General features: G+C 40.0%; 1 long non-coding RNA gene across 1 annotated transcript; it reads left to right on the forward strand.

Annotated features, from left to right (window-relative positions):
- Positions 1 to 7,122: 7,122 nt before the first annotated feature.
- LOC122183260 lies at positions 7,123 to 46,313 on the forward strand. Its single transcript, XR_006180171.1, has 3 exons — positions 7,123 to 7,166; positions 18,716 to 18,749; positions 46,265 to 46,313. It is a non-coding gene; the product is annotated as an uncharacterized LOC122183260 (long non-coding RNA).
- Positions 46,314 to 72,089: the final 25,776 nt, after the last annotated feature.

The raw sequence follows: 72,089 nt of genomic DNA on the forward strand, positions 1-72,089 counted from the left end.
TAACCAGCAGCTTGGAATTCCTAACTGCATTGCTGGTGGTTCTTTTTTTTTTCTTTTTTTTTCCCCTCGTTTTTTCCTCTCTCCTACACTTCTGGCCCACATTTAACTGTGAGAATATTTTATGCACACTGTATACTGTATTGGAGCACAGCTACCCAAGCACGGCAGTGACTGGAAGAGTGTCAATTTCTGGCACAAATAGCTCTCTTCAGTTTTTCAGAGTGGAAAACCATCAGATACTCTCCACATATGCTATTCATTTTAAAATTATTTTTTGCTAAGTGTCCGTCAGGGTTACATTTAAACTTCCTGGAGCATTATTTATTGAGTATGACACCAAATACTTTGTAATAATACAAATTACAGATGTATATCTTAGTTTATTTGATAACACTGACACGTTCTCTACTGTGGTCTTCTTTTTGGTGGCTTGCTGCATCATCTTTTTTAAAGGTTTTGCTTAAGCTTTTTGGAACACGCATGATAAGTTATGGAAGAATGCATTTAAAAATACTCGAGACCAGATTGTGACATCCATGCCCACACTGAATAGCAGTTTGCACCAGCAGTAAATCCTGCTGCAGACAGACCGTTTCTTACGAAACAAGGTCCTGACCCAGAGCTGGAGCTACAGTAAATTCAGTGGACTTTTGGTCCATCTCCAACTGGGAGAAAGTGCAGAACAATTAAACCAGGGTACAGCAAGGAGGCAGACGGAGCCAGTCGGTAGTTGTGAGTACATAAACCACAGGGCTTCTTCAAAACATCCTAAAATAGGATGCTGTCTTTGTATATGTAAAATGTTATCTCTGACTGTGTCCCCCACTCAGAAGTATTGCTTTGAGCAGCTTCTTCACTGGAAAAATTCAGTTAAAAATGGAAAAGGGTCTGTTTATATGACGTGTTATGCTGGCAGAGGAGTGTATGATATGTATATAGAAGTTTGGTCAGAGGGATACTGAATGATTGTACTGTTATTTGCTGCTGAATGTATCTGGAGTAATTCCAGCCAAGTCTGGAATATCCCTGCTGTAGATGGAAGGAGTTCATCCTGTTCATAAACTGAAGGCTATTCAGAAAATGATGGGTTCTTGTCATTGTCACAGAATGTTTTCTGCTCACCTGTTGCTGAAGGCAAGGCTATATGTTGGTGTCATTTCATTGTTTTAAAGAGTGAAGGGGGCAAAAAGTCAGTCAGCCAGATCCTAATCTGGCGTAACTGTGGTTTGAAGTCGGTGAAGCTAATCTTATTTATATCCGCTGTACATCTGGGCCAGAGGATTCAGCAATGATTTTCCTTATGCTGCTCTTCGTATTAACCCTTTCTTTCTATTACATTTATCTTTTTGGAGAAAATGTTGTATTTCTTTCATTCAAAACCTAAGGCTCTTCAGTCCCCTTTTTCTCCAGGCTCCTTTGTCCCCAGGAAAAGGCAACCCAGTATCTTGCGTGAAAGCAACCTGACTGGTCCTTCTTGGACACTGGTTTTCATAAGGTACTGATGAATGCTGTTCCCTGCAACTGGGGGATTTCAGCCAGAAGGTATGGTTATGTTTCTTCATGTAGTGGTCTGGGAAGCTGCATTCTTGAAGTTGCCTCTGAGGTTGTTGCTGCTGTGGGAGAGCAACGTTGACACTAAAGTCAAAATGCAACACCTTAATTTCAGTGTTCGGAAGGTTTGATTTTAAACAGTGGAACAAAATCTGGAAAATAGGTGGGTTTTGGAAGTGGAAAGGAACAATACTTAACATATAGTATGCATATCTGACTTTTGGGAAAAGTCTTTTTTTTGGCTCCTATTTCTTCTGATGTGGAAACGTAATACAAATCTGAAGCGTCTAATTCAAGAAACAGCCACCAGAACCTTTGTAATGCAAATGATCTTGCTGTTCTATAGCGTCTTTCTTCCAGAAGGGTCCCAAAGTGCTATACAAATTACGCGTGACTACACAAATCAGTTCCCAGACCACTGAATTACTGGCAGCTCTGGGTAGCAGAGCGTCTTCCTCACAGCACACAGCAACGTTGCCCAAAGTTTTGGGACAGGAAGCAGAAAATACAAAGCAAACAAGAAAAGATGAAACCGATCAAAATTCAGATTTGAAGGGGACTGAAAAGGATAAAATGAGTTCTGTGCTTTTCTTTGGTAGTGTCATCACAGCTGGTGGTGTATAGTATTATTGATCTAGCTGACCGTCATAATATTTGTCAAGAGAGTTCCCAGGATTGGACAAGGTTATCTGAGCAGAAAACATTATTGCTCTGGGTTTCTGGATCAGAGACCAGCTCGCCCCACAGCCCTTCCTGCTGCATGCCCAGATTAGGAAGGTGTTGGGTACAAGGCTACACCCTGGCCAGATGTGAAACTTTTAGGGGACGCTCCCAACAGGCCTGAGATGGGGGCATTTAGCTCCGATGCCTCCTGCCCCTGTGGGCACTCCTAGTGGGTGCTGCTCCAGAGCTAACTGGAGCCAGGAGAGGTGGAAAGCAGCAGGAAGAGGAGAAATTCCTACCAAAACAGCACAATGAAAACTAACAGCCTTCTACTCTTATTTTTTTTTTCTTTAATAGAGTGTTTTTGGTTTCTCATGAAAGGTTAGAAATCATAGAATCATAGACTGGCTTAGGTTGGAGGGGACCTTAAAGACCACCTCATTCCAACCTACTTATGTGCCCTGGCTGCCCCCACCCAGCCTGGCCTTGAGCACCTCCAGGGATGGGGCATCCATAGCTCTCTGGGCAGCTGTGCCAGGGCCACCTTCTGACTAAAAAATTTCTTTCTAACATCTAAACTAAATCTCCCCTCTTTTAGTTTAAAGCCATTCTTCCTTGTCCTTTCACTATCTCATTATGTAAAAAGTCAGTGCTCTCCTGCTTGGAAGCTCCCTTTAAGAAGAAATGGGTGGGTTTTGGGTAATAAAATGGAAAGTTGAAATGTGAAAACATCCCTGCCTCACTTTGTCTAACATTATGGCTGACAAAGCTAAAATGTGCTGTAAAACTGAGTTTTGAGGCTGGCATTTACTGTGATAAGTGCCAGAGTATTGCCATTACAACTGTAGTTTCCCATCTAAAATCAGTTAAATTCCCATTTTTATGTAGAAAAGAGGTGATTTTCTTCAACATTTAGCCTGAAATTCAATCTTGTTGGAAATCGCATTGGGCTAATTGCTTCCACTCTGTGTCTGGTGGATGCAGGGGTGCAGCTGCTTTGTGCACAACAGTCCACACACTTCTGGAATCCCCACTTGGTAACCAAGAACCTGTACAAAAAAACTGGGTGCAGCTTCTCACACTGTGTACAGAGTGACGTTGTGGTAGATGCTGCATCTTTGTGGAAGCAAAGTCAATGAAAGCAGCAATCATCGGATGTCTCCTGGCATAGTTTTGCCCATGTGCAGGCAAAGTGTTTCACAGGAGGCTGAGAAGCTGTAGTTAATGTCACAACTCTCTACCTGCTGTACAGACAGCATTCACAAAAGTGTCTGATGCATGTGAGTGTGCTCCCACTGATAAAGGCTACACATGAGAGAATGCAAACGTGCAAAATATCTCCAAGTTTTCTCCCGTCAAGCTCTCATTGGAACTTACACGGTTTCTTCTCCTCTTGCTGCCCACTCCTTCTTCCTCCTCTGTGCTGCTTATCTGGGGGAAGATTCTCAGGTGAAATTTGTAAATGCTTCTCTGTTGGGCAGAGGAGCTTTGATAGCATGAAATGAATAGCAGGTAACATAATAAGAAAAAGTATCTGGCTCAAGCTTTGGAAATGTAAATTCTTTTATCAGTCCCTCTGCTAATTAGAATTGCTGTTTGTCATTTCACATTTAGTTGATTTCATTACATTTTCTTTGGTGATTAGATATTTTAGCTATAAATTAAGAATGCCAGACTAAACAAAAACAAAAACAAAAACACAGCGACAAAAAAGAAGCCCTTCATTAAGATGCAGTCAAAGTTGTTTGTATATAGATATGACTCTGATTAAAATAATCTTGTTAGAACATGCTGTTAAGGAAAATAAAGCAAACAAATGGACCACAAAAGTTTGAAAGTTGGGATGAAGGACGAGGTGCAGTCCTTCCAAGTCCCAGCATGAATACCCTCAGTCTGCACTGTGCTTTGCTCTCCAGGGTCAGAGCTCTAACTCAGGGATGCTATCAGAAGGACACTTTTGCCCCTCTCCCTTGGGACCCTCTCTTGGACTCTCCTTTTCCTATCCCATACTCAACTCCACCGGCTTGTGTCCTGGCGAGGGCTGCCAGATATTCCCTGTGGAGGCCACAGCCCTCCTGCTTGTACTTTTATTGATACAGCACAGATAAGAGCTATCCTAGAATGCATTCTGGAAGACAAACAAGCCTCTCTGCATTTGGAACTGTGCTTTTAGAGAGCAGACATTGCAGAAGAAAAAACTATTGCACAAATTTTTCCTTCTTTCTAAGAATGATTTGTATCTTATTAGCCCAAGGAAAGGACTACCCAGGAAGTGTCTTAGATTTGGGTTCAGACTTGTTAGCAAAATTAACTTCTGCTCTACAAGGGAGGCCTCGCACATGGAGACAGTGGTATGTGGGAGATTAAGAGAGCTGGAGGCCAGTGGATGAGGACAGCTTCTCATTGAACAGGAGGAAAAAATCTTGTTCCTTTACTAACTTATTTACTTCTTTGTCCTGTGTGAACTCCCACATTTATTAAGCTTTCAATCCAAGCTTGTTTTTGAGATGAGCTGCCTTGTACCTAAAACACTAGATAAATGTGAAAAGTACCCAAATCCAAACAAATGGAAAGGAATGACATTTTTCTTCATCTGAAGGTCAGCATGAATGCTGAACATGCTATTACAATTGGCTTCTTAATTTCAAGTGTCTCCCTGCAACTCAATCTCCTCCCTTTTGTATCCCCCTTCTATTAGTTTAGTAATATGCTGTCATTCTGATTTTTCTTAATTTTGCTTGTGATATTACTTCTCCTTTTCCTCCTCCTATGGGAACAGATTTCTTCTGCCATATGCCCATTTAAACCTAATTGTAGTATCTGAACATCTTGTGTGCTTAGCCACAGCATCCCTTGGGGTTCGACTGAGGCAGAGTACGTATGTGACCTTTAAAGCCATGTCAATGTGAGACTCTCACAGCACATGGCTCTTTAAAGCCTGGATGTCTATGCTTCATACTAACAAATTTGACCAGCCTGCCTTTTTATGAGGATATCATCATTTTGGGCAAATTCCAGGTTCCATATTCTAAATCAGCATGCCGAGTGCTTTCAAAATCTCCATTTCCCAAGGATCAAGTTGCAGAAGATTAAAAAATGAGAAAATCAAAGCTGTTGTTATTTTATTCATTTATTTCAGCAAATTTGTAGTAGTAACTACATGAACATGACTAATTGGCAATTTGTAAAATGGTCTGCTCACAGGAGCGAAGTTTTAAGCACATCGATGCTGCAACTGTTTCCTTATTATGACAGATCTTAAAAAGTGTGATCAGGTTGTTATAGGAAACAGTGAAAGCTCCCTGGATTGCTGAGCATTCTAGGCTTTGTAGTTGTAACTTAAGTGGTCTTTATTGTCACGCTTTGCATGCATATACTGGGAATATGATTGCGCTGTGGAAACTGAGCTGGCCTAACAGTTCTGCCATAGTCATGCTATACTGGACTGGCGTCTCACAAAATCTCTTTGACTCGGCGAAAACTTTTTCACAACAAATGTGCTCAGTTTGAATCCTTCTGTCAAGCCATAGCATCGCTGTTGAGGTTTTGTGCTTCCCAAGGCCTCTCTGGCAGTTCAGCGTATAAACTGTTGAGATTTCAGAGCTGCAGTAATGTAGAAGTCCTTAACTGTAAAAAATAAGGTGTGTCTAAATACATGTAGAACAAAGCACTGCATGGTAGTTCTTATGAATATTGACACCGATATTTGGGTTCTTAAGAGTAATTAGTGGTGGAGGAGAGTAGAGAGGCTAAGAGGAAGTGGTCATTGATTTGTACCCTGAAATAGGAAAAAAAAGTTAAAATGTAGTTAAAATTGATGGCATGTTCTGGTAACACAAGCATACTATATGTTACACATGTATTGAAATTAACTCTAAAACAAGTATGACAGGAAATATAATGTTAAAATGACATGTCAATGAAATAAAAGCATTTTAGATTCTGAAAATACACAATTATGGCACCCATTCAGTGTTAGCTTTGCTCAGTAGTGCTGTATATCACACAGTGGGCTTTTGACTGTTAGGCATTTTAGTTCACCAATACAAATTAGACATTTTAGTATTTATCATTCCAGCTCAGCTTGATTAGTTGGTGTATAAAAAGCAGGTACATGAACATATGTTTACGTTCTAAATCTTCTGATATCATTACATGAAAATTCCTTATCCAAAAGCCCTGAGCTCTGAAAGATTTCTAAACATAGAATGGGCCCCAAATCTAGGTTTTAGTACCCTCCATTGCTTTCTGCTGAGAATGTAGCAAAGGAGAAATTCAGAGCATGTAAACAGTAGGAAAAAAAACAGCCACTGAGACTGGCAGATGTGGTAAGCTGATTTTATTCCTCTTCTTGTTTAAACTCAGTACTGAGGGACTGGAAAGAGTGGTAGCCTTTGCAGCGCAGATTATGAAGAAAATCAAGTACTAGTCACTTGTCACAGGTTAATTCTAAGTCAACCATCTTTTCCATGATAATCACATCCTAAAGCTTAGTAGTGCATCTTTCTGTTCAGTGAAGAACTCTGCTGATTTTCCTCTTCGGAAGCAATTATAGTGTGGGATTCCTAGTGGCAAGATTTGAGTAATGAAGGCATCTTTTTGGAGAGGTAGCTTTTGTAGACTCGCAATGTGTGAAAACCAAGCTTACGTGGTGACCATTTGCACTTCTGAGCTACTGTTAAAGTTCGGATTTCTGGAAGCTCCATCAAGCCTAAACAAAAGTGGCAGCAGATCCATGATTTCTGCCCCCCTCCACAGCCATTATTATTTATTTTGGCTTTCTCCCACAAAACCTCACCTATTGCTTAGGTGGCTTGGAAAAAATAAAACATTGAATTTTGTTTTCGCAGAGAACCGCAGATGGGGAAGACAAATGCATCTTTCTTTATGAAAACACCCAGATGCAAACTTGCTGGAGTACAACTACAGGAGCTGTATATATGTGTGTAGAGGTGAGTATTTTGTATTATTCGTTACACCACCAAGTTCAGGGCGCCCACAGCAAAGCTCCCCCGGCTCTTCACCTTCTGAGCAGTTGGCAGGACCTAATGGGGATGTGAGGGTAAGTGAAGCTGCTCATGTTGGGCAAGTATCTGACCTCTGCATTCAGACAGTGACACAGCTGGATGATGGCATCTGCATCAGAGGAGGGAGCGTGTGTGTTGTTGGTAATGGCTCACAGCTACATTCTGATTTTGCCTGCTATCTATATGGTGAACCGTATTCAGGATTTATTTCTTCACTGACACCATCCTATTTTTATTTGATACTTACATCAAATGTTTGCTGCCTTTTAATTAATATTATGTTCTGCTACATATTTATTTGCTGGAAAATAGGAGGGTAATCTATATGGTCAAAGGCCAGAGAGAAAGATGGTTATTTTGTACCTAGAATTAATATAAAAATAGGGATGTGGGTTTTTAGAGAACAGAACAGTATGGGCTTGGCCTGAATTGGATCGGGCCCAATATCCCTGTAAGGAAGAAATAAAGGGCTTGAAACTTCTCCCACTGAGAGCAATTACAAACCTGCAGTTGACTCTAATATCTGTGCATGATAGGGGCATAATAAATTTAAGGTCTGGGATAATCAAGGAGGACTGTGTAACCTTCTGCTAATGCTTCTGAAAGATGCTCTAGAAAAATAGTAGGCATGCGGAGCACTGCGCTACCAGGTTAATAAAAGAAATGTCTAAGGTACTCACTTGATGTAGTCAGATATGGCTGGTCTTGGGAGCCTGATTATAATTTCACAGGGATTTAAGATGAAAAAAATTGGTAAGAAAATCTATGGAACTGAGAGCGTGGTCACTTCACGGGAGCATGGAGGAGTAGAGGTGAGGGAGGAAATTTTGCAAAGGTACATGTTTGAGTTCCTGTATCTTGCAAAAAAAAAAAAAAAAAAGCAGTAAAAGGGCCATTTTAGCCAAAGCTCTCTCCAGCTTGATGTCCTGTTTCTGACAGGCAGAGAGATGGTACAGGGCCAGGGCTCCCGTGCAGTGCCAGGCTTCAGCAGCTCAGGGATTTCACATGAATGAAGTACTCTGCAAGGAAAAGTTACTGCTATCCATTCCGATATCTTCTTGAAACTCACCTTCTGTGTAGTGTAACCTATTCAAAGATGTCCATCGGGGATTTGCAAAATGCAATGTTCACTGTTTTTAACAAAATTTACATGTGAACTAAAATGGTTTGTGATCTCAGCTTAAATTAGATGAAAATACTAGTTCTCATCCAGAAAGCCCCTCTAGTCATTAAGAATCTTTGCACTGACTTACCTAGATAGGAGTTGGTTCAGAAGCTCTATGCCCTCTATTATTTACTGATCTCAAGTAAGTGTGACAATGCCCTTTTTTTCCCCCTAACTGTCTGACTTATAAAGGTGTTGCTGTAAGCTTGCATTTTTTCTTGCCTTTTCAGTTTATCACCTGGTTATACCTCAGCCAGAATTTAGACTTTAGATTTCAGAAAGGAGATACCATTTTTTTCCTGTCTTTTATTTTGAATCATACAAAATAATAGTAGTAATGGATCCTGGAGTCAGTATTTTGTATGAAGATGTAGATCTACATAGCTTTGTTTTTTTGCTATAAAAGCATACAGAGTGCTGCATGTATGGCAGAGTGACCTATGGTGATGGAAGAATCCTTTGAAAAGAAAACCAGAAGTTATTTTAGCAGATAAACAAACAATGTTTTCTGTTCACTGAAATTTGTTCAGAGTCAAGAATATATCAAGTTTCACTCATGTCTTAAATTCAAGGTCGGGGTGTTAGTTTTGCCATCTTTATTTTCATCTCTTTTATTCTGAAGCTTGTATGTTTCATTTGACATAATTTGTGAACAGAAAAATACATGCTGAGCCTCCAGTGAGCAGCTGATGGACAAAAGAAAATCGAACAAAAATGCCTTAGCTTTTTCTGGATGAAGACATGGATGTCCTAAGTTAACTTTGAAACTAATGTGCGTTCAGTGTCAAAGCTGAAATACATGTGAAGTTGTATGTGCAAGTGCTGTGGATGCAATTAGGATAAATGGGATTTAACCTATCGTGTTTCATAAAGCGAGTTCTGTAACCACCTGGCTACCGTATAGATGCTAATCCTTCTCTCCTAATAAGAAGTAGATTTTATACTGAAATTGAATTGAAACCTATAAAATCATGCATTAGGTATATACATGTGTGTATATCAGTTTGCATGCATAAAATCAGGCTTTGGAGTTTTGGAAATCAGTTTTTGAAAGGTCATTTTCTCATTAAATTTTCTGAAAATACTTGGTGGATTCATATACCTCTTCAGTGGATGCATTTTTATGAATCAGGATTTTATTTGCAGACTGAGAGGCTCCAGTGCTTAAGGGAGCTACTGACAGCTGAATGTCAAAACCAGTTTCTGGTTAAATGTTATCCTTGGTTGTCTTTAGGAACACAGGCTTCCCAGCCAATATTTTTTCCTGGTTTGTGCATCATGTTTTCATACCCGTCCCTAGACACAGCACAAATGGGCTCCATTTCATAAGCACAGTAGTTAGCAATTCCTAGAAACGTGAATATTTGTTTTAAAAAGGAAAATATTACAAGTGAATGATTAAAAATTCCTCTTTCAGAGGATAATAAAATTTCTATTAGTAACTGGAACCTTGAGTTTTCTTATTGCCCATGGTGTTATAACTAAGCTGAAACTCAGAAACACAGCTAGAGTGTTATTTCTTTGGCGTATTACTTTGGACCTTTGGGGTATGATATAAGGCATAGAGCATTCAGTGCACTCCAGCAGATTGGTGCTTGCTAAATAACAGGGAGAAATAGCTGTACAACAGAGTCAAGAGGAATGATGGTCAGAAAAAGAATCTGACTAAACAGTTTTTCATTGGCAAATGTCAGTTTGTTGTAAGCCAGAGTTTTCCGTGGGATGCATTGACTGTAACAACGCTGAGTTTCTGGTTAAGGTGCTCCTCCTATCCTGGAGTGTACTCAGCTTCATCAGCATCCCTGTGGGATGAGAAAGATAGTTCACTGAAGAGACCCTTCAATCTCATGGGCCTTTCTCTTCTCCACATAGAAGCTGTTCTTGTTCATAAAAATGAATATATTTTAAATCATGGAGAAAAAGACTGACTTTATACTTTTATGGGAGCTAGAAGATTATGAGTGAGATTCCCTCTCCAATTAATATCTGATTGTTTACACAAAATGAAGCCATTCCAAGAAGGGAGATGTATGAAGCTTAGCCCAGAATACCCCTGAATCGGTGACTTGGGAATTCAAATGGGAGGTAGAAAATTGAGATCTAAGACCCAGTGTGTCCTAGATATCCTCTGACTGGTAGGCTATCATAGAATTATAGACTCATAGAGTGGCCTGGTTTGAAAAGGACCACAGTGATCATCTAGTTTCAACCCCCCTGCTATGTGCAGGGTCAGCAACCACCAGACCAGGCTGCCCAGAGCCACATCCAGCCTGGCCTTGAATGCCTCCAGGGATGGGACATCCGCAACCTCCTTGGGCAATCTACTCCAGTGTGTCACCACTCTTTATGTGAAAAATTTCCTCCTAATATCTAACCTGAACCTCCCCTGTCTTAGCTTAAAACCATTCCCTCTTGTCCTATCACTATCCACTCTTGTAAACTATCATTCCTCTTCCTGTTTATATGCTCCCTTCAAGTACTGGAAGGCCAGCATGAGGAGCCTTCTCTTCTCCAAACTAAACAATCCCAGTTCCCTCAACCTTTCCTCATAGCAGAGGTGCTTCAGCCCTCTGATCATCCTAGTGCCCTCCTCTGGACCCGCTCCAAGAGCTCCACATCCTTCCTGTACTGGGGGCCCCAGGCCGGACGCAGTACTGAAGATGGGGCCTCACAAGAGCCGGGTAGAGGGGTACAATTACCTCCCTCTCCCTGCTGGCCACCCCTTTAATGCAGCCCAGAACACAGTTGGCCTTCAGGGCTGCAAGCACACACTGCTGGCTCATGTCCAGCTTCTTGTCCACCAGGAGCCCCAAGTCCTTCTCTGCAGGGCTGCTCTCAAGGAGATCTTCCCCAAGTTATGGTTGTTTCTGTGCTCTGCCTTTTTCTTTTTCTCTGTAAGAAAAAAATCTCAAAGGATGTGACTGATGTCCAGAAATTGTCCATGGCCTGTATTGCCCAGTGTCTGGTTTCTGCTCTGTGTTGTGTGGCACATGCATCAATGAAACGTAGCTGCTCATAAATGCGTGTTGAGTCACCATCCCTGGATGTGTTTAAAAACTGTTTGGATGTGGTGCTTAGGGACATGATTTAGCAGTGGGTTGTTAGGGTAGTATGGTTAGGTTGTGGTTGGACTTGATCTCTAAGACCTTTTCCAACCTGAGCAATTCTATGATCTCTATGTCTTGTTTTTGTCCCAGAAATAACAGTAGTAAGAAAACTACTTTACACAGAATGCAGCATTATATGAAGCAATCAGTCCCCTCCCTCTTGTTAATTATCTCCTCTTAACTAGCTCCTCAGTTACTGAGCAATGTCCAGTTTGCCTGTGCCACCTGGTGTATGGACCAGTGGTTGCTGCTTTGGCCTGCCCTGCTCCACAGACTGCTCACCCCCAGTACAAATCCCACGTTCCCCTTAAGGGCCTGTATCCTGGTGGGCAAGCAGTGAGACGCCCCTCACCTCTGCAGCGCTGGGTTGTTGTTTTGAGGCCCACGCTGCTTCACAGAGGGCTTGTAAATCCTTCTGTGTGCCTAGGCCCAATACTGAGGGTTCACATGCTTCTTGGTGCAAAGCTGCTCTCTGCTTGCATTTTGCCATGGCAGGGAAGCTTACTTAAAAAGTACCTCTTGCATTCTGTCAGAGGTTTGGGGTTATTTTCCTTCAGTGCCTTTGCCATCCTGAATAGTATGGGAGTGCTACAGAGGGATGTGTGCTTCTAAATGACAGGGAGGCTGAGCCAGACTCGTCCATGCTAGGGCTGCTGTTGGTTTGTACCTGGATGCAGTAAGGGAACAGCTGTGAATTCCTCATAGTGATCTCACAGGAACACTGGCTCCTGACAGTGGGGGGCTGCTCCAGCACCCAGAGCTTCTCCATCTGTGGGTAGTGTGGGTAAAGTAATGCCACAAGAATCACAACCGCATCCTTTTTTTTATATTCAGGGATTTAGGGGAGGGCGTTTGCATTTCATTAGTGTTAAGTTTGCCATTTCCAGGGATTGGGAAGAAAAATCTCTTTCCTTCTTCTCTAGAATATAGAGTGGTGTTTACTTTTTCGTTTTGAAATTTTCCCATCTTGTGTAACAGCTGTGCTAGGGCAGGACTCGCTCTATACTCAACTGCTGCTTTTTTCTTTGGCCTTTGTTAAAATTTCTGATAAATAACAGACTGTCTACAGCTGTTCAAATGATGTTGCTTTTTCTAAGTGTCACCTCGGTGTTCATTCCCACCAATGTGGGCTTTGCTTTAGAAGGTAAATAAGGGACAAATAGGGCTTGCAGTTGGGTAAAATTGAACATGTGGGCAGTGGGAAAAGAATTCAAGCCTGCAGAAGCCATTCACCTCTGACTGTGACGGAGACACTGTGGCATCTTGGCAGCATTGCCGTGTGCAATTTTCTTTAAATAACTGTTGGGGTTTTTGTTTGCTGCAGTTGGTGCTATTTCTTCACATTTTCTCATTTGAAGGTAATCTGCTTCTGAGAAGTTGTTAGCATCATTTGTACGTGGAAATCTTCACCAGGCTTTGAATTTTTGCAGTGGCACTTCCTATGTGTGTTCTACGCCATTGTAATATGTGACTTTCAGGTGTACTGATCTATTGTTATAAAGAAAACTTTGTATCATTTATAATAACCCGTGATTTAATTTATCTTGAGACTTTCTCTCAAGACTTTTTAAAACCAGAGTTCTGGAACAAAGGGATCTTATGACCAAAGATGGAAGGGCAGAATTTGAATTTGCATTTGAAAAATGGATCAACAATTCTTGAAATAAAGTGTTAGTGCAAAATTTTGTCTGTGCGTGAGATTAGAAATTGAATTTCTATAGCAATATATACTTTACATTGCTTATAAAGAAAAAAAAAAAAAAAGTAATTTATAAATCCAGAGAGAGAAAGAAATGGGAATGAACTGAAGTAACAACTCTGTCCTTTCCACAGCTGAGGACACAAAGTAATAATTGTTGCTTAGCAAAATTATCACACAAAAGAACAGCAAGTAATTCATTTCCACATGAAAAAGCACGAAAATAGGGTTTCTGTAAGGCTGATTGGAAGGTTTAAGATATGAATGCCAATGTTAAAGTTTCTCTTTAAAGGTGTTAGATCTGCTTGTGCTGAAACCAGTCAGACTTTTGCATAAACGTAGCTAGTATAAACCCATCGCAATTGTGTAAATGAGCCAGATCCTCAGCTGTTCTAATTTTTATAGAACTTTCTCAAGGCTGGAGTTGATACATTTTATATCACACGTAAGCCAAAAGCTTTGGTGCCAGTACTCATTGAAAGATTACAGGTCCAATGGCCCCATAATTCCCTTGCTGACTCTGATTACCCGGACAGCATCTTAAAGGTTTGCTGCGAGGCAGCTAGATGTTATTCTGTTGGAAGATATCAAATTCTATGCTTTTGGAAAGAAGCAGGATTTCTCGGTTGCAAGGAAATCTCAAAAAGGAACTTGAGAATTTTGTGAGCATTTGCTTCAGGTTTGCTCAACATTTTGAGGCAAGTGTAAATCACTTCTAAGTAAGCTGTGACGGAGAAAATGTTCATAATTATAAGTTGCTAGCCAATCTTAACACTATTTTTGCCTCAGTGCTGCTTAAATTACTGCAGCACATTTTATAGACAAAAAACTGTGACTAATTAATACCTGCAATACCAGTAGACTCTTGTAGGAGCACTACTGAGAGGAAGCTGAACTAACTCCTTTGGTTGAATACGATCGTTATTTCTTGGATTATAGGTTATAAACTGAGGACCTCAGCCACTCCAGGCACTTCTCACTGGTTTGGCAGAAAGGGCACGGAATGTATAGAGGCAGAGTCTGAGCTATGCTCTGGTTTCCTGAGATCATAGAATCATTTGAGTTGAAAGGGATCTTTAAAGGCTATATAGTCCATCTCCCCTGCAATGAACAGGGACACCTACAGCTAAATCAGGGTGCTCAGAGCCCTGTTCAGCCTGATCTCAAATGTCTCTAAGCATGGGGCATCCACCAGTTTCATCGCTTCACTACTCTTATTTTAAAAAACCTTCTCCTTATAGTCAAAATCTCTCCTCTTTTAGTTTGAAGCCATTTCCCCTTGCCTTATTACAACAGGCCCTGTTAAAGAATCTGTCCCTTCTCTCTTACAGCTCCCCTTTAGATACTGGAAGACCACTCTGAGGTCCCCCTGGAGCCTTCTCTTCCCCATGATGAACAACCGCAGCACTCTAAGCCTGTCCTTGCAAGGGAAGTGTTCCATCCCTTGGAGACAGCGAGGGCTGTAGACACAATTAGGGCTCATGAGAAACACATGTCCTGCTGGAGTACAGCTGCCTGTGCTCAGTGGATGTATGAAGACCTGAGGGTCTTGTCAGGCCACTTTTCAGTTGCAAGTGTTTTCATGGTGATAAACACTGGATTTTATCAGACTGTCAAGTGGCATAAAAAAAAAAAAAAAAAAAAAACATGCAAATTTTTGATCTCGGTTGATCTTGGGACCTATTTTTCCTGTGACAGCTGGGACCATCTTAGAAGAAAGCAACGATAACAGTGATAAAAGCGTTTCTTTAGAGCTTTGTAGTTGGTGAGAGAGGATGTTCAGTTTACCCTAGATAGTGGTCATAACCTGTAAACAGTGAGGCTGTGCGTACTGCTTTCTGAAGCAGTGGTTCGGGGAAGCTGACCACTAGCTACTGTTGCTATGAGCAGAACAGCCGCGTTCCAAGCGTTGGCCAGATATACATCTAGGTCACCGCCAGTGGCGGCCAAAATTGCACATCTGCAACAGCTTCTTGAATGTGACTTTATCACTGCTGTTGTGCATTTCTAACTGTTCTGCTGAGGCACTTTGTCTGCTGGGAGCAAGACTTGTGATTCAATGTTTAAATGCCTTTGAAAGAGAGAGGAGCGAGGATTCCTAACCTTGTTCGAGCAGAAGGGTACTCAGAGAATGGGAGGAGTTTCCAGGTGCATAATGTCACCGGCACAGAAACCCTGCGCAGCATTGTTAGTCTGTGTGCTGGTTGGAAAGCAGAAGTGAATCCAGGAGTCCCAGCACTGGTGGGCAGTGCTTTGCTGTGTCTCAGCTTGTGTTGTGTGACATCTCCCCTCGGGCCAGCTGGGGAGAGTTTTAAATGCAGAGATATCAGTCAGCATCCTGATTATGCTATGTTTTACTTCCATTGCCTTGTTTTTTTAATAGGATATGACTTTTATATATCTACAATTGGAAGGCATTTTAACATTCCTTCCTGATGTGTACCATCTGGATTGAAATGTTGGATATGGAGACTGTTTTTAACAAATAATTGCTTCTTTATAATAGATACAATTGATAGAGGAGCTCTAGTTGGGCAGGTAGTCCTGTGCTTTTCCACAAAGGAATTCTACTTTTTGCAAGTGAATTGTAATGTTTGCTTGTGTGTTCAGTTTAAATGCCCAAAGCAGGATTTCTATAGCTAAAATTAGAAGTCAAGGGTTTCTAATTACCCCTTCTTCTCCATATTTTTTTCCAGTCTTTTTTTTTTATTTAAACCATCGCATAAGAAAACTGCTTAAAAACAAAAAGGAAACAAAACCAACCCTCCTTCCTTTTACTGCTCTGATATTTGTGGAAGAAATGCTGCAGAAACACTTTATGCAGAACATATGAAATGTGAATGATTTTAATTTTTAATCAGAATAGATTACTTTCCTGAAATTTATCTTTTATCTTGGAGGTTATGCACATGAGAAGCGAATCTGTAATCTTTCTGTTAGCTTTATTACAAAGCTCTTCTAAATGTCTTTAATTACAAAAGTCTCAGATACACCATGTGAACGATCTGCTGGAATGACAAAGTCAATTAAAATAGAGAAATATATTGTTTTGTGCTGCATCCCAATACTTCCTTACCTATTTTTCCCATGCAAACAACATATTAAAATCCTGAGTCATTACATCTCTGCTTTATTTCAGTAGCAAGTAGGACGTGCTAAACACGTACATGTGTTTGTGAGTGTGCACGTGTGCCTGTGTGGCATCCGGTGTTTACACTTTTAGTGGACATTTCACTCTCAGCCTTTTCCATCTCTGATGCTTTATGTGGTCAGCTGTGGCTCTGCAAACCTGGCCAGCGCCCTGTGGGAAGGCATGAATAGCCCTTGTTGTGTGAGCACACCTGTGTTCTGCGCACAGCTGTTTGGTTCACAACAGGGTTGCTGTTAGCAGTTATGAAACGTTTTCACACCACCCACCCGCTATCCACTGGTTTATAACGTTTACTGGCATCTCAGTCCAGCTCAAACTCTTTCTTTTTTTTTACAATTTTTAATTTAAAGGACACCAGGATAATTTATTGATAAGAATAACAAGCCGAATTGGCACAACACCTTGTTAAAAATATTCCATCTCTCCCGTGTCAAAGATTACTTTATTCCTGTCTGTGGTAAATCTGCAACCATAAGAAAAAATGTTTCTGTTTGACTTTTTTTTTTTTTTTTTTCCTATCAGTTTGTGCTGAGTAAAATTTGTACAGGCTGCAACATTACTTCATTTTTTAATGCCTGTTGTTGGAGATGCAGAATCACCCATTTGTTCTGTGTTTCATCTTTATGGTATGACAATAAGCAAAGATGAAGAGCAACAAAAAGTGAACTTCTTAGACCAGCCCAACTGTTTGGATGGAGAGCTCCACTCTCCTGAAAGGAAGATGCCTAACAGCTCATGTTTCTACTAGATGGCATCAAATCTCCAAAATGGAAAATGGAGTTAAAAGAAACACCTATATATGAAATGATGTGGCAAAATGAAGCTGGTGCTCTGTATGGAGGGGAAAAAAGACAAATTAACTTAATGTAAAAACTGCTTTTTCACGCTCTTCTGTAGGAAAATGCTGTTTAAATTCATAGACTAGGAAGGCAGCTGAACTCTGCTGTGTAGTTTTATCAGCTGTGTTTTGTATCTCTCCATGACACAGTTTGTGGCTCTCTTCTGAAAGCAGGACAATGTGTTTTGACAGCCCTTGGCAGTGAGAGCAACAGGGAGAAAAGCAAACCAAAGTGATTCAAATTAACACGAGCTGGCTGTTGCGAAGCTGGACCATCCAAAGCATTTCCCATGAATAGAGAACCTCAGATATTGTAAGATGCAAAGTAGCCAACTGGGTTAGAAACAATGGGCAAGGGAGGCTGCTAACACTGCTTGCCCTGTCACCACCTACAAAGCCCATTGTTTTTATTCAGTAAGTTACAGGGACATTTAGCTCCATTCCTTTTTGACAAGGTGAACAGGTCCTACACTGAGCTCCATTTGGGAGCTGTGGGGAAAGCTGCATGAACCAGCAGGGCAAAGCTCAATTAAAATTGCTTTAGGTAACCTTGACCATTTCTTTAGGGGATGCTTTGTGTGGGAATTTGTTGCTCTTATAGATCACACATGGGTGTTGGTTTCCTTAGTTTGCTGTAATGGGACTGCTGATGGTTTTTATGTTTTGAACATTTTATTGCTGATCAGAAGGAAAAAGACTGAGAATGTAATATATGTATGTTGCTCTGAAAGTAATGCCTCCTATTTATTTCCATGGAAAATACAACAGATACTAAGAGTGATATGGCACTTTTGATAGAGGAAAGTCCCAGCTACAAAACACTATTTTTCAACAGTCACCACCATTAGCTATACATTTTCACCAGTGATGAACAAGAGCCTAGGTGCTGTGCTTGTAACAATCTATACCAGCAGAGGTGACCCACTGTCACAGTCATCACTGCTGAAAAGCACCACCCACCACCTCACTGTGCTCACATCCACTCTTTGGTCTCCATAAACATTCAGCAAGCATCAGTGAATGTCAATGGGTGCCACTTTTTCCACATGGAGGAATTTAGTGGCGCACCTTTGCTACATACTCACTTCCGTGTCAGACGCCATTGTGTCAGAGTGCCCCTCTGCTGCCATCTGTCACACGGCAACAACATGTAATGGAATAATGGTGGGAAGGTTCAGTCTCTACTGCCATCCCTCCAACATCCACCTCTGATATCATGGACCAACATCACAAAATAGGAGGCATTAGTTTTGGATCTGCCCTTCAAAGACACTTGTTTTTAAAGTCATCTTAATTTAAAAAAGAGACAAAAGCTCTTTGGTGACAATGGAATTAATGATTCTCCACTAATACCAGAGTAGTCGCCATGAGGTCCAGCCTTGCTCACTTGATTCAGAGATAAGTAGTTTGTGGAAGGATTCAAAGTGATCCAGAGAAGAAAACCCTCAGAAGTACCTCAAAAAAAATTTGATTTCTGTCATTCACTGACATTCCTTTCTCTTCTCATCTTGCAGGACAAAGTTTTCCTCTCGTATTCTTCTGTTGCTGGTAAGAAACTATTATTTTCTGATGTGTATCCAGTGCTATGACCCATCCCTCATTTTGTGTGTCACAAAATTACTTTTTCCCACATTCTCACTTCGTAGAATCTTCCTTTTACTTAAGATCCTTTCAATTTTCTTCTCTTTTAGCATCTTCCCCCATCACATCACCAAATAAATCTTCCTTTAGATAACTCTAAGTATCAGTTGTTTTCTTCTCCTTCCCACACCTGCCCACATTCAGCTTTTCTTCTCACGCCCAGTGCCTTCCCACTCAGTCCCAGCTGGAAGACCTCCTCTTCACATGTAATAAAACCTACTTTTTTTCTGTGAGTTATGAAGAGGACAGTAACCCTTCTATGGGTATTTCAGTCCTTCATGATCCATAATAGATTTTATATGTGCTGTGCCCTGTGGAGCAGGGAATTGTGGTAGATGCAAGAAATAATATATTTGCCCAAGGTCATAAAGAAAGTTAATGGGTAAATTAAGCCCAACCTCATGGATCCTAATCCTAGCTATGGATGCTGTAACAGAAATGGTGAGGAGGATGGAAAATCCAGGCAGATGATTTGTATTCCTTACTGCCAAATATGACACAAATAGAGGCACCCTGTTCCTGACGAGGAGAGGCGGGAGAGGGGGACATAATTCATGCTATTCAGATTCTGCTATTTAGCATTTGCCGATCCCTAATGGGATATTTGCAAAGTATAATATTTTCTAACAGCTGTAAGGACAAGAGAGCCTAAAATTTCTCCCTATACATAATATCCGTGAAATTGCATTGAATATTGTAATGATGTGTTATGCTGCCATTAGCTTCCTGTGAATACCTAATTTGGAAGGTTAATGAAATTGACAAATGTGTGTACTGTACGCATATTGTCAGTGCTAGTTAATGGCAACCCTCACATTTTTATTTGTAAAATTATAAAACTGAAAGTGACAATTATTGTAACTTTATCTTTTTTTGGAATATAGCACAGCATGCAGTTTACTTAAATAGAGTTGTATGTTTTAAATTTGTATACTGTTGTATGAATTCCTTTGCTCATCATGCGATTATGTACTTAATTTTTGTATGAATGAGAGCATGTATTGTAGGTATTTTGTAGGATATTGGGCCAATTCTTTGGGTTTTGTATGTACTCTGTGCTAAAATACCGTAAGTCCTTGTGTTTCTGTTGGCTCAACAGTGCTTGATTACAGAAATGGTGCTAGTTAATTCAAAGAAACATCCAAAATGAATTTCCCTAGGCCAGGAAAGTATGCTGCGTACACTAGAAGAGCATGCTCTTGTAGTGTCCGTAAATGATTGAGTGCCATAAGAATTCACTTGCAGCTGTTACAGCTTTCATATATTGATTTTACGAAAGCCTCGAAGTCTGGACTAGATATTTCTTTGACTCTAGAAAATGCTTCTTTAGGTCAAGGTCACAATTTCAGATGTAAAGATTTTGACTTGAGATCATCTTTGCTCTAAAGCTGTTTGGTTAAACAGATCTTTACATAGCAAATGATCCAAGATAGTCCCAGGGATCTCAGGTTTATCTACTATGAAAAGAGAAGACACATCACGGTAATCCTCTGTGATATACTGCGGCATGGATGACAATGCCTCATCCAAGCCTGACAAGCTAGAAAAGGGTGGATGGATGGAATGAGAGCTACACAGCCCCCTTCCTCAGTTACTTCATTTTTGGGCAGCTCTTCAACTCTTTATGGAGTTTGTTTGGAAGGAGCAGGTGCCACAGAGGTGGGCTGCTGCCCCGAAGAGACCTTTTGTGTCACTTCCAAGAACAAAGCTGTCTTTTAAACCCAGTGCTATATCGAGTCTGTGAGTCATGAATCTTTAGATCAATAACCAAAATGTTTTTATACGTGGGGGCAGCCCCAAACAGAGTGAATCAGCGCCGTCGGTTCCGCATTCAGCCCCGCTCTGTGAAGTATCTGGTTTCAGATGACAGATCACAGGAGTGGGACAGTGTGATCTGTGCAGGCTGAGGAACAATTTGTGGGCACAACGGAGCGGAATTTTCTTTTTGATATTCAGCACACCATCCCCTCAGCATCGTGCAGAAGCTGTGTTCTCAGGATGTCCCAGATGCTGCAGGCAAGTTAACAGCACATCTGGACATCTCTGGAGTTTTTTTGTGGGGTGACTTGGAGGAGGTGAGATTTATGAGAGATTTAGAATCTCATGTGGCTTAATTGTTCTGTTTTTGCTATGTGAAATTAAGAAACACATGGCAGAAATTGGTGAAAGAATGCATCTATTCAGTCCCTTTGTTGTGACCACCATGGATGCCGATGGTCTCAAACACAGGATAGTGATCAAATGCTTGCCTCCCTCACATGTTTTCTGTTCTTCATGCTCTCCCGGTGGCCATGTCATATCAGGCTCACAGTAACCCCCTGGGAGGAGCTGAGGTCCACCAGTTGTGCCACGGCCCTTGTTACCCCTGTAGGGGCCTTTAGCCCAAAAACACCGAATGTTTACTCTGACTGTCAGTGTCTACATTTATTTGAAATATGAAATTTGGAGCCAGAAGAAGCTTCACACTGAGATTTATCGTGTGAAGTGGGAGTCTTTTACTTCTCTGTGGATTAATGATTTACTGATAGCTCAGTAAGGCTAAGAGATGTCTGCACCTGGCCTATTGAAGGAACATTTGCATTTGAAGAAGTTAGGTCAGTTAACAGCCCAGCAAAAGGACAAGGAAACTCCCTCTTGAATAGAGGAAGGGAAATGAATTTGAATGAACCTTCAATCAGACCTCCAAAAAGGAGTGCAGGGCTATAAGTCAGTGTTTCTCCTCAGATGCAGGCTCCCTCCCATAAATACATATTTGGGATGGATATTGTACCCTGGCTCCGAGATGCTGACCATATGGATTAGATGTGGTTTAGAGCCTGTTTGGTAACGAGGTACAGAGTGAAACAGAAGGGGAAAGAGAGAGTCATAGGCCCTTTGGACCGAATTTTGGAGTAAATTTTCTTTCCTTTTTGCCAGCCTTATGTTATAAACCTCTGCAACTGTATTGCTTATTTTAGATTGGATAAAAAAGTATTTTTCCTTGCTTGAGCTAAGGATGATTTCAGAATGCTGGCTAACATAGAAAACCTGTCTTGAAATTGTTGTTTGGAGGCACAGTTTACTAACATGTAAATCCCCAGCACATTGTGGTACACCTCAGCAGGAATTTCCATCTCTGCATGGGACAGTGTTGGAGCTGCTACAGCGGAGAGATGAATTGAAAGTAGAATTTCTGGATGTACAGCACATGGCAGAAAAAGGCTTTGCACAGAAGGGGCTGAAGAGTGTATTGATCCTCCAGGCTCAGGTTCCTCTCAAGGCCTCTTGGGGTGCATGTGAAAAATAGGTAACACTGAGAGCTCAGCATACTGAAAGCAGTAGTTCCTGCAGGACTAAGCATTTTTGATGCACATACAAGTTCTTCTATTCTTGTCACACCAATTCGTTTCTGATCATTTTGTGTTTACAGGAGTGGGGCTAATAGGACTGCTGCTTATGAATGAGGTTTTCTTTAAGGTTAGAAACTAAAGTTATGAACTGTTAACTCGTGAATTAGAATGACTTAAAGAAAGAAAGTAATCATGAGGAAGTATTTCAGATTAAATGATCTTCCCTTAAGAAATATAATGGAACATCTAATTTTTGGTGCTTTTTAGCCTTTCAATCAGCACAAGAAGATTAATGGCGATTTACTTAGAGAAGATGCTGCCAGAAAACATGGGGACTGCAGACTGGGAGCAGCGGGTGCACCCTGGCCTACAGGGAAGGGACTTCTCTATCCAGGGCCCACCCCACTGCTCCCAGTCCTGATTTCTTCTGAGAAGTTTATTGTCACCCTGAAGGCAGTGGGTATGGATTCCTAACTCCTCGAAGAACACTGTCAGCAGCTGGGATGCCGCTGGGAGAAAGGAGACCTCTGTAGAGGAAAATTTCCTTACCTTAAAAAGAAGCTCAGTGCTATAAATGTGGGGACAAGCACACAGTAGATGCTGGGCTGTAGAAAGTATGAAATACAACAAAAAACTCTCTTGATATCTAGGGAACATGACAGAAGTCCCAGCTACAAAGCAAGTATAATTAGTTCTTCTTTATTATTTATTTCAACCTCCAGTGAAAAATACTCTCTCTGAAACTGAATATATCTCAGGGGTAAATAAAATAAAATACTTGTATTCAGGCAGTAAAATCTGCAGAATGAAGGTTTCATTAAGACCACTATCAAACATGGAAGAACATGCTGTATTCACACATTCACTAGCTTGAGACTCACAAATAGGGAATGCGTGATACCTGAGACATAAGATATTGTGCTATACTAAAGGCAGAAGAGACAAATGACTTCTCAGTCCTGGGAAGGATGGTTATTCTGTTGCTTCCTGAATGCATTTATTTTATAAAATATTCAGCATTTCTTTCTAAAATGTCTGTATTATGTTGTCGTTCATCTGTCTGTCCATCCATCCCCCCAGAAAAAAAAAGAAAGGAAGGGAGGAAGGGAGGAAGGGAGGAAGGGAGGAAGGGAGGAAGGGAGGAAGGGAGGAAGGGAGGAAGGGAGGAAGGGAGGAAGGAAGGAAGGGAGGAAGGAAGGAAGGAAGGAAGGAAGGAAGGAAGGAAGGAAGGAAGGAAGGAAGGAAGGAAGGAAGGAAGGAAGGAAGGAAGGAGAAGAGGTGTAATTTATTTGAATGCATTTAATACAAGTCTTAGGTCTGCATATGCAGCTTTTTCTCAGACTGGAAGAAAAATGAACACTTTGGAATTTAAGAGTGAAGGGTCTTGATAAAAAAATCATGGTGTAGCTTTTGACTTGATAACATTTGATGTTAAATGTTAATAAGAGGGTGTACATATAACTAAACTATATTGAATCAAGGAAATCTGAGACAGTTGATAATACTTCTGATGAAGTACCTTTTAATTGCCTTCAATTAAAACATTAAACATACCTCTATCCAATGTTGGGTGAAAAAATCCCATTGACTCCAACCTGCCTGGATTTCTCTATTCTTCAGTTGTCACTGCTGATAAACTAGCACTGGGGATATTTTGCTTTGTTTGGACACTGCTGATTTGGAATCACAGAATTGCAGAGGTTGGAAGGAACCTCAAGAGATCATTGGGTCCAACCCCCTCTGCTAAGGCAGGTTCTGTACAATAGGTCACAAAGTAGGCATCTAGATAGGTCTTGAATATCTCCATAGCAGGAGACTCCACAACCTCTCTGGACAGCCTGTTCCAGTGCTCTGTCACCCTTACTGTAAAGCAGTTCTGCATATTTGCATGGAACTTCCTTTTTAGGGCCTTTACTCCTTGTCCTATTGCTGTTCACCACTGAGAAGAACCTGGCCTCACCCAATTGCCTCCCACCTTCCTTTAGATATTTATAAACATTAATCAGATGTTCTCTCAGTTTTCTTTTGCCCAGGCTGATCAGATGCAGTCTTTTCCCACATGGGAGATGCTCCCAGCCCTTTCTCACCTTTGAGGCCCTCTGCAGGGCTCCGTCTAGGAGATCCCTGTCTTTTTTGAACTGGGGTGCCCAGAACTAGACACGGTATTCTAAATATGGCCCTACCAGGGCAGAGCATAGCAGAGTGGGAGGATCACCTCCCTCAACTTGCTGGCCACGCTCTTTTTAATGCACCCCAGTATGACACAAGGGCACACTGCTGGCTAACCTGTTGTCAGGACCCCCAGATACTTCTCTGCAGAGCTCTTCTCTGGCAGATCATCCCTTAACCCATACTGATGCATGTGGTTATTCCTTCCCAGGCACAAGATTCTACACTTGCTTGTGTTAAACCTCTTCAGATTCCTTCCTGCCCAGCTCTCCAGTCTATTCAGGTGTTGTTGAATGGTAGTGCTGCCTTCTGGTGTGTCATCCCAGCTTTGTATCATCAGCAAACTTGCTGAGGGTGGACTCTCATCCTTTTGTGCAGGTTTTTGTTGATGCTAAACAAGATTAAGCTGAGCACTACCCTTGGAGAAGACTGCTAGTTACAGGCTTCCAACCAGACTCTGCACTGCTGATGACAACCCTCTGAGCTCTGCCAGTCAGCCATGTGTAAATCCACCTCACTGTCCACTCATCTATCCCGCACTTTATAAGTTTTCTAATGAGGATGTTGTGGGGGACAGTGTCAAATACCTTGCTGAAGTCAAGGTACGCACCATCCGCTGCTCTCCCCGCATATACCCAGACAGTGTTTTCATGGATTTCCTGATTCTACTCTGAAATTATTCAGACTACACAGAAATAGCTTGCCATAGCTGCAGTCAAGTGTTAGCTGTCTTTAGAATCTGCTCGCCATAGAATCATTAAGGTTGGAAAGACCAATAAGATCATCTAGTCCAACCATCAGCCCATGATGGGTACATTTTTTGGCACTGGTAGAAAATCTTTCTGGTTCATGTTCAAATTATTCAGGCGCCACAGAAATCAGGAAGAGAGGTAAAAGAGGATGCCAGCTTCACACCAGCATTCCCTCATGAGGTGCAAGTCCTTGTCATCCTACAGTTTGTTACTTCCTGGCTGGGCCTGGCACATAAAGGCAGGAAATGAAGAACTGTTTCTGCCCTAATCTTTTTCTTTCCTCTGTGTGTTTTATGGCTTTTACTTGCTACACCAGCTTTTGCTGATTGTTTCCAAGAGAAATCTTGCTGTCTGAGCAGGTTAGCCCTCAAGAGCAAGTTTTGGCTGGCAGCTGTGGGGTACAGCCAGCACGTGGGAAGCAGAGACACAGGCCTGAGAGATGCTCAGTACCCAGCATGATAGAGTTCTTTCTTTTTCTTGACTTTGGTGAGTCTGCCTGTGTGAATGAGGCTTACCTGTGGGAGTTGCAAAGTATGTTGCTAAGCTTATTTTGGTATTTCTTTTTAAAATCTTCTGTGCCTGTTGCCAAACATGCGGGTTTGTTTTCAGACTCTTGGCTTCTCAGGTAAAGCTGTCATGTTTATTCTGACTCACTACATCAACACATAAATTTGAGACTTTTGTTTACATTTATTGCTTTTTGTGTATCTTTAAATAGCCTGGAAATATTTTTTTCGAGGTTTTATTCATTTCCCAGGTATGAAAGAATGAGGAAGAAAGAAATCACTGCATAATTTCAGCTCAGAAGAGGTATTTAAGCTCATCTGATGGCTGTGACACAGTGTTTTAGGGTTAAACCTTAGAGATCTGATTTTATGTCTCCCTGGTAACTAACGCTAGTTTTGATATCTATAGTCTTTCAATGACCATCTCTTGACATTAAAAAAAAAGAAAAAATCCACTTTTCGGTGTGAAAGCCATTAGTCATCCCCAGAGTGAGTGTCACCCACGTTGTGCATTTGAGGAACGGTTTGGGTTCGGCCGACCTTCATTCACAGGTTCCATAATCTGTCATCCACTTTGCAGCACTTTATGTCACAAACATGTTCGCAGGGTGCAGACAGTGGCTCTCTGCTCGGATCAACCACAGGATCATTCTGCTTCACCACAACCTGACCTCTCTAAAGAGCCATGAATTAATGAATTTAAGACTGTGTATGTGTATGTGGCTATGGACTTGTCAAGGCATGCACACCACATAAATATATATATATATATTTTTTTTTTTCTAATGGGTTTTGTTTTGGCTGTGATCTAGCTGAGCACCTACTCTTCGTAAATTATTTTCCTGACATTGTTTGGTATTAAAAAGTGATGTTAAATATTGGCCTGTCATCATTATCAAAACAACAGTGATGATAATTCATGGAGGGTGTTACACAGTCAGGTTGGAAAGGACCTTGAGAGGCCCAGTCTTACTGTGTTGGCCAAAGGTAGGCAGGTGAAACTGCTTCACTGACCAGCTCCTGACTCTGCTGTCCAGCTCGCTCTTGGAGGCTTGTCCTGCTCCCTGACATAGTGTAGGGATGCTCAGCAGTCTCTGAGTCACTGCATTTTATTGGAATGGACACCGTTTTTATTCTCTTAAGGCAATGGAAGCAAGGAGAGCCCTCCTGTCTCATCTTGTTGACCAGAGGAGTAGGAGAAGGGCAGAGCAGACAGCTGAAGGCCAAGTCTGAGCTAGGACAGCTGAAGGTGTTTGCCATGGCATATGCATTGACATCCTCAGCTTGAGCTTGTAAACGTTAGAGCACCTGCTGCTCAGCTGCACTGGTTCTTTCACTGTGACTTCAGCAGAGGCTGTTCTGAAGCAAGGAGCAAGCTGATCCTGCAGTCCATTAAATTAGCTCCTGCAAGTGGCCCTATGGCTGGATGTAAGATCAAATACCTTGTGGATGAATTGTGCTATATTGTCTCCTGAGGCATCAGAAGCCACTCAGGCATGCTTGCAGTGCGCTGCAGGGCTGCCTTCTCCAGAAGACCTGTGTTCCTCATCACTGGTAAGTGTTTTTCCACATACACTTGTGGTCCTCTCCATCCTCCATAACCATGCCATATTGGAATATGCTTTTCTAAAATGCTAGCCTGTCAGCACATTCCTCATTGAAAGGTAAGCAGGAGAAAAGCATGGATCCCGCTCTGCCAGCCCACCATGGAGGGCCAACGTTTGGTTGTACCTCTGTGCTGTGCCAGCCCCAGCCCCACACAGCATCACATGAATGGATGTGGGGCACACGGAATGAGAGATGTAACATGTCCAAGGTGAAGCATCAGAGGTTGCTCCTTGGTCACATCCTTCTAATCCAAGCTGAGTTTTAATTTTCCATTGTCATAATTTCAAACGGGGAAATTGTCCAAATGGTCCAACAGGAGCGGTCCTAGGAACTTACTCAGGGGTTTCAGCTGGTTTATTTTTGAACTGCATTTTCTCACTTGCTCTGACATGAGACATGCAGTGGTAATGTGTCTCTCTCCTTTTCTCTATTTTTTTTTCTTGCAGCATGTAGAAACTTGTTATCGGTTTCATTAAACAGATGAAAAGCTAAGTCTTGAGTAACATCTATAAATGTCACAGTACTGGGTTTTTTGAGTGTTTACTGAGAACATATTATGTTTTAGTGTCTCTATCATAAATACCTTTTTGTTAATCTTTCACCCTCACTAAATCTATTACAAGCTTTAATCAACCTTTCTAAGCAGTAATAAAATGTTATAGGCATTTGGCAGAGATTCGAAGTGACAGACCCTAATGTTTTCTAATGATTGTCATTATTTAGAATGCTGTTTGTAGTTTTACAGAAAAAATAATTAGATCTATCACATAGATTTGTAGAGGTGGAGTATACCTCCTCTGATAGTTTACTCTTAAGAAATCTAATTTGTAAATAATTACTTTAAAGAAAAAAGAACAAAAAGCCAGAGCTGAATGGAAATCTAGGATAGGCTCAGGTAGAGGCATGCTGAAGAGAACATGCTTATGCTAAAAAGACAGGGCAGCCTTCAGATACAGGTCAACTTTTTACCTATCATCAACAAAACCTGATCTGAAGTTCCAGGAATACATTTCCATCTTTATCAACTTACCACCTTCTTACAGACATAGAAATAGTTTTTGTGAAAGTATATTATGCAAATATTTTCTCCCTTTAAGAGCAAGTCAATACTTCTTCACTTGTGTTTCTTATTTCTGTGACTAGTGAAGTGAAAAGGTTTTGTATGGGACATAAGTAAAGGTGAGATTTTCTTGGTTTTCTGAAAGTTGAAAGGTTTTTTTTTTTTTCTTACAAAAAAATGAAGAACCTATAAATTCGTCATTCTGGCTGAATTTTGGGTTTGATATATTCAGGCTAGATACATTTCCGTGCATTTTTAATGCGTGGAATATTTCTTGCTGAGCCAATTCATGGCATCATTGAACCTAGAGAAGGTGCAGCCCTAAGTATTGCACAAGCTAAATGTTGATCTTGTGTTCCAAGCATGACTCAGCCATCTGTCTCCCACCTTCTGCCTCCCATTTACCATCAATTCATGGTAAAGCAGCAGGTCCCTAATTCTAGGCTCTGGCTGAATCCCTGAAGAGACGGAAGAGTTTTAAGCCCTTGTGCTTAAAGTGTGTCTATGTGCTCTTGGCCAGCAGCCTCATAGTATCTTTTCTTTCCCCTCTTGATTTTTTTTTTCTTTTTCTTTTTTTGCTGTTATCTGACCCCATATGTGCATGTTGAGAAAGAACACCTATGAAGCAGTGCATCAAACATTGTGGTGACTTTATCTGCAGGAAGGACTCTCTAGATATTTGCTTGTAACTCCAAAGTGAAATCCTCACCAGCACCAGGCAGGAAGCATTTTGTAGTTTGATGTTGTTTCATGCCCAGTGAATGCTTGCTGCTGACCTGCTTATGAAAGGTATAAAAAAAGTGCAGGTGTTTGGGTCTCATGGATGTGCATGCACAAGTGAGCACACACGCATATGCACTGCACAACCATAAACAGTGGTTTAGGCTAAGCGAGCAGTGTGAGCAGGAGTGTGGCCCAAACTGAATCAGTCTAACTGAACAGGATCTGAGCTTTTTAATCATTGAGCCTGTTTTTATGCCTCAAACTTGAAACTAATTCCCCAAAGACACGCGTTTCCCTAATTTCAGCTTGACTCTTGCAGGGCAATGAGCCCTGTGCAACAGCCATGTGCGATATTTTTTTTTTTTTTTTTTTTTGCAAATTATTATTCATTTCTGTGTATCTTTGTGCAAAGTTTGGTTTATTTCTTCTGGTGAATTTCTGTTGGTCTTTGCAGATGTTGACTCTTTATTCCTGTCATCACCTCTGAAGCATTTCTAGCGTTTTGCTGACTGCCTTTTTTTTTTTTCCTTCCAGTGATCTCCTTTCTGCACATCCCAGAAACTTGCTTGTTTAATCCTGCTTACAAAAAAGGATGATATGTTTAAAGAAAAATAACTTAAAATGATTTTTAGCTACTTAGTAAAAACTAAATAGTGTAATTTTTCTAAGCAAACCAGGCATTTTTAGCAATTAATTTCTTTTCTTATACTCTCCATTACCCTGGAGAAGGATGTGCATCCTAAAGATATTATAAAATAAGCAAAAAAACCAACTTGAAAGGACTGGCAGTGTTTAAAGTTAGCATTTGGAGTATATCTGCAAGAAGCAGCAGCAATGTTTAAATGGGAAATTCCAGACTATAAATTCTTTTTCAGCTAGATTATATTCAGTACAAGTGTTGACTTTCAATTTATACCTTTGATATGACTCATTAAATGTTCTGATTCTTAGTTTATTTGTCCTGTCTTCAGCAAAATGGATTGAATAAAGGGTTATCCAACCATGATGCGTTGTCTCTGTGCCTCAGATGTTATATTGATGAAATCTTAGTGTCTGGCACTATCTAAGAGGAATATAAAAATTTGATTTGGTCTGCAGCCAGCTTTCCTCCCACTCTGGAACAATGATGGGACATCTGGGAGAACGCTGTATTCATTAACCCAAATCCTGAACACTTCGCATAATACCTGATCGTGTAAGAACCTGCTCAGTTTTCCAGTCTGCAATTTGTGCTGGATGCAGCAGAGCATATCCAGTCAGAGGCCCTTATCTCTTATACGTTTTTGGGCCTTTATGGGACATTATGCCTTGTCATAATTAGTGGTAACAAGATTCCCAATTGTTATCTGATTTTAAATGTTGGTTACATGCGTGGTGATTCACTCCATCCTCTCCCCTTCAGAAATTTCTTGTTTGTCATGTATGTTTTCATCTGGAGACCTTTGGGTTTTATCTTACCCACTGTCTCAGCTGAAGCCATATGCCAGGAGGCCTATTAACTTTCCTGAGGACAGATCTCAGAACATCAGATGGTATCAGTGTGCCATCCTTGTTGTTTTTCCTGGTCTCATGATCTCCTCACAGTGGCAAATGCCCACCACCACTGTGACAGACAGAATAGCTATTTTCCTGCTGTGGTTTGATGCTGCACTCTGGCCAGCTGCTGTGGAGTGCACAAGAGTGATGTAATTAGTAGCTCCCAAAGTTTGAACATCCTCTGTGCTTTTATAGTTTTTACTTGCCTAGGAGATTGTTACATCTCCTCATCACCCTAAATCCTCTATATGGATTGTGAGGGGACTGTGAGCCTAAAAAGAGCTAACCTCTGCAACTTTTGTTTAAAGGTGGCAGTCCTAGTGCAGAACATGAGAGCTCTGTGTCTATTTTAGGAAAAGAAGAATAAGGTGGTGATTGGAGCAGTGATTTGGAACTTTTTTCTCCTCTGTGCTTGACCCTGGGCAAGTCAGACATGCTGACATCTAGAAAATACTTCTGCACCTAAATCTCACTGTGGGATTTAGCCACCTGGACAGGGGAAAGGTCCAAATTTTCCAAGATCCTAAATCTTTTGGAGCACTTCATCTACAATTTGAGCATGGAAGCTTATGTTTTTCTTAAGCAGAATGTCATAGAATTGTAGAATCATAGAATTGCCCAAATTGGATAAGACCTTAAAGATCGTCAAGTCCAACCTAACTCTCACAACCCTCTGCTAAATCACGTCCTTGAGCACCACATCCAAACTGTTTTTGAACACATCCAGGTATGGTTACTCAACCACCTCCCCGGGAAGCCTATTCCGGTGCTTAACAACCCTTTCAGTAAAGAAGTTTTTCCTGATATCCAACCTGAACTTTTCCTGTCATGAGAACAAATGTGCCATGTTTGTGACGTGTCAAATGCTCATCTTTGCCGAGTCCAAACACTGACTCAAAAGGAGGTAAAAGTGCAACCTATGCAACTATCTGCCCCTTCTACTGGTGTTTTACAAGTGTACCATTTTCTAGCTGTATTTGCTGGTGCCGGAATAGTGCTTGAGACTGAATGCACAAATTCCTTCTTTGCATGTTTTCAGTGCAGTCACTTAGAGTGATCACTCTTCAAGTCCTTGACATTAGTATGGCTGAGAGTGTTAAGGCTATTAGCTGGGTGCTATAAAAATACTTAGTTATCTTGTAGCTTCAAAGCAACCTACAAATATTAACTAATTAATCTTCAGAATAGCCTTACCTCCACACCCCACAGTCAACCCTGATTAAAAAGTAAATATTCCTCTTGCTCATGTAATCAACGCTCAGGGCTTTATGCACTAAAAAGGTAATTGACTTGTGCCTCATTTATGATTTTGATAAACAATTCAGAGTGGTTCAAAGGATGCAGAGCCAGAGGGAAGGTCAGCACCACTACTGTGGTATGGAGAGAGGAGTTCTCCCTTCCCAGAGTCATTTACTATAGATGTATTTCTGGATATAGCTCTCCTTCCGCATTAATGGGAGAGAGCTGGTATTTATGGTAAGAAACATTGTGTCTGGCAAGCCAGAACTATGGTAAGGTGAGTGCCTGACTATTGCAGTATGTGAGTCAACATAAATATACCTTAAAATTCTGCTTGTCATTGCTCACTGCTTTTTATTGTTGTGCAGAAACGCACCATGAGCCTGTTTATCTACTTCTGATCTTTCCTGAGAGTTGGCAAAGTGTGATACCAAAACCAACTGATACTTAGTGCAGATCTAATGGAAATTGCTGTACTTGAAAAAGGTGTATATGAATTCATATCAATTTATATGAATTTGGTGAGGTCATGTCTCTGAAAATAACCCTAAGTAAAGATAGATGGGAGATGCTTCATTGCAATTGATTTACTTCATGCAATCAAGATGTCGCTATTTATGAGGGCTGCTCCAAAACTAATGTCTTCTATTTTGTGATGTTGGCCCATGGCATCAGGGGATAGATGTTGGTGGTATAGCAGTAGAAGCTGAACCTTCCCACCATTATTCCATTACATGTTGTTGCCATGTGACAGATGGCAGCAGAGGGGCACTCTGACACAATGGCGTCTGACACGGAAGTGAGTATGTAGCAAAGGTGCGCCACTAAATTCCTCCATGTGGAAAAAGTGGCACCCATTGACATTCACTGATGCTTGCTGAATGTTTATGGAGACCAAAGAGTGGATGTGAGCGCAGTGAGGTGGTGGGTGGTGCTTTTCAGCAGTGATGACTGTGACAGTGGGTCACCTCTGCTGGTACAGATTGTTACAAGCACAGCATCCAGGCTCTTGTTCATCACTGGTGAAAATGCATAGCTAATGGTGGTGACTATGCTGAAAAATAGGGTTTTGTCTGGGAATTTTCTCCATCAAAAGTATTATATGGCTCTTTGAAGCTATTGTCATTTCCATGGAAATAAATAGGAGGTGTTGCTTTTGGAGTGATCTATATAAAATAAAACCGTGTGACTGGCGACTGTGTATTGGAAACAGTTTCTGCTGAACCAAAATATTAATGGTGCTGAATCAAGTGAAACTGCTTAGCATGCTGAAACTGCTTGCTGTTGCACAAGTGAAACTCTCACAAGATCATTTGCTATTTTTAAATGGTTTGGTAGAATAGGTATGTAGAAAACCCCACTACAGCAACCAGATATTTACACATGGAACCAACTCACCAAAGAAATGCTAATAAACATCAAAGATTAGGGAAAATGTATGCTAGCACCAGGCTCTGTGTGAGGCGGAAAGGAGGTCTACAGCCCTGTAGTTGATGTGTGGAAGCACCATTTACTGATCAGCTCACCAGTCCGTGGGCTCAGCTGTGCGGTCAGGGTACTGCAATATCTTACTAGGGTTCTACTCACTTGTGATTTTAGCAGCATGTAGGCATGTGAGTCCCCTGAGTTTCAGCCCTTGTATGTATTGCTGCAGACCAGCTGATTCATGGCCATGCATTATCTGAGAGGCACTTCTCTTTTTTGGTTAAGAGCAGAGTCCTGAATGACTGCAGTAGGTCACTCTGTCCACTCAGCTGTAACATATGGGTCAGAGATCGCCACTTGAAGCTTTAAGGATAAATGTTTCAGGTGCTAAGATATATTGCTGGAGATCGGGAGTTAGTGATGTGTGCAAAGTAGAAAAGAAAAATAAATGTTTGAAGGCTGGGAGATAAAATTTGTATAGATGAATTTGCAGGGATGGATATCTGCATCAAGAAATGAAACATACTTTTATTTGCAGCAGGCTTAGGCAACAGCAATACTTGCCTTGTGAGCATGGTTTTTGGTTCTGAGTGTTAAACTTGGATGTACGAATTACCACTGGAGTACCTGCATCAATAAGATTTGTGTCTATCAGCCTAATAGTGTGCTGATGCTGTGGACTCATAATGCATCATATAAATTGTATTGGCAGAACTTGGAGGATCACAAACTAGTTGTACAAGTGACTGTATTTATTGAAAAGTCAGCAATTTTGGAACATTTGGTAAGGTATTAAAATATGCTGTCTGAAATTTGGATGTAGTCAGCTTACAGTGTGAAAAAGAATCGGTTCTCACCGTGCAAATTGAGCTCAGTTTGCAAGATATTCCTGGTCCTGCTTTTGAATATTAAAAACCCAATGTTAGTCACAAAAGCTCTTCAGCTCAGTTTGACACACCTGGGTGCATGCCATAGTGGGATTATCTCTGATCTAATCACTAGGGAAAGTGGTCTCTTCAGGTCAGAACTGAGGTCATGGTTAGACCTTAGATAGAAAATTATGCCTTCTCTCTCTAAAGCATGCTTATTTACAGTACCAGGTGGTGTTCACTCTTGTCTCCTCATTTCATCATTGAAGTGCTAATAGTCATTCATCAGTGTCATTGATACTCCATGTGTATAAGGAGGCATGTTTTATATTCTTGAATAGGTGATCTTGCACTGAAGTATCGTTTTCAAAAGTAGATCTTCCTTAACACATTTAGGTAGCTCAGTGTATGCATTAAGGTCAAGGGCCTCAGTGGATAACAGATTTTCATCCATTATAATATTGCGCCTTTCTATTTAGCTTCTTATTAGTAAAGTTACAAAGCAAAAGTGTAAGATTTGAAGAATTTGTAAAATATAAACCCTAATCTTTGCGTTGAAATATTAAACATTCTAAAGCCATGAAGTTCCATGTACAAAGCACGCTCCAACAGTATGAATTCATTACCTCTCTACTGTGCTTTCTGGCCTTTATTATGCCATAGCTTTACCAGCAAATAATTGATTAAAATGCATGCGTTTAACAAGCACAGCATTCTTATTAGAAATTAGATAAATATTTTGAGATGAAATATTGGGAACAAGGTGAAATGCAGCTGAAGGCAATAGTTGTAAAATCTTTTTTCTGTCTCCTTGATATCATTTTGCTGAATCTGTTTTGGCATAGAAATATCCAGAGGTTCTGTCTCCCCCAGCTCTTCCTACTCTTCCAGACTGTTATATCAAAAGTAGGTGTAGTTACACTCAGCTCTTGGAAGTGTCATAGCATCAGCTTGGTGATTCTCTGTCACCTCAGGATTTAAAATTGTCTGCAAATTTTAGAGCCAAACAGGCTGGGATTTGGAGACAGGAGGAGATCAAAACAAGTTTTAGTGTTTTTCTTCCATTGACCTACTAATCTGTATGAAAATTAGCTGTTTTTTGTTGGTATTTTTCAGTGTTGAGAGATTGGGCATGGGTTAAATTACGTTAGATTCCAAGCTGCCATGTAAAATTTAACATTTGCAACTGTGTTTGTAGAGAGGGACGCGTCTCAAAAAAAGAGATAGTTACAGGGAAAATGGAAGCTGGATGTATAGATAATGTCAAAAGTTAGTGAAACTGTGGCTAAAAACAGTGACTTTACAGGAAGAGCTGAACCCCCTGCAGCCATGTCTATGGAAATGGGAGAATAAACCAGTAGACGGAGGACATGATCAAAATTAGATGAGTGAGCTATAGCTGCTGTAAGCCTGAACTTATTTTCCAGACTCAGTTAACAGTCATCAATGATTTTAAACTAAAAGAGGGAAAACTTAGGTATTAAGAGGTAATCTTTTACTCAGAGGATAGTGAGGCCATGGCACAGGCTGCCCAGAGTTGTGGGTGTCCCATCCCTGGAGGCATTCAAGGCTGGGTTGGATGGGTCTCTGGGCAGCCCACAGCGGGTGAGTGGAGCTAAGTGGCCCTTAGGGTCCCTTCCTATCCAAGCCATTCTATGATTTATGTCCTGATCACTCTGGAGACATCTTGTATGGTTTCTGTCCATGGCACAACACCTGACTGTGAATAAAAGATTGGAAAGAGCTGTTCTATATTGGTAAGTTTAAAAAATAACAATTAAAAATAATAAAAAAAAAAAAGAGGCAAAGCCTCCACAGAAGGCCAGCGAGGTGGTTTTACATGGTATCTGGAATACAGCAAGACGAATTTCCCAACAAACAATGCAATTTGCCCTGTTTCTATTTACACCAAAGCTATTTTGCTGCTGCATCTGCTAAGGAAGGGGGCAGAGCTGGGCCTCGTATGTCTGTTTTGGAGTCCTTATTAACTTCATTTTGGAGCAGGTGAACAGCAGAATGCAGATACTGCGGGAGAAATAAAGCCTAGATTAAATTATGCAAATGCATCTTTGCATTTGTCCTGTTCACGTGTGCTTGAGGGATAATGCAAACACTGAACTCTGTGCTTTTCTTGGGCCCAGACCAGCGCTGTGACTCACATCCTCCTCACTGGGCAACATGCACACTTATGATCCGGTTCTGTCATCCAAATCAAAAGCAGAATTTTTCAAAGCTGGGAAAAAACCCACCATGTTCTTGGTTTGTGAGTGCACAATAGTTTGAAAGATCTTTTGATAACTGGAGACTTGTTTTTCTCCCTTCCCCATTTTTTTAGTTTCTGTAATTGATTTTCTGCTCACATATAGCTTGGGCTCATCTGCACCAATGTCAGCAGTAAGCACTTAGAGCAGCACGGCTGCAGTGCCACTGAAAGCCTTCCTGGGGCTCATTCCTGTCATCACAACAATGCAATGCACTGAGGCAGGAACTGCTGGCATTTCAAAGGTGCTCAATTGCCTTAATTTTCATCGTCTGTGATCGTTTGCTAAAAACAGAAAAGCAAAATCCAAACCGTTCTATTTTACTGTAGGAAATCTTTGCCAAGCCAAACCACACGTTCCTGGGGTACTTGGATTAGCAGCTAGCCCTGCCTTTGTTTATAGACACATGTACAGTTAGTATGAATCTTTCTACATTTAATGCTATTGCTGTTTAAGTAGTGTTCCAAAGGAAGGCTCTGTAAGCCAGCAGCACAGTTTGCTTTCTGCTTGAGAATGAAGAATAGTACCTATGCTCTGCTATAATACCTCCTAAATATTGTCATGGGGCTGTTCTTTAAAGATATCTTTATTTTACAAGGCATAAATCCATCAAGCTTTATAGTCAGAATTTTGAATCTGACTACCACACAGTTCCAAGCCCTGGTGAAGGGAATAGTTCTTTACGGAACAGGCAGGTAGGATGGGGAGTCATTTGCTACAAGGTATTTTTCAGGCTGAGTTTTGCGGGCTGAACCATCCTGCGCTCCGACCAAGATGTGCTGCAGCACACTATGAGATGGAGCGCTCCTTTCTCTCCTTTACAACCACTGCACTGTGAATGCTTACTTGCTGCAGAAATTAGGACCACTTACGTAATTAGCTGAATTAAGCTTGTTTTGATAATTCTTTGCCTGGGAAGATGTAAGCTTCCAGAAGCATGTCTTCTGCTTTGCCACAAAACACCTTGTGCCAACAGTTACTGAGCTGGAGAAATAACTGTAGGTGCAGCTGCTTGATGTCAGGCTTTCAATTAACTATGTTGAACAAGAACCAGTAAAATAAAATGTGGGTCTCGGGGCCACTGAATGTTCAATTTCTTTCAGGCTTATTTGGGCAAGTAGGGTGCTGGAGAGGATAACCACAGGAGTATAATTTAGATGTCTGAGAAGGGCAAGTGGACTCGGTTCCCAGGCCTCTCCGGCATTGGATGCATCAATCCTGTTTGCAAATACTGTATCATTCCCTCTGCAGACCACTGGGACTGTGCACTTCCCAGGGGACTGGCAGGCCAAGGAGCTTCTCCGGAGGTGGCCCAGGGTCTTGCCCCAAGCTGGGCATGGTGTGACATAGCAGGAGTGTGTGGGTCAGAGGAGCCATTCCCTGCCACATCACCCTACAGCTACAGCTGTAGTCCCTGCTCTAGAAGCCACCTGAGATCTCTGTGGTTTGTTTTTTTTTTTTAACCCTAGGACTTCTCATAGCTGTTAGAAGAGTGAAGGCAGAGACAGCGATATGTGTTCAAGAAACAGGAAAATATGCTGTGCTGCTATGCAAAACTTTTAACCCAACATGCTTATTTCATGTAGAGGCACCAAAGACTGCGGGGGTGGGTTAAAACATCAAAAACTGTTATTTCCCACTGGAAAAGAAAAAAATCATTGAGTGAAACATGTTTCTCAGTGTGAAGCTTTTCATTAAGAGATTGGCATGGTGTGATATGAAAGAAGAAATCAGAGGTTACGTGGTTTTCCTAACAAATGAGGAAATTTTTTTAAATGCTGGCTGAGGCACTTGCAACTCGATTTTCCTCTGTAAAAGTCAAGGTTTGATTATGCTTTCTGCATTATTATTTATAGTATAGCAGTTATACATGCCATGTCCTTGGCTGTGGCATTGCAGTTTTCTCCATCTATGTCTGCTTCCTAAATTTATTGATCTCATTAGAAGATAAAAATGACAAAGATAGCTCATAATACTTCTGAGAAATGTAAAACCATTAGCGGGTCATTGTCAAAGTTATAACATGTCCTTTTAAGCTGCTTAGCAAACTGGTGGCAGCCTATGATACAGGGATTAACCTGTGCCAGGAGTAACTGAGTGGATCGTGGTGGAATGGTTAATATTCAGCCTGCCTACAAAGCTTTGAAGCTGCCTCACAAAATGATACAATGAAGTGATAAACAGAAATACATTAAAAACAAAGGGAATGGAAGTTTTTATTTCCTGTCCTTTATCTTGGTCTCTGGCACATAAGAAGCAGAAAGGCTGATAGAGTTTCAGTCTGGAATTAGAGTTGCACTTATAAGTTGTGCTTTGCTCCCCAGGAGCCTCATGGGCTTTGCTCTCTGAGCACAGGTTGACCTTGGTTGGTACCCTATAGCAGCTTTCCCTGCAGGAGGACCTTGATGGTACTACCCTAGGCACGTAGGATGCCAATAAAACTACATGGCTAGGCATGCAGTTTTAAGAATGAGTATTTCAGCAATATGTACATGGCTGTTTTTTAAAGCCAGCATTTGTTACCCCAGATGTAGCCCTTTCTGCTCAGGTCAGTCACTGGTGCAATGGACATATCACCACTTACTGTTTCTTTAGAGAACAGCTATGCAGCTGCATGTTACCATTATCTGAAAAAAATTCCCTTAGAGAAGTGTCTGATGGTATTGATTAATTACGTTATTACTTACTGAACTGTTTGGTTTTACACAGAGCACTGAGAGAAAGTGGACACATCATGCACTACTGCATATAATTTGGGTTGAGAATTCCTGCCTTGGTTCTCAGTGATGAGAGCAGGATATGTCATTAAGGAAAGGAGAATGTGGGCAGGAAGATTGGTACCTGATGGCTGTCTTTATAAGTTGTCTGACTCTTTACTCCCAACGGAGGACATAGGGTTAGTGTTCACTAACCCTAGGGACACTGATGTCACGTCTCTTTGCTGGTGAGTTGGGTGTAAACAGGTGGGCTCTGGTGAGAGGAGTGAGAAGAGGAAAGAAGAGAAACTCAGTCCCATTTAGAGAGCATCATGTGACCTGATTTGCACCAATGCACTGTTCTCTTTTAGAAGCATTTTATATGCACATTCCAGTAACAAGTATATAAGCTTTAGGGCAAGGATAAACTAGCCTAGAAAACAGTTTACAGATTAGAGCAGCAGAGAATGAGAATAATAACATTAATCCTTCCAGTTATTCACTCAACTTTTTTTCACCTATTAATGACCATGTGCTTATTTTATCTGTTGGGAAGTGAGAATTATTGGGAAGGGGCAAGAGTTGATGTAACTCTGCAATTTTGACTACACCACACTTCTGTAAATAAAATATAACACTATTATATTTTCAACCAAGGTGTTTTTGGGTTAAGTGGTGCATTTCAAACATTCAGAATGTTTAATAACCATGCTATGTAATTATCAATGAATGTAAACATTCCCAACCATTAATTGCTCTATCATTTTAGTCCATCTGATAGCATTTGATTGTAATAGAAACATTGTTTTCTACTTGATCTAGCAAAACAATCTTTAAAATTTAAAGACAGTTTCCAAATCACAGATCTTGTAAATGCTTTTATGGGACGCAGTGAATAAGGAATGAAAAACTGGTAAAATTATTAATAAAATTGTGTGAAGAAAGGTGCTTAAATTTCTTAGAGGATTCTGAGCTTTAAAAACATTTTTTGATTCTAACTCAGATTGGAAGAAAGCTCAACATGCTAAAATACAGTTTCTCCCGTCAAGTCTTAAGTCCTAGAGGCTCTGATCTTTGCCTTGTTGTTACCTTCAGTCACTGGATACTGTAAATTCTTTGATTCCTGTTCTAAGAGCAACTTGCCAACCTGGCTTATCTAAAGTCATGTGAAAAACCAGTAGCCACTGATACTAGAGATTTTTTCCCAGGGATTTCTATCCCAGAATCCCATCAGCCTTTTGCTGAACCTCCTTACTCCTGGAGAATTAAGGCAAACTTGAAAGGTTACAGAAAAGAACAGCGAGAACAATTGAAAGTCTGAAAATCCTGCCTGACATTGAAAGATTAAAGAAGCTCAATGTACTTAGATTATCTGAGAGAAGGTTAAAAGGTGACTTGATCATGGATTCTAAGACCAAGTTGAGAAACAGTTTTCCAGTCCATGGGGAATGTCTAATTTAGCAGACAAAGCCATAGCAAGATCCAGTGATTGAAAGCTTAATCTGAAGATGTTCACACAAGGTGCAAGATGTATGAGACTGTAGCAGCTAAGACAGGTTTTTTAGGGTACTGTGGAGTTTCAGTCCTTTGAGAATTTTAAAACATATCTTTGTAAAAAAACTGCTCTAGCTTGACCGGAAATTACAGTGTTGATGTAGAAGTCCTTGGGTGAAATTCTATGGTATATATTGTGTCTGAAGGCAATCTATATGATTATAAAGGTCTTAAATTCAAAAGATATTGATTCCTTAGTAATGCATGGTTCCTACCACTATGTAAAATGGGTTCATATAATATACTAGTATTTGTACTTTTGTAGCTCTAGTTCAGTATTCACGAGCTCAACAAAACCATTCCACACCTCAGTGCGCTTAGCTCGAAGAAAGGGAAAGCTAGTTAATATAAAACAGTATTTTTAGCCTTTCTGAAAGCTTCTTAAGCCAATCTATAAAAAGAAACAAGACCATTCTCCAAAAATGCAAATGCTCTGTCTTGAAGCACGAATATCGTTTTCAGTTTTAACTGCTTCATCACTGTATGTCACTCCCTATGTATAGTAAGTGCTGTGTGACAATTGTCTCTACGAGACAATCAGGGACTTTTCCAATAAGTACATAATTATACTTCATAATACATGTTTCTGTGAGCTATGGGGCTTTATGTGTTCATAGTGATGCTCATAGCATCTCTATGGGACAGGTACAATTGTCTTATAAAGGCAGATGGTCCTCAAGACCACAAAATGCATTACTAGCAGAGAAAGGAAGAAAGCTTGGTACCTTATGACTTCCAATTCACATAGTCAAGTTTTCAAATCAAAATATTATATTAGCTATACAATCACAGGAACACTGTTTTCAGTGTTATGTCCTAAAACCACATCTCGTGCATTTATCAGCCTGCCACACTAATTCAAGGGTAATGCTGTGGAACTCTAATTTGTGTAGAACAACAACATTGGTCTCTGTAGTTCTTACAAGGTCTTGACCTTACTTATTAAAATAGTCCAACTGAAATTAAATCACCACATGAAAAGTATTCTTCATTAAGCATAACTGTGAAGAAGAAGCATTGCTATTTATTTTCAAGGTTTATCTTTATTTTACAGATAAACGATATTATCATATGGCAGTTATGCCCATGAAGCAGCTAGGCCTAAGTGTTTGCTATGCCAAGCACTGCTATTGCTGTTGAAAGAGTGCTTTATAACAGGGACTATTTAAGTAAGCAATACCAGGCCAGTATAAATGAGATTTATGAAAGACTCTTCAAACTATTTAGAGACTATTCTTTCCATTTTGCGTGTGGAAAGGAAGTGGCATTCCTCTAAAACAGAGGATTTCACAAGAGTCTCCTTTGACTATGGGACCCACACCGACCCACAGCCTTTCTCTACATTCGCTGACCATCCGTATCTGGCAGAATTGTCTTAAAGTTATATATGGGTGCTGCGATGGCAGTGCAGTGTACAGACATAAAGCTTTATTCATGAATGAATCTCATGCATGCCAGACTTGAAGGAGGATCACCTATCTCATTCAGACATTTGCCAGTGCCATGTTATGCTTTCTGATTAGGTTTTCTCGTGAATTTGCTCACGTGATTAGCAAGACAAATGTGAATGAGCTAGCAATGATAGAGATGTGATGGAAAGTGACGTCCAGACTGGACTTAATTTGCCATGCATTTTGGGTAATGTTAGGTATAGCTTCTGGACTTCCTTGCTCCTAGGGATTACTACTATTCCTTGACAATGGGGTAAAAAACTATTGAGTAATAGTAGGGAAACTGCCATAATGTCTCTTCACAGATTATTACAAACATATACTTTGGAAGTGGATGACTAAAGAAATAAGCTTATACCAGGCCTGAGTATCCATTTTAACTATGTCTGATGAAGATAAATCAAAAAAAAGCCTAAGAAAATATAAATTCTACTGGGCTGCTATTATGTATGCTTCTAATCAGAAAAGGAAAAATCTTAAATACACATGCAAACGTACAAAACAGGACAAAAGACCAGGTTTCCTTTCCTCTTTTTGGTTTCAGGCATAAGACATGCAAATGTGGAAGGAAAGAAATATCCCTCTAAAAAGAAGAGTCTTGGAAAGTTGGCAATATAAAAAAAAAAAAGTCTTAAAAAATAAAAGGAAAAAAAGCAACACCAGTGCTACCTCAATGTTTCACTACAAAATGAAAAGTAAGGTATAGAGAAGGCAGCAGTCACAAATTTTTTCTCTCTTATATTTTTATCTCACCTCATTCCAGATAACTTCTGGTCAGCAGCTTCATTGCCACCTAGGCCTCTCTTAAGGACTAAGAAAGACATGAAAAGAGGTAGCATGACTGGTTCCACTGAAGCAGCACCACCGGTTCCACTGGTCCTGTCACGGGGAGGGACCAGGAGCCTATGTAGGGAATGACCTACAGGATTAGAAAAGATCATTATCTTCATAAATGTGGTAGGTTATTTTTGTGAGAAGAGGAATAGAATCACCTACCACCTCACAGCACTCACATCCACTGTTTGGTCTCTGTAAATGTTCAACAAACATCAACGAATGTCAGTGGGTTCCATTTCTTCCACATGAAAGAGTTCAGTTCCACACCTTTGCTTCATATGCCTTTCCATGTCGCTCCATTTTGTCAGACAGCCCCTCTGCTTCATCTGTCAAACAGCAACAAAACAGAACGGATTATTGGTGGAAAGGTTCAATCTCTACTGCCATACCATCAACATCTGCTTCTGACTTTGTGGGCCAATATTATAAAATAGGAGGCATTAATTTCAGAGCAGTCCTCATACTTCATAGTATCATGTTATGGCTTTCCAATGCAGCTTACTGATCATGTAATGCCCCTAAAGGGTTCTGTCCATTTACAAAATCAATTAATAATGATCAGTAGCCGAGAATGGGAATGGACTGGGAAGTGCCCGTGCCCTTCAGATGGGTACACTGGCATTTTCTGTAGAGGGGAAATTGGAAAGAAGTAAGCATTTCTAAAAATGTAGATTTAAATTATGAGTTAAACTACTTTCAGTAGCATATGGACCCCAGATATTATCTTTCTTCTGAACTCAAACATTATGCGTCTCCAAAAAAAGGAGATTACAAGAATGGAGAATAGATGTTTTCTGCATATGTTCTGCAGGTATTTTTGAAGACGAAAGCCGGAGCTGAAGTTAGAAACTCCATCGTGGAGTGAGACCATGGTGCATACTGATATCTAGCCAGTGAGGCATGCTCATGAGGAAGGAAATAAGACAATCAAAAGAGTGGTTTTCCCTCTTCCTTTTTTCCCTCTTACCTTTTCCTTTTCATACTCTTGTTTGCTGGATCAGAGTTCCTTAGTTTTGAAATGCTGGGTGTTTGAGGAAGAAACTACTTTGTGAACCTTACAATCTCAGGCACCATAAGAAGTGCAAATAAGGGAAAGTGCAGATTTGCCAGTTTGTTTCATGTATTTTATGTATTGAGACAAAGAGCGCTTCATCAGCACAGACTGTTCTCCAATATTTCATGTATCCTATTCTCTTCTTTTGCTGCTCCTCCATAAGAGCTAATTAAAAGAATAGGAATAAAAGGTCAGCTTTTCCAGTCATAGCTTATTAGTGAAGTCTCCAAAAGATGTATGCAAGGACCTGTAAGAAAAATATCTGGCAGAGGAAATATTGAAGTAACAAATAATACAAAGCTATTAGGAAAAGTACACGCTGTAAAGAGTTTTAAAGGGATACGATGATACTGATTGTGTTATAATATGGCAAGTATGTTTCAGTAATAATAAGCATAAATTGATGCTAACTTTAGATTTTTAGTAATGCCTGTTGGATTGGCTCTTACCTCACAGAGTAAAAGATTTTTGGGCTCTCTAAAAACTTCAGCCCAGAGTTCTGTACAGGTGAGGGCAAGAAAGATAGTCAAATGTATGGAACAGGCAGAAAGGATAAATTGATGGAAGTCCCTGAGATAATGAAAGGCACTGGGAAGGGGAATAGAGAAAGGTAATTCAACCCTTCTTGCAGCAGTGGAACTAGTAGACATCAATTGTAACTAATTCTAGATGTCCCTTGTTCCTTGCAGGGGAGCTGATGGATGACATTAAAAGGTTCCTTCCAACTCAAAAGGTTATATGTCGGGTTTGAAACCAAGTGTGTAGCTGGGCTGAGCAACTCGTAAACACATGAATGCAAAAAAAAAAAAAAAAAAAAAAGGTTTAAAGATGCACAGAAATTAACTATACAGGTTGGTGGAATAAATATATCAGAAAACAAATCATGACAACATAAGTGATGCAATTGGACACAATGAGTATTTTTTCTTTTACAATTCTCTAGATCCATTGCAGGGAAAGAGAGAAAAAACTGTAAGAATGCTCAGTCTGACCCAGCAAAACTGCTCCTGTGTTATTTCAGGAACTGGAAGATACATTCAGTTATTCTTGTTTGTAATCAATACAATATGTGGAGTGTACACATAAATGTGTGTGGCAGCTGGCAGCAGTTTCTGTGTCTGTGGTGGGAGATGTTCAGAGCAGTGCCACTGCTTCCTTGTCACACCTCGCACACTGTGCCCTTTGGTGCTACTGAGCCTAAGAAGAAGGAAGAGAATTCAGAGCTTCTGGGTCTCTCTCTCAGTTCTGGTAAATTTGTGCCAGAAGATGGTAAAATGTATTTCCATGAAATGATGGGACCCGTATTTTGTGGTTTGGTTACATTCTTCTGTGCTGCACTGATTTAATTTAACCAGGCTTTCACATTTCATTAATCCTCATCACTTCTTCACTCACTGTTTTCTATTAATGTTCGTTCATGTTCTCCTTGTTGTACAACTCATCAGTTCCTTCTTATTGTGCTGGTACATAATTCTTCACCAGCTTTCGGGGATGGTATCAAAACTGGAGAGAAACATTTTTTCCCTCTTTTCCTGTTTGTTTGTTTCAGAAGTGCTCGCACTGACATGAATAGACTGACTTTCCTTGCGCATGAAAAGAGAGAGAGTTGGGGTTTTCTGTTTTATTCGTTCTGCACCACACATATTTTCCCCACCCACACCCTCACTCACTTTACACATGCTCACACACAGAGGTGCCTGTATACTAGTGACTTTCAGAGAATTTCACTCAACTTAGGAGAATGTGACCAATGGCTGGGATGAAATGTTTATATTTTCACGAGTCATTTCCACCAATCTTACCATCACAAGTGGGTGTTTCTGGGAAGGGTGCTAAAGCATCCATCACTCAGCATTTAGGACATTGAAATAGTGGTACTGAAAGTAGAGCTATGAAGAATTGAGGTACACCAAGTTGTCACAATCTGTTCGCTGCCTGCCCGATTTAGTCCCATATTTTAGAAGCAGAGCAGCAATTTAGCTGATAGATGTTGCAGTCTGCATTTTTTCTGCCTGTTCCTTCATTGGTAATGTCCATGTGGCTCATAGCTCTACCTCACTTGCTGTATCTTTAGACTACTACTACTCATACGGGAACCCACAACTAGATAGCTCATATGATTTTGTGAATAGTGGGATTTTTCTGAACCTGCAGCATTTCTCTTAATTGTTCTCCCTAAGCTGGATGTCTCTGCAGATAGAAGAGTGCATCTGCAAGTTTCAGGATGTGCAGTTTCTGTTTTACCCGTTTGTGGGTGAGGTGGGATGAGTGTGGTGGGGTAAAGAGAAGGAGAAGCAGTCTCCAGCATCAGTAAAGATTCTGGTACTTCACATCAGTATCTGCTTTATTACAGGTTCTTCTGTTTCAACACTGACCTGAGGAGAAGCTCCAAGGGATGAAAGGGTTATTATATGACCGGACACCTTGGGTCACCTGGGGTAAATTACCATTGCCTCTTAGTTAAGTCCTCGTGTTCTGATGAAATCAGTGGAGCTTGTTTTCACTGGTGCAGTATCTGAGACATCAAGTTTAATGAATCGTTACAAATGATTTAATCTGCACTTGCAGGTGCTATTAAAACTTTTTTTTTCTTTTCTGCCAAGACCTTTTTTTTCTTTTTTACCTAGGAAAAGCAATCTTTCTCAGTCGCAATGGTTTAAATAGGGAGTAACAGGATAGGTTTTGCTCATTAGAAAGCCTGATGCTGGCTTCAGTATTCCCTTCTGCTAAAATTACCTCCTCCAGCATTTAAGACTTTAAGTTGCAGGGGATAAAACATAAGGCCCTGGTTAATTGCAAATAAATAGTGCCAGAAATATGTACAGATGGTACCTGAAGTTCACTGCTGAAGACTATCCAGTAGACTATATATAATTTGCACGACATGTATATGCAGGAAGCAGGAGGACAACTTTTTGTGGTTTCTCACATTTGTAAAAAAAAACAAAACAACAAGAAAAAATCAAAATCATAAATGAACACTCTCAGCCTGTGAAACTTCTTATTTGGGAAAACAGCAACCTGGATTTCTATTTATTTACCTTAATTAAATTAATTAATTTAACAAGTCTGAAGATTTCAGTGTTTTATAGGATACAGGTGTAAATATCTGGCGAGTAGAGTGTATATATTAAACTACATCTACTTAGCTAGTAAATATTTTGCTGCATTAGTTTGCTCATTCCCAAGCAATCAGTTGTGAACTCCAGTGTTGTAACGGGTCCACAGGGAACATTTGTGCTTTGGTTGGCACTTAGATTAAATTCATCAAATGATTTTTTTTTCCCCCTTCAAGGCTGACATTTCAGAATGTTTTTTTTTTTTTTTTTTTAAAGGTTGTGTGCCAACTGCCAAAGTCAATTAATTAAATGGTAAATCTGAAATTTGTAGGGGAAGACTATTATTCCATTTTGCTCTGCGACCTTGGAAGAGTGAAGATTTAATCCGCAAAACACATGGTTTACCAGAGGGTTCTGATCTGCTTGTACTGAAAGTAAAAGCAAAAGATTTTTTTTTTCTTTTGGTCAAATTAGGGATTACCTAAGGTAAGATTACCTAGGTGGGATTTTCCTGCATTTTCTTTCTGCTTTTAATATTCTGTAGTAGTAAGCATATCCTTTGAGTTCTTCCCATACTTGATGGCTTGAAGAAGTCAGCGGTTAGTAGAAAGAAAATGTGCAAAATTTTGGGGCTCTTTTTCCATTAATTTCGAGACTATTTATTCCTTGAGTGCATTACAGACAGCCCCAGAATTTGAGATTCCTACATCACTCAAAGAGCTTCAGATCAGTAAAGGAGAGAGTAAGAGTGAAATTCAATAGTCATGAGTAAAATGTTGATTGTATTCTAGGGAAGTGCAGGTATCACAAATTACCACCAAAATCACTTCCCCTGAGGAGTGTATCTGCCTTCAGTGGCTACAAAGGCAGTTTGGTTGCAAAGCTTTGACTGGACCTTACTTCTTCCTTCTCTATACACTTTCAGTATATCTTACTAAACTTCCCAGGCTGTTTGAAATTTTTCTGTCATAAGAAACAAGTGGAAATGAGTGCAGCGCATTGACTGTTCTTTAGTTCTTAGTGTTCTATCATTGTTTTTATACTTCTTTTGTGTGTTTATTTAAGTTTTTCCTGCCTGAAGATTGGATGCATCTTTATTTTTGGCCTCTGTGTGTGCATGGAGTGGGAACACAGTGCAAGGATGGAATGAAAAACTGTAGAAATGGTGAAGAGCACAGATGAGTCGATGTAGATGATACAGGATGCAGTACTTTTCTCCCTTTGCCATTTGAAATTCTCTCATTTGTTTTACCACAGTTTCACATTCAGGACTTGTACCAAATTTCTGGCCTGCACAAAACTCTTATTTCACAGTGTGATTAAAAATAAGTACTTGCTTGTTTGGAAGGAGAATTTGATGGCTCTTTGTGAAGGGGCAGAGTACATAGAACAGCCATTTGTGGTAGGGAGAAGCAGTGAAAACCACTTATTGCCAAGGACGTTTCTTAAATACACAATTTGTAGGAATTGCACGTTTTATATATTAAGATAGGGGAAATGTATGAATCCTATGACAATTCATAATCTTGCATTTATTTTTATTTTTTATTTTTGTCCTCGCTTTTATTTTTGTTTCTTTGTTCCTCTGCCATCTCTTTAGAACTGTTCTCCTTCTCCAGATACAGGCTATTTTGAAGTAAGGACATTTCACATGTTCCTGTTGAAATTGTTCCTCTCTGTGAAAGAAACTCACAGGTATGTTTGCCCACAGAGCCTGAGTAACTCAAACGTGAGAAGTGGGAGATCTTCAGCTCTGTTCTTCTACTGTAGAACTGTACATTCCTGCTGTACTTGATCTGAAAGGTATTTGAAATAAAATATTAGCAAGAATGCTGCCACGAATGAGATAAATGAAGGATGCTTAGTGGTGGATAATGCTGAAGGTTGAACTTCTTTGACTGAAGAGCTACAGCTTCTTCAAATTGTAAAGACTGCACTGTTTCTATCTATGCCTAAAAGGAGAATATCTGAGGAAATTTGGGTACCTTTAAACACTTGAAAGAATTTAGACAGTGACAAAGCTAAGCAGTAGATGAGTGGAAAATTAGAACATTGAATTTTGTTTTAAATCTCATCTAAATCACCTGAAGTATTGAGTAGGTCTAAAACTCCGCTGATGTGTGTTTAAAATTGCTACCAGTGGGATGGATTTGTTGATATTTGTCTCAGGGCAATGTTGTGGTGATAAATGTGTCAAGTTCTCACCTATTACAGTAATAACTGTACCATGTATGGATGTAGACAAATAAAAAGGTGCATTCAATGGCTTCTAAAACTTGGCAGAGAACAAATCTCATGAATGCTTCTAGTTGATCACTAGGCTATCAAAACTCCCTTTGCCAATGTTCGGTGGTTATCTACATTGCTTCTCTGCAAAATACCTGTGCCTCCCATGAGCTGTGAATCCAGTTTTTCAAGAGATCATTAAACATGAAAGCACTAAACATCCTAATTCTTTTCCCCTAAAGTTATATCTCAGCATTGTCTTCTTCAGTAGCCTTGTCTGCAGGAAGTGTAAAGTTTCCTGCTATGATTGTTTGAATGCTGCCAATTATCAGATCTGTTTTTGGCAGCTTTCCCCTCAACCTGCTGATTAGCTAATGTACGGTTACTAATACAATATGGGAAACGGGTGTGAATGAAGAAGCAGAAGATTTATTAATTTCATGTGCTAAATACTGTTTGTAATATAATTATCAATACTGTGAAAAGAAATCCTGGCTTCTTGTGAAATGAGGCACAAGAATTTTGTACGGTAGATAGGCGTACGCACACACAATTTTCATTAGATTCATAGAATTTAAAGGCAGAAGAGGGACCATTAGAGCATCAAGTCTAACTACCTATAAAACACAGGCCACAGAATTTCATTCAGTTACCCTGTATCATAATTAATGGAAAGCAGGAGCCAGATCCAGACCTGGATGCACAGCGTTACCAAGCTGGAATAATGGTGGTTTATCCCAGCTGAGAAATTGGCAGTGGAAAGAAATGACAGCATGTTATGGATTCTTTTTTTGCATAAACCAAAATGAAAATGGTGACATATATTTTAATAGCAGTGATGAAAGAGACTTGATGGAAGTGAGTTTTGCAAAATATTTTAAACTTTAGAAGAAATGTTTTTTTCCAAAACCTTTCTGGGATGACTGTGTTCCCTGTCATTATCAAAACTTGTCCCTCTGCTGAAGGAAAGGAACAAAGTTAACAGAAGAAAAATGTTTCTCTTTAAACTGAAACCCGTGCCAAGATTTGTATGTGTAATTAATTTGAGCCCTAGGATTTTAGTGGAGGAAGGAAGGGCTAAACCTGAGTTTTTCTAGAGCCAGCACTTGAACTCAGAAGTTCAAAGATTAAAAGTCTCAGGCGCTAAAATGTAGAACCCGTGATTTCTTTCATTAGGTTCTATATTTGGCAAAACAAATGTCTCATCACTCTTCTGTAGCCATCTGTACGTGTGTGTGGATGATGTTATTATACTTACTGCAGATAGAGCCTTATCATTTAGCTACAGACAGACTTCTACCTGCTCAGAGCTACAGGGTTTAAGAATGCACTCAGACAATATTGACATAGCCAACGCCATAACATCCTGTAATCTGCACACAAATGAAGGCATTCTGAAGACCAAAGCTCAACAACAACAAAAAAAACTTCCTTCCTGCTGCCTTAACCCAGGAGAGAGTGTTTAAAGGAAAATACTGGTGTGGGGAGAACACCCATCAGATTCCCTCAGATTCTCCATTGTGTCCTGTCAGTTCTGTCTCAGGAGAGGGCAAAATCTTTTCTGTTGTGTGATGCAAAAAACTGTGTCTATGATGTTAGCATGCACAATATATGCATAGGTTGCTCCAAAAGTAATGCCTTCTATTTATTTCCATGGAAACTATAATATGTACAAGGTCACAATAACACTATTTGATAAAGAAAACTTTCAGCTACAAAACACTACTTTTTTCAACATAGTCACCATCATTAGCTACGCATTTTTGTCACCAATGAACAGGAGCCCACATGTCACACTTTCAAAGATCTACACCAGTGGAGATGACCCACTGTCACTGTTGCTACTGCTGAAACACATCACTCACTGCCTCACTGTGCTCACACTCACTACTTGGTCTCCATCAGCATTCAGCAAGCATTGATTAATGTCACTGGGTGCCACTTTTTTCACATGGATGAATTAAATGATAGGCCTTTGCTTCACATGCACTTCTGTGTCAGATGCCATTTTGTCAGACTGCCCCTCTGCTGCAGTCACACAGCAATAAAATGTAATGGAATACTGGCAGGAAGGTTCAATATCTACTGCCATACTGCCACCATCCACCTCTGATGTCATGGGCCAACATTATAATATAGGATGCTTTACTTTCAGAGCAACTCTCAAAGAAAGGAAGACAGCTCCATATTGGAGTAACTGATTATGTGGATAGATAGCAGAGAAGTTTTCCTCTCATAATATTCATGTTTTCAGTGATTGTAAGTCAAGGGCTGATTAGAACTATTTTACACTTGCTTAAAAAAAGTAAACAGTAGTCATATATTTTAATGTTTCCCATACTTTCCCCAAAAGCTTTTCCTCTTAAAGGTTAGAAGTCTGCCTCAACATATAGCAGCACATTTTTGCGCCACTGTCACATGGAGGAAAAATTACAATAAAATGTTCTAGTGCTTACCAATAAACCTTATTTTTGTCTCCCTTTTACTTTAAGCAGGACTAGAGAGTCCAACCCTTCCTTGAGAAATGATATTACTCCTTGTCTTTACCCACAAAGATCTGTGTTCCCCATCCTTTGAGAAATATTTATTTACCTTCTCATTTACCCGTGTTGCACCACTATTTGCTAACAGCACACTTGCCTTCAGACTATACAACAGCATCATATGCTTCAGCCTATTGCAAACAACATCTGCCTCATGAGTACACCAAGCTCCTGAGCTGTTCTTATCAAAATGCCTACACTTAAAGTTCATTCAGCTCTCCATACAAAAACTGAGAAAAAAAAAAACCTGTCTATGCATCTGGGCAATACCTGCTCTATGCATCTGGGTGAGACCAACTGAGAATGCCTTCTTAAATATTGTCCCAGAAAGTCAGCCTGCTAGCCTATACCAGATGCTGGCAACGTGTTGTGTTGTGTTGTGTTGTGTAAGGGCTACTCTTCAATCTCTCCTTTCCTCAATAAAGAATACATTTCCTCAATCATTTGCCCAAACAAAGATGTGTGCAGAGTGTGCCAGCATATTTTCACTGTAATGCAACATAAGATGAGGCAAAACATGAGTGCCGTGGAGAGGCTGGACTGGGGAGGCTCTGACTGAGGTCTGAATTGTATGTTGTGGGAAACTCAGTATAGCCCTGTGTTTATTTCTTGGTTCAGTCCTTTATTTCTCAGGCCCCTAGGCTGACCTCCAAGAAACTTTAAAAATATTATTTTCCAAAGGCTGAAATTAGGCTATTGCTACAGAAAAAACTGGTTATGGTTTACAACCTTGCCAAATTAAATTTAGCTTCAGTAAACGCGACATGAAATCTGTGTAGTCTCACCAGTTAATAAAATTCCTTCTTCAGCCTCATCACATATAAATATCAGTAATAAAAAATTCTGACAATCATAAGAGCACTGTATTGAAAGAAGCTTTGCATTTTTAGTTTGGTGATAAAACATCCGTCTGCATATAGTTCCATTTTGTCATCTGCTTGTGGAGCACTTCTTTCCTACACTGAAATTAAAATTGAAAAGACTTTTTCACTTTTGGGGGGAAAAAATCACAATTGAAGAGAGATTCTCACTGGCAAATTAATAGATAAGGTCTGCCATGCTAACTCAAAAGCAAGCAAAAGGTAAAAATTGAATCTCTTTATCACAGTTAAGTCATTTTTCTAAACTGGAAAGTAATATAGGATGGAATATATGGGATAGATTCTCTTACAGAAAGTGCTTTCAAACTTTAAAAGATCCATAACTAATATTGGGAATGGTTATAAATGACAGTCTTCTCTTTTAGATTATGTTACATTTATTACATTCTCCCAGGACTTTATGGAGATTCTCAAGGAATTAAAGTTATATTTATGATAAAAACACGGAGCTGCTTCTAAATAGCTTTTTTCATCATATTAACTGTTGCCTAGATAACAGGCATATCTCCTCAAGCACCTCCATTCTGGTTTAGCACTACAGCTTGCAAATTAATACAGTCATTATAAGACAGCAAAGCTATATCACTTACCATTTCATTATTGTTCAAATCAAAATCCACATTTTTTCAGTTTTCCCTAGGGTTACAAACCAGATAGGGCAATGTTATCATCTTGCAAAATAATCTCTCAAGACTCACTCTTCGGTGTTAAAAGGAGCAGTTAATCATATTACACTAATTTTCATATTAATAGGGCTTGTGCAAAGAGAGAGTTAATGCTTTCCTTCATTCAGTCCTCCAACACTGTTTTTTATGTACAGATATATTTTTATATGTGTATGAGTATATATTTATACAAGTATATATATATATATATTAATCTGCTTAGAGCTAGATTAGCACAAAAGATATCACGTCCTACTCAGTAGATGAATCAGGGTCAAACCAACAGCATGCCCTTAAATTTTTAATCAAAATGGCAATCTGTCATCACTGAGAGAGTTAGGTAATGTTTATGTGAATAACATGAACGTATAGCACGTTTTAGTGGAAAATACAGGGGATAATTTACTGTGCCACTCCATAGAATAGCCTGCAGATACTTGACTACTTACACAAGAAGCTATGATCCTACAACATGCATATCCACTCTAAGATGAAAATTATCTTTAAACTCAAATTATACTTTATGAGGGATTAATGTGCCCCTTACTTTTGAGATCTTTTCACATACTGCAATTTTCAGAAATCTTCTCCCATAATACTGCTCAGTCAGTCTCATTTGGACTCAGAGCTTTAACTCTATGTTGGCATATTTTCCTTTTCCTTTTCCTTTTCCTTTTCCTTTTCCTTTTCCTTTTCCTTTTCCTTTTCCTTTTCCTTTTCCTTTTCCTTTTCCTTTTCCTTTTCCTTTTCCTTTTCCTTTTCCTTTTCCTTTCCCTTTCCCTTTCCCTTTTCCTTTCCCTTTCCCTTTCCCTTTCCCTTTCCCTTTCCCTTTTCTTTTTCCTTTTCCCTTTTCCCAGCTACTAACCTGAACAATGTGGTCTTTTCAGAAGAACTTGAGTATGAATTTAGGGAGCTGACCAAGGAATCAGGTGTTCTTGTTGTAGGCAGTCTGAACATACATGCATGGGGCAGCATGGGGGCAGCTCTGCAGAGAGCTGGGGGAGACCTGATCCTGCCATGCTCCTGCTGTGACCTGGTTCAGCACAAAGCTAATAAGCCCTATGGATGGATATGTGGAGCCCAGTGCCAATTTCATGCGACTGTCTGTCTTCTGAGCCAGTCCTCCTACCCGTTAAGGAGCCTGCCTCTTCTTTGGCAGTGCTGGAAGACGTTCCCTTGGTAAACCATTGCTTCCTGCAGCCATACACCCCCACTTTGCTAAGGTATGTTGTGACATGGATGCCATCTCTCCACACCTTTGTTCCCCAGAGGTCTGATTGAAATCAGTGGAAAGCTCCCTCAGATTGCACTGGTTTTGGTACTCAAGTTTCTACTGCTTAATTTGTTTTCTTCATCTGTTTTTAACTCAATTTTCAATTTAGTCTCATACTGCTGCCGCATTCTTCACGTCTTTTCCCACTTTTTTGTGCTTTTATTCCTGACCCTCTCGACAACTGTTAAACTATTTAGGCAGTGAGTAAAATGCAGATAAAATAAGTGCTTTCAGTGTTGAGTTGAAATGTGTTGACAGCATCGGAAGGGGCCTAGAGGAGCCATGGAGAAGTGGAATCATTTTGGGAGAAAAAAAGCTAGAAGAAGAATTCTCATCAGATTGGAGGGCTCACCATGGTTTTCTAGCAGCACTCCTGTCTGCTTTAATGAATTCATTAGTCCACTACTATCATGCAGAAATAATTGTAATTAGTGATGTTTTCATGATCTGTTTAATGAAACTTAAGGACAGCTGGAATTGGGTTCTACCCTCACTATATCAGGGTAAACTGAAAGTATTGTTATTCAGACATGTGTACTTGTGCTCTTCTTGATTAACAGCACTTTAAAAGAAATCAGAGTCTACCATACTCCTTAATTTCAGATTGTATACTGTATTTCCATTTATAACCTGACATAATTCCCACACAGCACATGGTATTAATCTGGTGTAAACACCATGTTATAATGATACTCGAACACACTCAGCTGATGTGAAAATGTCTTCAAGTACAATATTTTCAGAAGCAATTATGTCTATATGGTTGGTAGTTAGCTTGCTATGTGAATTTTTATTTCTTATACATGTGCATGAAGATACCCAAGGTTGAGTATTATATAAGAAAAACAAGGTATTTTTTAGTATTTGTAAAATAAATCAATAAATAAATGAATTCAGGAGCAGCCACTTTTTTATTGGCCTGTCAGGCCAAAATCTCACCTTTATATGAACAAACTGTTTTTATAGTGTTGGAATTTCCTGTGCTTGCTTTTGAGGGTGGATGTGTCTTTAGTGCAAGGAATACAATGACACAAAGTGATACTGAGAACATTTTGGTATGAGAAAATTCTCTCCAAAATAAGCATTTAAGGAAATATTTAAATTTTCAGTAAGTGTAACACTCCTGATGTCCCCAGACATTGACCTCTACTGGTAATCAGGCATTTTTCAGTGCTCACTGAGAGGGGAGAGACACCAGCTTCTTGTCCAGGTAGATACCATGGGTGAATTTCTTAAGAAACTGCCTAACGCTGGAGCAAAGCCAATAATTTTGTTAAAAAGAGATAAATAAAAGCATGTCTTTTGGAAAGTAAATGCTAGCGGATGGTAATATTTTTGCTTGAACACTTGCCAGTAGGGCCAGATTCACAGCTGGTGTAAACTTTTCTGGTGCCATTGAGTTAACTCCAGTTTGAGATGGAAAATTCATTTATTAGGATGAAGTGCAGCTTTTTCACACATTGCTTGTAGCTCCACCTGCTACCCACACTCTTCCTTTTTTTAGCCCTTCCTAGTCCTTTTTTTCCTCTTGAGGATCCTTTCTTAAATACATTCCAAAGACAAGAAAGAGAAGGCAACTTCAGTATTCATAATGAAAAAGAAATTCTCAACAGTGCAGTTCTGCCATTGTTAGTATCAGTACGAATCCACAATGACTTCTTTTCAATAATTTCCTACTTCCATCGCAGTGATTAACAGTAGGTTAAACTGTTAACTGTTTAGCAAAGAGAGCGTTCCTTGCTTGTTCTCATTATCCAGTGCAGTATCTTAGTTTTAGAAGAGACGTGGATAAACAAACTGTAGTTAAGTGAGTGGTAAATCTGGAATAAGTGAAAATTTACTGCATGGTGGCTAAGAATTTCATTTTACCCATTTGGTGGATTCCTTTTAATGGAATGAGATGGAAACCAGCAAACTTGCTGTTATCTGTGCTGCAAGCTGGACACCAGAGGTGAGAGGGTATTGCATTATCACAGTACGCCACCTGGGCCATCCAGCGCAATTCAAGCAATCATAATTGTATTGATTACTTTTTGTGCTCATGACTAATGACCTCTAGCTGCAACCTTGCATTTTCTAAATCTTTCATATATTCTGATTTAATAATAAGATTTGATTAAAAATTGCCATTAGCGATTGCCAACGATTAGTCAGCAGGACTGAGTGCCGCCAAATTCCAATGAGTTTCATTATTCTGGAATTAAAAAGGACAGAGAACTTCTCTGGGTTAATAATACAATGATTCTGTCTCAATCAGGAATGAAAGAAAGCAACCCTAATGTACAAATGTAGCAAAATATATGGCTATTCCTAATAGCTGCATTTTACAGAGAAGTGTTTGGAGAATTAAAGGGACTTTGTCACAGATGGTAGGGACAGTTTGCTTTGAATTGGAATGCAATTCCAGGTAGTGTTTGAGGGGGCATTTTCCTAACGGAGGACATCTCCTTTGATGAAACAAAACCCGGTTTCTCCACCAGCATCTCTTTCACAACAAAACAATGCAAAATGTGTATAGGCGAAAATAAACTGGTGGCTTCAGAAAATGATTGTCATTTTCTGAATGATTGTCATAGTCCAGGTTATGTGCCTGCTAAGAATAGATTAATGTAAGGTTTTCCTTAAATCATTATTATTATTATTTTTGAAATGACGGCTTAATATTTAAACAAAAAGACACGTTGTCACACTTCCCACAGAAAATAAAAAAGTATGGTGATTCAGGAAGGTGGAATACTTAAATACACACTAATTTTCAGATATCTAGTGAAATGCTGTTGAGGTGCTGTCTGGTATGAATACAACTCAGCACGCTCCTAAGAGCTCTTCTGAATCCAAGCGAAGGCCCTGGTGTTCCTAGAGATGGGATTCACTGGAGGAGATGCTCCTTGGGGAAAACATCTGCTGTGGGATGTGGTGCTCCCCCAGATCCCATTGAAATGGTTGAAGGGCTGGGTGACATTGAAGTCAATGAGAGATGAGAGCACTCAGCACCTTTCAGGTTCAGACCTCTAAATAATAAAGGACCCCTGAGGCACAGTAAAAGCATCTCCCCATGTCACACAGGAGCAAGAGAAAACATGTCCTAAACCCAAGTCCTCTAAGATTTTTAGGATGTTTGAATAAATTAATATATATTCTTTGAGTTTTTGTGTAGGTAAGATCTTTTTTTCACCTTCAGGAAAGTAATTTTTGAGCATACTTTGTTAATAAAGATTTCTTTTGTCAACTTTTGTTTTCCATTCTTATTATAAGTACCTTTAAAATGTTTCCATTAATTAAAGCTGCTTTTATGGGCTACATCCATTTAGTAAAATTACAGAAAGAAGTGCTGCCGACACATCTGCCATTGACTTCTGTTTGCCTGAGCATTTTATACCCCTGTGAATAGCACAGTGAGGAGAGACAGAGCCTGCAAGAGTGAATTCTGTCCAACAAACACTGAGGCCAGGAGAGACTCGGCCGATCATATACTGATGTTTTCCAGGATTGCATGAGGACAGCGGAAAGTTGCTTGAACTCTAGAATAGCCCTCATAACAATATTGTGATTACCATACTCAGAAAAGAAATATACTTAAAACGTCAATTTGAATGTATGAGGGATTGTGTTTTGGGGGAGCAGGCAAGAAGGAGGCTGATCAGAACATCTCAGTATTAACTTACAGAGGTTTTTATATACCCTCAGCTGAAAGCAATACTAGCCAGATTATAATTATAATTACCTTGGCTTCATCTCAGTGTTTATCTGCCATGACACCCACCCAGCCACCTGCCTGCTATTAATTCATTCAACACTAACTTCATCTTTTTTTCCTTTTATCTTGTTTTTTTTTCCTGTTATCCTAACTTTTAAAAACGTGTCCATTATTAGAAACAAACTAACACAATATTTGTTTGTCCATGATGTCATGTGTTCCTTTGTTTTAAAAAAAGAAAAAAACAATCCAGAATTCTTCATATTATAAAAATAACCTGTTTGTGTTATATCATGAAAGCTGGAAAGATCTGGCATTTGACTTTAAAACTCGGAACAGCTGATAACCTTCTTTAAATTAATTTTTTTTTTTTTCCCCATCCAAAATATTGCCAGTTATTCAAATAAGAGGAAATTTATGACAAGGGGCAATAAGCACAATATACGCTTGGCATGTAGGACTGCATGTGAGATGCAGTTCTGTACACATCCTGGATATTTGTTGCTATTGTTGCTACTCAAGTACTGAATTTTTCTGTGTGCTCCAACAGAAGACTGAAATGCTCAATTTTCCTGTAAAATGGTGTCTTAAAAATCTGCAGAACAAGAGTAACTTGAAATAACAGCCATTCCAGTCGTTCTTAAAGGCTTAGAAAGACTTACCACTGCATTCTGCTATGCTACTGTAGGATGAAAGCACTTCTCCCAGTCTATCTGGGCCTGTGAGCTCGTACCATTTTGTGGATGTCCTTTCAGATGTTCATTGAGCGTTGAACTGAAGAACAGATTATAATGTGTGAGAGTGAGCTAATTATAATAATGGCTCAGGGTCAGGTAAATGCTTCACTATTTATGTGACCCAACCACTGTTTATTATATTCTTTGTGTCAACACATTTTTACAGAGTGAAAATTAGCAACTAATTAATTTAATTTCAGGATTTAATGCCACTGTAAAGGGAAATAAGCAAGGTTTATATTGAATTGTGATTTATCTTTAAGTCAGCATTATAAACATAGAGGTGAAGGGTCTTTCAAGGCAGCTTTGAGTTGATTGTTATAAAGCTCTGATCCTGCAACCATTCATCAAGCTTCAGTTCAAGAAACTGCACTTAACTTGAAGTATCTGGTCAAGTCTTGCTCAAATCAAAAACACGTGTATAAATGCTTTCTGCACTGGGATCCTAGACCCTGCTCAAGCAGTGTTTCTGACTGTGTGGAGCTTGCTTGCCTGGAGAAATATGTCAGGGTGAAGCCCTAATTGCCCATATTCCTCTCCGCTCTGTTGATGCTCCTTTATTCAGTGACATTTCTGAACCCCGTCAGTTAAAGTTTGGAAGTGTCAGAATGCAAGATATGTTCCTCAGACCTCTGTACAGATTTTGCAGGCACAGTTAAAGCAAGCCAATGAATGAAGGAGAATTTCTAAGGGAGAATTCTAACTGCTTATTACAGTTTTCAGCTTCCCAAAGCATGAAAGCTGCTGTTTGTCATTGGTTCCTGACCTATTGCAGCTCATGCAGCCTTCCTTTGGCATAACTCACAAAGGCACAACAGCACCGTGTATATATGAAAACAATAATTCTTTGCATTTTTATAGTCTTTTTATCCTAAAGACCTTGGATAATTTATGACTCACTGGAACCAGAGATTTTTCCATTTCACTTCTCTGTCTTTTACAGGAGATCAGTACTGGGGAAATGAAGACACACTTTTCCCAGGTCCTGGCTGATTTGCTTGCTTTCATTCAGTGCTCCAAGGTCTCTATGACTCTTTCCCTGAAGGCCAGAAGAGCCCCAGTGTGTCCCAGCTTGATAGTCACTGAAGGACCAAGGCTCTAAAGCATTCTGCTGTAACACCTTCATACAGTTTAAGTGAATATCCGTAGGAGAGACAAGAAATCTGAGGGAGAGCTTAGGAAACAACCTAGATGTCTTAGATGTTCTTCTCAGCCTTAGACATTAAACAGCTTTCATTTCTAATGCATAGGCTTTGTTTGCTATGATTTTTATGTTATGTTACCCTTTAAAAGTATGGACCACTGCACATAGGAATCTATTTTTAGACTTAATGTTTCTAATGATAAATTCAGAAAATATTTTGTTAGTGTGCTGTTGTCACTCGGTCTAAAGCTTGTGCTGATTTGGCACTATGTGGCTAGCCTGGTCTGGTCTTCAAAACCATCTTTTGTGTCAGAGAGCAATTGCTGTATATATGTACAGCTAGAGCTTTCAACAAGACATCGACAGCTCTGAGTCTGGAGACTGAGGGGGCAATGCGTGGGTCTTAAGATCTTCCTCATCTCATTGGAAAAGGTCACAGAAGTCATCAGATTGACTGCAGAACATTCCCTTAGAGCAATGCACCTTTTGTACTGCAAAGCTGCTACTATTTTTGAAGCCGTGGTCTGTGAGGAACACAAATCTTTCTTTAGCATGTATATCAATGAATTAGCAATACCCTCAGGGGGCAGGGTGAGGCTTCCTGTTCAGTTCAGTATTTCAACAGAATATTCCAACTCAGAGTAATGTAAAACAGGCAAGGAAAGCCATTGCTGGGTTTTGTTCCATCTTTCTGAAACCAAGTCAAAGACAAAGAAAGGCATGGAAATTCTTGACTGCAGTCAGTGAACGTAGTTTTTTTCCTGTAAGTATATAATAGCCAGAAGGAAAAAAAAAATCAATAGAGTGGGGTGAAATCTCTGGATTCTCTCTATGTTACAAAACACACTAGGCTGAAATGAACTGAGAAGGATGGTGCTGTGGGGATGGCACAGAAGACCATGGGCTGTTGTGTTTAAGGGAGAGCTCTAGATGTGCCCATGTCCTCTGCTTCTACCACACTGGTCTTGTATGAAGTCTGTGCCCATAAAATTATTTGCCTATGTATTACTCTTATTCAACAAGTATCTGCAAAACAGCTGTCTGCTGACAAGCAAATGTACTAATATATACTGGATAGGGTTAGAAAATGGCCCCCTATTTCTTTTATTTGAGTTACAAAATGGAAAACCTGCTAAACATACAGTTAGAGATGTCCTCAAAATAGTGTCTTGCCCATTTTCAGGAAACAATTTGCAGTCACTAATACTTTTCTGTTCATCTGTGCCCTCTATGAAGAGGTAGACTAACCCTCATTCTGCATGAGACTGCTGTGTTTCAGAATAGGTTTGACAACAACCTGCCTGCTACAAACATGCACCTTGCCTTCAGCTTACACCATTGGTTCTGGGGTAATTGAACAAATCACAGTACTGTCAGCAGAACACCTAGCATTGTACATGAAAGAACAGTAAACTTCATAAAGGCATGGACTTGTAATGACATTACATAATAATCATGAATGACTGTCAAGAATGACTATTTTGTTCAACTAGCTTTCTCTTGGTTACTGGAAAACTGCCATGAAGGTATCTCCCAAGGCTCAGTAAAGCTGTTTTGTTACAATGGTTGTTTCATGAATACTTTGAGGAGTAAATATACCCAATAATGCTTCAAACCTGCTCAGTAGTTTCCAGTTATAAAACTATGACTTTCTTTACAGTATTTAATTTAATTGCATTTGATATCTATGTACTCAAAAACTAGTGAAAAAAAGACAGGATTATTACTTCCTCTGAGGCATTTGCATGGACTCCAAATGTGAGTAGGTCACCTAATCAATCAGTTTCATTAATTATACAGATTTTACTTCCAATTTTATTTGTTTCTTGTTTGTATCATGAGCTTCTGGGAAGCATGGACTTTGTCTTTTAGTGGTTTTGGAAGAAGCACCAGATGCACAATCAGACATACGTCTACATATGTCTATGTGAACAATAGCAAATAATATTCATTGATTATTAGTCATTGGTTTTCTTCATTGTTCTAAGCTATTTGAAAATGCATAGAAAAAAATCATGCTAAACTGAAATTCTGAAGCACTGGAAATGGACACAGAGCAAGTTCTCACGAAATCAGGATAAGCCAAGGCTGTTGCTGAGTACTTCTTAATTAACTAAATGAAGCATACACAGCCAATAAAGATCTAACTTTTGCAAAGCAAATAAGCTAGGACTTTTATGGATGCCAATAAAATGAATGTTGTCTGGGAGATACTCATTAGCAGAGTGGAAGAAGTCTGTAGAGGCTATGGTCTACAAAGTTGGAGGATTTAATGGCAGGAACACGGAGGAGTGCATATTAAAGTGTGTGAAGCTGGTAAAATAAAAAGTAGCACTTCTGTGTGAATATGTTCTATTAAACCAGTAAATTGCATGGATTTTTACTATCTTTTGGTCTACACCAGCTGATGTCTGACTTATGCTAGTGGGCCTCCCCATTTTTTTGCAGAGCACTAAGACTGTGGTGCTGTTCCTCACAGCCTAATGGGTAGATAAGCAAATCTCAGTTGAATGCCGATTGTGTATATATACAACTGAAGAAAAGTATTTGTGACATAGCAAATTCTTAGGTATGTCTAACACCCTTTCTTTGCTCTTTGTGATTGTACGGATAAACATTAAAAATGGAAGCTTTTACCTCTTCAGCTGCTGTTTATTCCTGCTATGGCCCCAGTTCTCTTGGTGCTTCTGAAACGTCTTCATAATGGAAGAGGAACTAGGAGGAAAGAACCAAAGCTTCTGCAGAATGAAAAAAAAAATCAGCATAAAAATGGTAGCCCGGTAAAGAGCTGTGTTACCTACATATGCCTTGATGTCACTTCAGAGTCATGTGTGACCCCGCTCTTTGGTCAGACCACGAGGGGGCTGGTTACCTACCCTGTACTGTCTGTCACTTTGAAAAAACCCATGGTGTCAAGGAATGATGTGTGACTAAAGCAGCTCCTCTAAGGAACTGCTGCTTTCTGAACTGGATTGATGTTCAAGTGATACATGAAAGAGTGGGTGACTCAGTATGCTCTGATGGCTACACAGCTATTGTGCTGAAATAAATATGTCCAGCTGTTGTTACTTGTTTATGTTTCATAGACCTGCTTGCATTTTGAGAGCATGGAAAATTTTAGCTTCTTTTTCTCAGTTTTATTGAAGATAAGGTTAAGCCAGAGCCTGGAACAGAACCAACATTCCACAGATTAGTCCACCACCACTTCTTACCACTGCCCAGCTGTTGGTCAAGGTACTGGCACATGCTCCTTTGGTCATAGTCTATATAAACAAACATCTGCTTCCCTGGAGCCTTCAGTGCTTCCAGTTATCGGTTGCCTCACATCTTATAAGAGGAAGGTACCTTGTCATGCATTGTGTAACTACCTATCTTGTTTCCAGATACAGCAGGAAAAGGCAAAAGAAAGCTCAAGATGATAAAGTAAATTCATTTTATAGGTGACCAATCACTGACAGGTATAGTGTACTTAATGTAATGGATCCTACTCAGATCCTACAACTAATATGCATGTAAAACACATTTAGATGCTGGAATAGACCAGAAAATTCTAAGAATTAACCACCTAATTCAATTTAACTAATTAATTTACCTTTGGTATTTTCTGCTGTAAATGGAACACCTGACAGAATTTGGAAGCTATTAAGAAACTAAGAAAGCATTTTGGTCTGGGTGACAAATATTTTTTATGATTTCCCAACAGAAATGGATATGAAATACTGCTCTCTGAGGAATTTTATGCCTAGCATGTCAAGCAATCGTTTACAATCATGTGTTGTTCTTCTTATGCCAAAATGATGTCTTGCTCATCTTAAACTTCTCTTCACACAACCAATAGTATTATATACCCCCAAAAAAGAGAAAAAACAAAGAGTAAAATCCACATTAGCACTGCAAAACCATGCTGGCTATTTGCATTTTGCAGCTCTGTAGTTGTTTTATTACCTGTAATTAGAGTGCTAAGACAAATATTTCTTTGTATCTGGGTGGTTAAACTGTGATGAAAGTTGTATAAAGTCTGAAAAATTAGAATATTCTAGTCATTATAGCTGCTGCAGGACAGACTTAGGATCTGCTACTGAAACTATGCACGAGTAACTGCTTTTTTGTGTGACTCAGTTCCTAACTGTTTAGCTATGATAACCCTAATATTTAGTGTTTCAGAGCCTTTTTGGGATCTGTTATTTTTACACTGGCACATACAAAACTTCTTGAATAAATCTTGACTGCAGACATAAGAGATGCTCTTCAGCCTGTCTACGGTCAGTGTCCAGTGTGATGGTTGTGGCTGCTGTTTCACCTTGCATGAACTGACTCAGAATGTGACAGCAGTGAGTAATGCAGCCTCCCAGCTCTTTCAAACTTAGATGTTCTAGAACCAGCTGAATTTAAGCTATTTCAATATCAGATGCCTGAATATGGTCATATTGCCTGCTGTTGTCACTGAAAATGAACCCACTGATGTAGGATCTGGGCTACGGCTGCCATATTTGAAAGAGTTTTTGGAAACTACCTTGAAAATATAGCTACTTATATTCTTTTTCATGAAGGATTATAATTATAGAAACTTCTTATTCCATTTCCTGTAACACAGTCATTTCTCTAGATCACTGATTTAAGGAGAAAAGCTTATCCTTCTTTCCTCTTCTCGGCCTCTGAGGAATTCATGCTTTTTATATGTTAACAGTTGAAGCACTAATGCAAATACAAGGTATGTACCTGTATCTATTAGGATATAAATGTATGTTTTGTGCTCCAGCCAGAAATCCACTATTTTATAATAGGCAATGTTAAACTTAAATCCAAGGTGTTGTGATTGGAAGAATAAACACAGGTGTACAGTAGCATTTCAGTTGTGATTTTCACAAAAGGTGATTCTCTGACAGTTTACTGATGAAAAGGAGAATGAAAGAAGAATTGCAACTCAGCAATTGGAGCTAAACCTCACTGAGATCGTGATGCAGCCCACTGATGTGTGCTGATCACACAACCAGCAATATTCCTTCTTGCATCAGCCTCTTCATCTTGGCTGGAGCCAATAAATAAATAAATAAATAAATAAAGTAATTGTAAAAGACTTGAAGAAAATGAAAAGATCCTCCAAATCCATGTGCATACTGTGGCCAGATAAGTGGAGTATTATTATTCTAGTCCAAATTTTGTGTGTGAGAGGTCAAAGATAGGTGAGATTTTGAGTGGGATTTCTTCAGTGCCTGGAACCTATTTTACTTTCTTGGAAAGGTAAGACATTTTGGTGACATTATTTCTTTCTTTAAGCAAAAAGCAAGCAAGCAAGCAAACAAACAAACAAAAAACCCCAAAGAACAAAAAACAAAACAAAAAAACCCACCTCCAAATCATAAAACTCCTAATCTGTATTTTTAAAAACTTTTCTTCTTAATTAAGATCTTGTACACGTACTGATTGTCTCACTTCTCTCAGTGACTGAGATTTTCTCTGAATACGAATCAACACTTCTAGTTATTCAACCCATGACAATCTGGAGGATATATAACCTGACGTAAGTGTATACAGAAAGGTATATATCTCCTATTATGCAACCTGACTTAGAAAAAGACCAGTGAACTGTCAGAAACAAATCAGATCATGTCTTAGGCTGGAGCTGGAGCTTTTGGCTGCTGTAACTTTGCACCACTGCAGTAGGCCAGGATGTCTCCAGCATGTTTGGGTACTGCGCTGATTTTAGTGTGGTATGGAGAGAGCCTCCCCTAAGAGGCTGAAGAGCTCTTTATATTAACCACTTTATTCTGAGTACAAGGGCTCTACAATCTCCTCATTGCTGTCCTGCCAACAGGATTTTTTTTTTCTGCATCTCTACAAATCAGAGGATATCTCTTCTGATCCTGGTATTGATGGTGGTATCTATAGGCACTTCATTGTTCTTTATTACAGAACACTATCTTTCTAAAGTGTTTTGAAGGTTACTAAGAACACTGTAAATTCAGCAGTATTTTTGGCCCAGCACCGACTACAGTTATATCTACAATTTTATACAAGAAGCTCAGATTGCTGTTATGTTTCTGTTGCTTTCAAATGGTTTGCAATTGGTTTGACTGAGATATAAAACAGTAACTAATAGATTTAATGAACTTGTCAGTCAGTAGGAGTTTTTTCTCCTTAACTGATAAATGATCTTTTTGGTAAGAACATGCAAGTTCTTTAAAAGTTTTATAAGCTGTAAATAAAATACAGAACGTTTTTGCCTCTTTGGATCACACAGCCATCAACCATTATCAAATGCTTTATTCATCAAAAGTAGAATTATGTTTTAGTTATCAACACAACATTTAAACATAACTGGTTCTAAAATGTCCTCTTCAGTACCTCTGGGGATACATCTGCTGCTTGACCTCACCATGTCTTTTTCTATATTGAGATAGGTTCTGATGTTTTAACAGGCACAATATTACAGCTTCACACTGTGACACAATATTTTGCCTTCAAATACATACGCATAGGCAACACAAGGGAATGTTTGTTATCTTCTACATGTAAGAACAAGTGCAGTGTAAGATAAAAATGGAAGCAAAAAGCTTAGGGAGTAAAATATGTTTTTTTCCTCCTGGCTTTTCCTGAGGAGGCCACAGGAAAAACACACAGGTTGTTTGTTTGCTAGGTATCCAGCCTGCCAATATGTACAATGGAGAGAAAAGAATCAAACTTCAGGCAAGCGCAGAGAGAGTTCTGAGGCAAAGTCTGATTCCCCAGGGTATTTAAAAAAGTTTCCTCACCAGACACAAAATAAATTTCAATCTCTACGTCCAAAATAATAAACAGTTCTGTTGACATCACAGATCTCAGGTTTTGTCTCAGAGTTCTTATGAGATACATGTAGCTGAAAATGAGAGTTTTCTTTTTTTACAAGAGATATATCAAATTGAAACAATACAGCAGTAGGAGAAATGCAAATTGCATTTTGGAAAGCAGAAGTTTCTCTCGTATGGCAGAGATTTGACATGAACTGTTCCATTGATGGCTGAGTGAGCAAGCTTGAACAAGCTTGTCTCACTTATTTTGTCCTGTGTACTCTTGGTTGATACTGTTTCTTATTTTCTAGTCCCTTCTCAACAATCTGAATGTGTTTAAAAACTAGATGGGACATGCCAGGGACATGGTTTAGCAGGGGGTTGTTAGGGTATTATGGTTATGATGCGGTTTGACTTGATGATCTTAAAGGTCTTTTCCAACCTGAGCAATTCTATTCCAGTGGGGCAAATCATCTTGGGTGGGATTGCACGGCACATGCATGGTGTCCAGCATGTGATCAGGCCCAGCCAGCACAGGTTCATGAAAGGCAGGTCATGCTTGACCAACCTCATCTCCTTCTATGACTGGGTGACCAGACTGGTAGATGAGGGAAGGGCTGTTGATGTAGCCTACGTAGATTTCAGCAAAGCCTTCGACACGGTCTCGCACAGGCTTCTTCTGGGGAAACTGGCTGCCCGTGGCCTGGACAGGTAAACACATCTTTGGGTAAGGAACTGGCCAGAGGGCTGTGCCAGCTGGATCGCTGGGCTGAGGTGAATGGGTTCAACAAGGCCAAGTGCCGGGTCCTGCACTTTGGGCACAACAACCCCATGCAGCGTTATAGGCTTGGGGATGAATGGTTGGGTGACTGTGAAGAGGAAAGGGACCTGGGGGTGTTGGTTGATGCTCAGCTGAACATGAGCCAACAGTGTGCCCAGGTGGCCAAGAGGGCCAACGGCATCCTGGCCTGCATTAGAAATAGTGTGGCCAGCAGGAGCAGGGAGGTGATCATCCCCTGTACTCAGCACTGGTGAGGCCGCACCTCGAGTGCTGTGTTCAGTTTTGGGCCCCTCACTGCAAGAAAGGCATTGAGGCTCTGGAACGTGTCCAAAGAAGGGCAACAAAACTGATGAGGGGTCTGGAGCACAGGGTTTATGAGGAGCGGCTGAGGGAGCTGGGATTGTTCAGTCTGGAGAAGAGGAGGCTCAGGGGAGACCGCATTGCACTCTACAACTTCCTGAAGGGAGGCTGTGGTGAGGAGGGGTTTGGCCTCTTCTCCCAGGCAATGAACAGAACCCAGGGAAATGGCCACAAGTTGTACCAGAGGAGGTTTAGGTTGGACATGAGGAAGAAATTCTTCTCTCAGAGAGTGGTCAGGCACTGGAATGGCTGCCCAGGGAGGTGGTGGAGTCGCCGTCCCTGGCAGTGTTCAAGAGGTGTCTGGATGAGGAGCTGCAAGATATGGTTTAGTGCTTGTGGTAGCAGTGGTAATAAGACGGTTGGACTAGATGATCTTGCAGGTTGTCTCCAACCTTGTGATTCTATGATTCTATGATTGATTCCATGATTCTATGATTCTATGACTCTTTCCTTTGAAATAACTACCACTAAAAATTTCAGTCCAGAAGAGCTCTCTAAATATGTACAAACTCTTATAATGTTTGAGTTCTATTAACGTATGGCAGAGGTGAAGGAGTGATGGAGGTGAGGTGAATCTGATATTAACCTGCATCAGAAATAATCAAGGAACTATTATGTCTTGGTCATCTATTGTCCAGCTGCACTCACATGAAGAATGCCAGCTTTGGCGCTGACAAGTTGCATAGTCACTATTAACATGTCCTTTGGTGGTGGCTTGTCCTGTGAAGAGATGCACTGCTTGACTTGGAGTGTTAATAGGATCTCTGCTTCAGTTTGATGGAGAACATTCAGCTCCACTTGTCTGACCCTGCACATGCAGCATGGCTCAAGGACCTTCCAGATGGTCACCCCCATCCGATTTGCCTCAGCTGACATCCTAGCAAGACCATAACTGTGCCCACTCTGTTTGAAAGCTCAGTTTTGAGAAGGTAATCCTGGTTCTATCACGAAGTCTCATAAATTAAATTGAAATCAGTCACATTTATGACTGGCTGTTAAAAAGCTGTAAGTGTTATGAATTTATGACTCTGTGCTCATATTCAGCTGTTCACTGCTTCTGCTTCTAGGTCTTTTTCTCCTATGTGGGATAAAATTTATATTTGTGGGTGAGATCATTATAAATCTTTTATGTACCACAAGTGCAATTTTAAATGTTTGCAGGCATGGAGAACTGTGCCCATGAGATATCAACTATATTTCATGGGTTATTGCTTCATAGAACTGACAAAAAAAGAGCTTTGCAACTAGTATACACTCACACACACATCTTAAGTTTACATGTTTGACCTTTAAAAGCTGGTAGGCAGCATGAAATGTGTGATTTAGGAAATAAAATGCTACACAGTTCATATTTTACTTGGATGCCAGTTTGCCATGTTAATGTTTTTCTTTAGCAAAAACACCTTCTCAGAAGACTTGCCCATACTCAATCCTTCAAGGCATCTTGCTGATTGTAGTTACAATTGGACAAGTTCCTCGGGAGTAACTGTAGTTTATGTACATCTCTGCATAAATCAGTGATGAAACATGGGCCAGCAATGAATATGTGGCTTGTATTTCACATAAGCCTATTGCTAAATTCTGCAGCCTTCACACTGAACTTCCTATCACACTTGTTAGAGATGATGTATTCAAAGGTATGAAGTACAGAAGAATACAATTTGCAAAGAAAAAGATTATTTTTTTCTGGATGGAAAGATGGATGGGACAAAATTATGGTGCTGGAACTGTGTGACCCATCAGTAGATGACAAGCTATTAGCTAGACCGTGAGGTCTTAACCTAAAGGAGTGTTTGGCAGAACTATTTTTCAATGGAAAACATACTGGGCTTGGAGCTGGGAAGCCTGGAGTTTCCGATTTTTGTAATTTGCCTACTGGGACAAATCATTTCACTTCTCTGTGACTTACATAGGCATAGGTTTAGAAGAGGAAGGGAAGATGGAGGAGCTTCTATCACCTTCCTATTTAGTTACTCAGTGCACACTCTGCTGGGCTCTCTCCTGCTGCCTGGCTCACATTCCCGTCTGGGAGTGCTTACCATGCTGTGTGGAGCAGGGCAGAGCCATCCTTGGAAGTATATCTAAGCTGTGCTGAGTACAGGTAACATGAGTTAGACTCCTAGAATCCTGGAATCACAGAATGGTTTGGGTTGGAAAGGATCTTTGAGATAACCTAGTTCCAACCCCCTGCTATGAGCAGGGACACCTCCAACGTCCCATCCAGCCTGGCCTTGAACACCTCCAGGGACGGGGCATCCACAACCTCTATGGGCAACCCATTCCAGCGTCTCACTACCCTTGCAGTATAGAATTTCTTCCTAATATCTAGTCTAAATCTGTCCTCTTCCAGTTTAAAACGACTTCCCCTTGTCTTGTCGCTACATGTTCTTAAACAAAATTCTTCCCCTTCAGCTACTGGAAGGCCACTATAAGGTCTCTCTGCAGCCTTCCCTTCTCCAGGCTAAAGAGCCCCAGCTCTCTCAGTCTGTCCTCATAGGCAGGTGCTCCAGCCAGCCCTCTGATAATCTTTGTGGCCTTCCTCTGGATCTGCTCCCACAGCTCCATATCCTTCTTGTGTTGGGGGCTACAGAACTGGATGAAGTTCTCCAGGTGGGGCCTCACGAGCGCAGAGTAGAGGAGCAGAATCACCTCCCTCGACCTGCTGGTCACATAAGCATCTACATCAGCTCCATCCTATCATTCATTTCCATTACCCATTTTGGAAAAACACACTTCTGAGTTTGAGACTTTCTCTCACTTCATGTTACTGCTTTGATATACAGCGCGAAAACCAAAAATAAAGGTAATTTGCTTAGATCCTTGTGTCCTCTGTATGACTATGATGAGTTGGGGAAGCATCAATCAGGTCTACAAAATATTTTTTCATGTTTCATATGTGAATTTCTCATGCATTATATTATATGTTTGGCAGTTTTCTTGTTAGTTTCCTTTCTGAACTCTTCAGATTTTCTTATCTTTTTTACCTCTGGGTTTATGCACTGGATGCTCTGGTATAAGAATGAGTAAATAGGGCACATACTATTGGTTCCATCCCCTGAGTTGAGTGACTGGAATTTTGATGAAGACAAGAGGTGTCAAGATGGTAGTGAGCATGTTGCCTCAAGATTGGCACAAATGTGAATGTAAATGTTTTAATGTAGATGTGCAGCATAATATAACTATTCAATATTCACAAAGCACAAAGTAATTTCATTCATAGTTTATTTTAACAAACGGGCACAACCTTCTTTAAAACAACATTCATCCAGCTTCATAGTGTGCATCAAAATTTATCTGAATTGTTTACGATTGATGTGGTCATCCTCTTATGATTCCTTTGGGCTAGATAGAAATAGAAATGTAGGGCAGGAGTCTCCATTACTGTGCAGCTGCTTTTCTATGCAATGTCAGCATAAACTAACATGAAAGCTGGAGGATCTGGCTCAGCATAAATGTAATTTTGAGATGACAAGCTGCTGTGGAGCACCTATGTTTCTCCTTAGTGTTGCAGGATAACATCCCACGGCTTAAGGGAAGACAATGTAGCATCCAAATCATATCCTTATTGACTGTTGGTTGCAATTTTAGTTCAGTGTCTTACAGCTAAACATTAGTTGGAACAGCTTTTGAGCATTTCTGATGTATTGGAAGGCAAATGGCCCTTTCATAAAGCATTAACAAGTTCAGCAGACGTAGCCAGTCAGTCAGCAAGACTTAGACATTTCAGGGCAATAGGTCTGAATTGTAAAAAAGCATGTGGCTCATGTAAGAACCCAATGTTATGTAAGAACCCAATGGGATTTTCCAATAGGGTGTGTGACTATTGACACAGATTTTTGTGAAATGGCAAAGCTCAAGCAGTGTATTCTACTACACCTGATTTCTGGAAGTGACACAGGAGCTTATTTCTCCCTTTTTGGTGATGCTTGAATCCTTATTTGTTTGTTTTTCAAAGTGGAGTGCATCTATGGAACTTTGACTGCTAAGGATCTTAAAAGCTTCTGAAAACTGTTCTCCAGACTGAAGTTTGTTTTATATCTTTCTG

Source organism: Lagopus leucura, unplaced genomic scaffold, assembly GCF_019238085.1.
Source record: "Lagopus leucura isolate 7727_CA_CO unplaced genomic scaffold, USGS_WTPT01 Super-Scaffold_73, whole genome shotgun sequence".
Classification (NCBI taxonomy): domain Eukaryota; kingdom Metazoa; phylum Chordata; class Aves; order Galliformes; family Phasianidae; genus Lagopus; species Lagopus leucura.